We start from the raw sequence: 72089 nt of genomic DNA, 5'->3' as shown, positions 1-72089 counted from the left end.
TTCTATCATTTAGGTGGAAACTGGAAGCAGCCTCTTTACTTAAGTAGAGGTAAGGTCTGCCTACATCTTAACCTCCCCCATATACCGTCGAGGTATTGGGGCTCAAAACCCGCAGAAGGCAACACTGAGAAGTTACTTTTACAAAAAGAATGAGTTTTTTTATTTAAAAAAAAATTATATGAATTAGAAATGTATGTTTAATGCATAGAATCTGAATGTGTTTTAAAAATTTTAGCGAAGACAACGCAATTGAGTGGCACAACTGGAACTCTTTCAATTTTTAGATATGATGTCGACTTTTCCCCTTAGTTGACTTTTCCCCTTAGTTGTAATTTTTCTTGTTTTCTACCATGAATTGTAATTCCTAGCTTTTCGCTAGTTTCTTCTTATTATCAATAAAAATTTCTCCTTTGATTGTTCAAAAAATAAATAAACAAATGTGAAGACACAAACACACGGCTAAAAAGTTAAAAGTAACCTCCGTAATAATTATGTAACATGGAGAGTTATAGTCTTATAGAGTATATTACCTTATAAAGTTAATTTTGATGATTTTATCTATTTTTACTTTATCATTTATTGTTAAGATGACTTTTTTATGCATAATATAAACATCAAATAAATAAGATTAGATGATGAGAGTCACAAGTGTCCCGTAATACATGTGGATGGACGGGAGGCACAAAAGTAGGCACATCAATAGGCACATAAGGCTCAAAGTTATTCTGAGAAAGATATAATAAATTAGGGGTGAAGTATTAATAATATTAACCTCAAACAAATAACATTAGATAGTAACAGTGATAAGTGTCCCATAATATTTTACTTTTTATTTAATTCCATAAGGTTATTTAATGCATCTAAAATTATTGTCATACTTATGAGGGTTTAAAACCCATGCGTTGTACCGCATTAGTGAATTTCAATTGATTTCATGGAAAATTTTGTTGGTTTTCTCAATCGTTTAGAAACCCAATGGATAATAGATATACATAATATATCGTGAAAACCATAATCACCACACGCATATACATAATAAGGATGTAAGAAACGATATAAGTAGGTAATAGTTACCACATGCACTGATGCACACTACAAACCAAAAATGTCATGTTTATTGTAGCGTAAATCAAGAACGAAGTTTCTAGATCGATTACAAATATTGAATTGAATTTTTTTCGGCCGTTTCTAGGTTGCCAAGGAAGCTTCCAACATGGTCTTGGTAGAGAATAACTTCAACACTATTGTAGATGTAGTTGAAGAAGACAAGTTTATTTACAACAACATGAAGGCTTTCAGGTTTATTTTGTTCAAATTTTGTTGAACCTCAACATGGTTTATTTGCATCTTCTCCCCTTGAGATAGATAATATGATTTCTTCAACATTGGTGAGGTTGCTTGCTTATATTTTACTGCTGCCATTAGGATTCAAAAAGGTATATTCCTGTATAGCTTTTGTGTGTGAATTTGGTCACTGATGGCCCTGTAAAGTTTTAACACAACTTATATCAGCAATTAATCAAACACCTAATAGCATAATGTAACATCCCGAACTTTTTAGTTAACGGTTAACTTTTATTCGTTAAGTCAAAATTTCGTGTTTATTAAGTCTTTAGATGATTCAATGCGTTTATATGTTTAATATGCTTTAAATGCAAGGCTTTAATGCCTTAATGATTGATGTGTATAAGTGTTTAAAGGTATATTTTAATGCCTTTAGAGGTGCTTAAAGTGTTTAATGTGTTGTAAGTGTTCCCTATATGTGTTTTGAGCTAAATATGAGTCGTTTGGAAGCTTAGGGACTAGTTTTGACATAGGGTTAAACTCAAAAACGGGTTAAGGGTCTTGTAACCTATCATTAGACTCATAATACAGAGATTATACTCTTCCTTTGAAGCCCTAGTTGTCCCCTTGGTTTCATAGCATTCTATTATTCGTTTTCATCGTCGTTTGGGTGATTCAAGGGTGTTTTGATCAAGTTTTGCATCCCCTTTTCTATCTCCAGGTAATTGATGATTAGCCACATTCATTTTATGCATAATAAGTCCTTTCAACCCATTGATTTCTGGTTTTAAGGTTTGGGTTGGATTCAATTACGTTTATAATCGATTTTAGGTCATTACGGGTTTTAAATCGATTGTATAATGTTGGTATATGATTCAAGGATTAATTGGTGATTTCAATGAGTGATTTTGGTCTTATTTTAAGTGTGTTTGATGTTCATAAGACCTGGAGTTGTGTTAAAGTCGTTTGGGATGTGTTTGGTTAGGTTTTGGAGTTGTTTTTCACGTCTGGTCGTCGTAACTCCCGTTATGGTTGTGTAATTCCCGTTAGTTGGTAACTTGTGATAACACCTACACTGTAATTCCCGTTACAAATTTTCGTAACTCCCGTTAGGCCTGTAACTCCCGTTAGGGACTGATTTTGTTAACATTTTTAAACGATCATAACTTTTGAACCGTAACTCCGTTTTTGACAAATAAGCTATCCACGGAATCATGAAAGAGTCTACTTTCTAATAGTAATGTTTCTAAAAGAATATTATGATGTCAAGTTTCCTGAAATCCAAGGTTAAATTAGTGAGTGAATGTCAAGTTCTATCGAGTTATGTAAGCTCTAAAGTATTAAACAAACCTCTGATGCATCAAGTCTTGTCATGGGTCATGTTTATAGGTTTCTAGGCTTGATTCATGACCATAAGTAGCGGGTAATCGATAGCTCATTATGTCGTTTAATGATTATAGGTAGTCGGAAATACTTGCAAAGCTCGGTAACCTACGTTATCTTTTTGTGCTCTTCTACGAGGTAAGATACACTACTTTGACACGTTGAGGGTTTAACAAAAGATGGTTTTATTATAATAACTTTCATTTGATATCTTGATCGTTTTTGGGTAATTGGGATACACGGGAGGTGATATGGGCTATGCAAATGACCTTTGAGGCCTAATATGTAGTCCCTATGATATGAAATGAAATGATGTGATATGAAATGAAATGATATGATATGTTTTGAGATGTATTGTATTGTGCATGTTTGTATGGCTTGTTCATCTAGTTTACTAGACCCTTTAAGTTGCCATGTCACGTGTACGTTTAAGGGCCCAAACGTAAAAGATGAATATGTGTTATGTTTAGGTAATGTGAATTCCTGAACTATATGTAATGTAAATCGAGCTCGTATATGATATGAAAGTGTTAAGCTTAACTCGTACTTGCCCTTGCCCAGTGAGTGTGTATATGGTTGCTTGGGTGGCTCCTTGCAACATAATTACGTGGTTTGAGTATCTCCGGGTGGAGTGATTACCCACCAATGTCTTTGAACATACAGACTACTCTTGGATTGGCTTGTCATTCCTTAACGACACTGATGGACCGTCGTAAGGCTTATCCATCCAGTCGGGTGTGAGGTTCTCGTTAGGTCTCATGACCGCCTACACACAAACTTACACCTTATATGATATGAGTGACTTATTTCACACCTGAAATGATGTTATATGTAATGATGAAAAGATGATTAGGCACAACTAAGACGAACGATCCTATATGAATGATGTTTATGGCTACATGAGATGTTATGTGATGATATGTGCCTTAATGATAAATACGACTTTTAATAAGTTTTAATTGGACAAATGCTTTATAAATGAGGTGTTATCTTACTTAGCTAATTCGTTAGCTAACACTTGTTTTCTTGAAATGTGTTGTTCCTTCAGGTTTAGCAAGTTTATGATGGATGATGAATAAAGAGCGAGACATGAGTAGATTGTTTGATGATGACCATAGTTTACCCATAGAGGCAGCTCATTTTAGACTTTTGATTTATGTTAAGGATTTTATGATTTGTTAAGACTTGTGATCGGTTGTTTTATGTTGGGCAACCGATGGATTTGCATTTAGACTTATCTCTATGATATGGCAAGTAACACCATTTAATGAATAAACCAAACTGAATTTATTGGTTTGGACTTTTAGATGTTTGTTCCGCTTTCTTTGACACCGTTAGGTGAAATTTTTTGAAAATCCTTGTTTTTAAATGATGAGTGTTACACATAACATCAAAATGAAAGTATGTGTGAAAATGCACCTCCAATTACCTAAGTCTTCTATCGTGTATATAACAAATAACCATAGATTAATAACCGTGGAAGAATATGTAATCAATAAAAAAAAAATTGTTAAGCTACATTTATCTGTTACTATTGATGGAGAAAAAAAAATCAATTGCAGCAGATCGAAAGCCACAATACCAAACACCATGAATTGAAGCTAGTTAAGGAAGTTCAAGAGTTTTCATTTAAAATTGAACACTTAACTGAATGAGTGTATAATTAAGTGGGAGATATTAATCAACTACAAAACTAAAATCATCAACAAAAATCATTAATAAGAGTGATAACTTAAGCTTTAACATTGATGTAAGACTTAACTTTTATAGATAGATATAGATATTTGATTCAATTAACTGTATTTTGTTTTGACAAAATGATTGTGCTTAAAAATTCAAAGTTTATAAGACACACTTAAATGTTTTATGGATAATATGGATATAAATAGATAGATAGATAAATATAACAATTTACTCGCGCAATTTGAGAGTACAAATAATTGACGTTGATTCATACTTTTTTTATGATATCAGATGGTTTTTACCCGTCAGTATTAAGTAAAGCAAACAAAAAAGTTAAAAGGAAACATAACATCTCGTTAAGAACCAAGAGCAAGGAAAAGAAACTTTATTATCTTTTGGATTTATTTTATTTCCTTTGCGGTTGTTAGCTATATTTTTTGTTACCTAAATTTCATTTATTTTATTTAGTTTTGTTGAAATTGAGTAAATGAAAGACCAGTCAAAAAAATTAAAGTGAAAAAAACTAACCAAAAATTAAAGAAAATAAAACATACATGCGATAATTATTGAGCATGTCTTTAACTATAGTGACAAACATGCTTTGTTATATATATAATAAAAAACAAATGATAAATACTTTTAAAAATTTTCCTAATACTATAATAAGTGTCATCCACTAATTTTCTCCTATAATCTCCACATTTGATTTTGACAAATGTCACAATCTTATTATTAGAAGGTTTTTTAGGCCATTTAGTTAAGAGGATTAATTATTTTTCATATAACAATGTTTATTTTATAATATACATATGCCTACAAGTTATGTTTGATTATATGCTTTTTCATTTGTTTGTTGACATATATATTATACATTTCCTTTTTCTAAATCTGTAATGTTGATTTTGTCATGTAATTACTTCATATTAGGTATAACTTTAGGCATACTATTTAGCAATATCATATATATATATATATATGGGAAAAGTGAATATAAGGATGTCCGGCATCTAAGCTTAAGTGTGAAACCCCTCACATACAAATTTTTTTAATATTTTTTGATTAATGAATAAATATTTGAGCCCCATGAATTTTATGAATTAAAAAAACAACATGTGAGTGTTCTACACTTAAGCTTAGATACCTAACAGCCTTAAATTCCCATCCCTTATATATATATATATACTCGGTCTTTTACCCGCACGATGTGCGGTTAATTAAAACATCATTAATGGATAGATAAAATATAAGAAAAATAATCTAGATGCGGACATTGATAATTATTAAAAATGTTTTGTATTAATCTATACAATCATATCATTTGTTGACCCTTGTATTTTTATATTATGGTTAACAACAAAACCGGTCAACAAAAATATTAAATAACATGCGTTGAATTCAGACTCGGCTACATAGGTTATAATAAAAAAGATTATAAGATATTATTGAATAAAATACATAGCAACAATGAAACTGAATGTCAAAATGATGATTACAAATTGTAGATATAGATAGATATTATGAGTAAATAAAAGCAAATCTTTATTGGAAATCTATAAATTAAAATGATATAATATATTGAGAATAATAATTAGAAACTTACGGAACCTATATATTATATTAGTGTTTTATATAACTTAAATTAAGAAATAAATATACTTTAAAGATCATATGATCGAGAATTGTTTTAGTATGATGAAGATTTGTTTTCTATTTTTTTTTTTATCTTTTATTTCAAATTTTTATATCTAAATAAATTAAATATTGTAAAAAAATATGGAGTTGCCACCTAGATTTTATTCTACGTGGCATTGTTTGAAGATAGTTTTGAGTTAAAGAAGGCTTAGAATCGTCTGGTTAACTACTGTTTTAATAATTATATATATATATTTAATATATATTGTAGGCATATATTTTTTAACATATCCAAATGGCTAAGTTTTCATATATCCTATTAAATAAGTTATTAATAAATCAAATTTTCTATAATAGGTTAATTTATAATTAGTTGATAATATATTTTAAGTATCTAAGAATTTAAGAATTGATTAAAAGTGTAATTAACTATCTTATTAGAGTAATATTAAGGTTCTATCTATACTACTTATTAAAGAAAGTATCCTCTTGTTGAAAGTTACATGAGGAAAATGTCTAAAATGCCCTTCCATGTAATATTTAAATCTACTACCCTTAAAATATATAATATTTTCACTTATCTATACTACTAATTAAAGAAAATACCCATATGTTGAAAGTTACATGGGGAAATGTCTAAAATGCCCTTCCATGTAATATTTAAATCTACTATCCTTAAAATATATAATACTTTTACTTAGCACTCAGATATTTTCAGTTGCACTACCCCTTAATATTAATGATTACGTTACATTATCAATCATTTATCTTTTAAAATATCTCCATTAACCCTTTATATCAATAATCTACACCAATCGACGCCTCATCTGTCACCAACCGTCGCACTTGCCAACACATCGTCGTCGCCACAATCACCGCCGCATTGCGTGGGTAACGTGCTAGTTAGAAATAAAATACATAAACACATGTTTAAGTTTTTAAAGATATTTAAAAACCGGGTACATCTTGTAACAAACTAGAAATAAAATGTACTTTTTCTATTATGGAGGGATAAAAGTATGAACACATTTGCATTGCCATATTTTATTTTTGCAAACGCCAATTTATCTACTCTACTCTTAGACTATACAAATGTATAACTGCAACCGAGGTGTACGGGAAAAGTTGAAATATAAACAGTCAAAAGTAAAAAAAAAAAGATCTCCAACATTACCTTTATGGACATGATGATTGAACTTTTGATCTCACAAATGTTAAAATTGAGACTCAAACCTAGTTAGAGCTCCAACCACTTAATCTCTCAAATTTAAGAACTGAGACTGATTCCTACATGGATTTCCACAAAGCACAAGGTTTAGATTAGTGGTGAACACCCTAAGAGATAGAGGTCATAGTCATAGGTTCGATCCCCATCTCATGCAAAGGTTGAAGAGCCATACATCAGGCGAATAACAGTTTTTTTCTTTCTTTCCTTTTAAAAAGCCTTGGCCGCCAACCCCATTGGTAACAAACAATAAACTTCATAACATGGAACAAAAAGGGAAGAATTAGGGGACAAATTCCGAACCAAACTTGTATCTTCTCTAAAAGAACTCTGTTTCACCTTTAAAACCCAAAAAAGCTTTACAATGCCTGTAAGCTATTGCTCAATGTTTTCGAACGTATGTGAGCGTCAATGTTCATAATAATTGAATAAAATAAATATGAATCTAACTAGAAACTACCAGTAAAAATTCCTCATTCTACAATGATCATCGGTTAGCAGAAATCAGAAATGTATTAAAGAATGTGTCAGGATCATTGTCGAATGGGTATTTACAAAAGCAAAACACTGTTGAACTTGCCCCACATAATGAGCAAGGCATCATTTTGCTGCAAAAATCGAACCCTGTGTAAGTTCATCCATCAATCTAGATTCAGTACCAACTCATCTCTGTCTTCTACAATCAACTATGCTGTCACATACTTTAAGTCCTGCAAAAAAAATCAAGGACAACTGATAAATTTGGCAAAAATGAACCCATTCTTAATAGTTTTGAATTTTTCACGAACTTTAAAACATTTAAGTAAAAGGCCCACAAACAAATAAGCTATCAGTTTTCACTAGTCTAGATTATACAAAACACCTGCAAAATTCTTTAACATATTTGTCGATTAATTTTAATCCCTTGTCCCTCACGAATAATAAATTGAATGATAAGTTATTGAATTTATAACCTGGTCACGTATGAAATATTGTTGTACAAACATATTTGGAACTTATGCTCTAAACAAATATCAATGTGGGTCAATTGGATTCAGAATTTAAAAGGAAAAAGTATTTGGACTGCTAAGGATACAGAACATTCTTCTTGGAGCTGGAGAGAGGTATACTGATGCAAAGGGATAGTAAAATTGGAAATGGTAAGCAAACTGCTTTGCTGCATGATAACTGGTGCAATTTGAGTCCTCTAAGTAATCATATATCTGGTGGTATGTTGAAGGATGCTCAGATTGATGATAGTGTAACTGTGAAGGTAATGGTTCAGAATGGGGTTTGGATATGGCCTACAGGATGGGTACAAATTTGATTGAAAATAAAGAAGATTAAAGTTTTGTGGATATATAATGCTGGTAATGAAGAGGAGTTCTTGTAGGAAATGTGTGGAAAGATAATAGGGAGAGTAGTAAGTAGTAACCAGGTCCAATGGGGCAAGACAGTGTGGTTCAGCCAGAATATACCAAGTCATGCATTCATTTTGTGGCTTGCGATGAAGGACAGATTACAGACTGTCAGACTGATGAAAGAATGATGACATGGAACCCTGCAAATACATACGTCTATGCTCTATGTGAAAAACAACATGATTCACTGTATCATTTATTTTTTGTGTGAGTACTCTAGTTTTATTTGGAAGGAAATAAAGGAGATCTTGGAGGACCAAGAAGCTTCTGATAAGTGGCAAAATATCATACACCGGTTTAGTAACAAAAGATGCAACAACTCCATAAAGAATGTTGTCCAAAGATTATGCCTTGCTGCATGTGTGTATGTAATATGGAAAGAAAAGAATGGCAGATTCTTTGGCAAAGGTCAGACCCTTAAAGAGAAATTGAAGGATCAAATAGTGGATGTTATTAGAAACAGGCTTAGCAAACTGGAATTTAAAGCGGGTACAAATTATCAGAAACTAAAGATGAGATGGAACATATAGCAAAAGACACATACTGGAAACGGAGTTATAGGATTGGTTGTACAGATATTGGAAGAGTGAATTGAAACTGGCACAAAGTCCCCGATTACATGGAAAACTGAACTTACTCCTTCTCCATAAGTATATACATGCCTTATTTGTTTCAGTTCATAGACTCAAAGACTCCTAATAGTCTCAAATAAGTTCCACAGAGAAATGATGGGCTTACTAGTGTATCCAGTAAACACAGGCAATCCTAAGTGCACAAGTCTATACATAATCTTATTTAAGATTTTTTTAGAGAAAAAGGTAAAATCTATAAATACCTAGAAATTTAAAATGAAATTGATGGGCTTTCTGTTGAGACTGGAACATACCCCAGACTAAGCACTAAAAGCGACCAAAAAAAGAAAAAGAGCCAGATACTACTTCATATATTCTATTTCAAGAACTTAATCTGCATCTCAACTCAGATGCCCTTATGTACTAGAGAAGAACATTATTACAAGGAACAAATGATGTAAATTTATAACCCGGTGATTTTACATTCTTAGATTGAATACTTGAAAGGAGAAATAAATTTATAGTATTCCGAAAATTTCTCTCTGAATAACTTGGTTAAGTACAAAATCACTAGTCATGAATGCTTTCTTATTTACACAAGTGAATTCCGTTTCACGAATTGATACGGTGATACTGATTCATTTATCACAAAATCTATCCTCATCATCAGCATTTGGATCTACATGAATTTATTTTTGTCATCGTTTCTATCTCCATTTCTTATTCTAGTTCTAGATATAAGGTCACTAGAAAAGATAAAGAGAACTCAACTTGATATGCATTACATCCTAGTGCCCAGCATAGTTTAAGGGCAAAACAAAATAAAGTCCATAACATGATAGTAGAATTATAATTTACTCTCCTTCCAAAGAAATTGCAGCATTTACAAAACATATCTGGTAACTTAACTCATTTGGTACATAGTAAACCCCTACGCATACATTAACATAGTACAGTTTCCTAATAAACCTAGTATTAGATATCCAACAATATTAAATAGATATGACTTTGTTTAGCACAAGCTAAACTAACTTTTTGCCTCTAGTGATCATCACAAATTGTTGATACTAATTACTTTTGGTTCATCAGATTACTTGGTTATATCACTGAAGGGTATATAACCAATGGCTTTATAATTAAGCACTGATATTAAACTTCAAAGATGCAATCTTCAGGAAACAAAGAAATTAATCAAGTACTGATTGAATATATTACATATTATGCTACAACACTAAAACACAAGTAAAAAGAAACATGATATACACAATTCACTCAAAACCTGGGGTCATGAACAGTATACAATATAAATCTCATAAAAGCAATGACTTAAGTGTTTACCTGAAAATGATCATGCTTTATCGGTAGGTCCTGCTATGACATGCATCCAAACATAGAAGTTACTGACTCGTTCATGCTACATCCGTGGAGTTCTGTATCAAATTTGACGACCAGATTAGGCCTTATTCGTCTAAAAGGATTTTCAGAAGTGGAAATGCAAATAGAAGTGGCAAGATGGGGGTGGTGAGTTGGACAATGAGTCAAAATGACTTCAGGTTTAAAAGAGTCATTTTTAGCATGGTTCCTCAGTGCCGATAGGTAACCCATAATTCCATAAACACTTTTTCCTATATTTTTTAATAACCATTTTATTATTTATAAATCAATGAGTTAGATATGGTCACAAGAAAAATCTAGAACTTCAAAAAGAGCCAATACAGAAGGTTGTATGCATAATAAGAATAGACTATGGGCCCATTAGACCCGTTCCCCTATTAGCTAAGAAATTAATCCGAACCTTTTTACCAGTTTGAGATAATACACAATCTCAATCAAACCATGAGTAACCAGGTCAACATTGCACCTCTAAAAACAATAAATAGACAAAATTTATACCTAAATAAACAGGGTATCTTCTGCATACCACATTACCACCCAAAAATTCATGTGGCTGGAATTTATTTACAAAATGGCAACAATGCCAGCGGTCACATTTCACATAGTAACCTTAATCAGCTTTATTCCCTCTGTATACTTTCAACTTATCAACATCACAAATACCACAACTTTCATAGCCTGCCGGCAATTCTTTTGCCAACATTACATATGTTTCAGAGTTAGGAATTATATTCTTCGATTCCATTATATGTATAAAATTTATGCATGTTTCCACCTCATCCTCCTTGAGAAGCCCATCAATCAAGACTGTCCAAACAATCTCATCTGCATCCCATTGCCAATCCAGCATATTCTCAAACAACTCATGAGCTTCACTTGTTTGCCCTTTTTTGCACAAAGAGCAAATAAGAGCTTTATACAGCTGCATATGAGGTTGAAACCCTTTTACCATCATTAAATTAAAAAATTCTAAAGCAATTTCCACTTTCAAGTTTTCACAGTGAGTAGCTACAAGAGAACTATATATCTTTTGGTTGGGACTTATGGCTTTTTCTTCCATGTCGTAAAACAAATGGACAGCCTCTATACTCTTACCTTTTTCACACAGATAGGTAATTATGGCACTGTAAGTGTCAGCTGTTGGTTCATACCCGTATTTAGACAGGCGAGCTAAAAGATCAGCAAAAGTCAACTCTTTCTCACCTGAGCTGCAAAAGCCAACTACTGCTTCACGTTGATCTGCAGTTTTTTCAGAAAGTAACCGACTTTCATTCTGAAGGCCTTTCATCAAGACTTGATAAGTTATATAGTTGGGTTGGCAACCTTTATCGACCATCTTCTTAAAAAGTGAAAATGCATGATCCACTTGATTTAGTGATATAAATCCATCAATTAATGTAGTATATGTCACATAATCAGTAGTAAGTCTTTTTTTCTCCATTTCTTCAAGTAATATCTCTGCTTCATCTGCCCGGCCTTCGAAACATAACCCATATAATAGAGAGTTATAAGTTAAAAAATTTGGCGAGCAATTCTTCTTCTCCATTTCATCAAAAATCTTGAATGCAAGATCAACACCTCCATTTCGACACAACCCATCAACTAAAGATGTGTATGTAATCACATTTGGAGACACGTTCATCTGTACCATTTTCTTAATCAATTTTTGTGCTTCACTTAATTTATTTGTTTTTGACAAACACGATATGATTGCATTATAAGTTTCAGTTCCTGCCCTGCAGCCATTTGTTTCCATTTTCTCCAGTAAAAGAAGGGCAGCTTTTACATCCTCTTGTTTACAATAACTGTCTATTAACGTGGTATAATGGACCTTATTCGGTATCAATCCTTGGTCAGCCATTTCATGGAAAAAAGACAAAGCTCTATCAATATCTCCTAACTTACAGAGTCCTAATATGAGTTCAGCATAAGTCCACTCGTCTGGTTTGCATCCATTTGCCTTCATCAAGCTCAATAATCTCATTGCATTATTTACATTATTTAGTTTGAGATATCCATTAATTAAGATGTTATACGAAACAACAGTAGGAAAGGGCCCTATTTTGGTCATTTTGCTCAAAAGAACCATACCTTTCTGCAAGTTTTCCATCAAGCACAAGATACTAATGATTTCATTGTAAGTTTCAGTATTAGACAACTTACCATGATGTCCCTCCATCCAATCAAAAATCATAAAGGCAGCCTCAAACCTCCGCATCTTGCCTAAATAATATATCAGAGCATTAAAAGTAACCGTGTTTGGAAGCAAACCATCTTTTAACATCTTATGGAAAAACCCGACTGCCACTTCATGTTGTCCTGTACGAAACAGCCCACTAATAAGGGCAGTGTAGTTATGCACATTTGGCAAACATCCAATCTTCCTCATAATAATTACAACATCAATAGCCTTCTTCACAAGCCCATACGAACATAACGTAGAAATTGGAACCGTAAACGTATAAACAGTTGGTTGAATGTCTTTTTCCATCATTTCATTGAGCAAGTCCAACGCCTCATCAAATCTCGACAGATTACACAACCCATTTATAAGATTAGTATATGTACCTGAATCAGGGTCACACCCTTCCTTCTGCATCTCGTCAAACACCCTAATCGCACTTTTCAAATCTCTATTCCTAAAATGTCCAAGAATCATAGAATTATATGTATACACATCCGGACACAACCCATACTGACCCATCTGATCTAAACACGTTTCCGCCTCATCAACCTTCCCCTTTTTACACAACATATTGATCATAGTATTAAACGTCAACAAACTCGGTCTGATCCCACTACTCAACATCTGCAGAAACAAATCCCTCGCAACCTCGACCATTTCAAACTTACTCATTTGAGTCAACAACGTGTTTCCACTATACAAACTTAACCCGACCCCCTTCCTCCTCAACTCATCAAAATAACCCAAAACCGACATTATCTCCCCCTCATTTCTACACTCTTTAACCATCAAAGCCCTAACATGATCGATATCACCTATCCGTTTTTCCTTAACTAACCGACTCAACAACGCCTTATAACAATTCAAATCATGTTTATAAGCATAAGTCTTCGAAACCCAAAAAAAGAACCTAACAACTACATCTAAATCTCGAACAAAACCAACAATCCTAACAACGTGTTTAGGCGTTAACTTATGACTAACATGCTTAAGTTCTAAGTTTTCGAACCAACGAGGCTCGCCTAACATCCTGGAAACATTAGTAACTAAATTTGGGTATCCAAGAGTTTTATTATTTTTAACATTGTCATCAAAAAGTTTGGATCTTGATGAGAATCTGATACATTTATGAAGAGCCCACAATGAAAAGTGGCTTTTTGAATGAAAAAATGATATGGGTTTTAAGGGTTTTATCATTTCTGGGAAAAAGATTTAGAATTCATTCATGAAATAATAAGTTTTATACATTGTATTGATGTAAAATGCAATGGGGGAGTTTTGGTAGCATGATTTGATGTGTAAACGTGGTCAATTGAAGACCATATTTTGTAAATTGGGATATGAATCTGGGTATTTAGGGTTTTGTATGATTTTGTGTATATTTTTTTAATGATTTTGGTAATTGTTCGGATAATTAATTATTTATATTTTACAAAGTCTTTTACCCGCACGATGTGCGGTTATTTAAAAATATAATTAAATTAAATGTTTTTAAAGTTTACATTATAAACGTCAATAATTATTAATAAATCGTAATTGTTTCGATCTTTAAAACCTAGAGTGCCATTAATCTTGATTAAAATTATAATGAGCAACATATATAAACTTAATTAAACATATTTGAAGTTCTAATAATCAAATTTTGTCATAGTTACTCAATACAAACACATGTAAATATAAATAAATCCTTGTAACAAATTAAGTAACCGAAACAAATTTTATAAAAATATAAAAAGATTTGCCAATTTTGTAAAAATTAACAACTTGAACTAATAAAAAATGTAGAAATCATAAGCGGATTGTAACCCAAGATCAAAAGAAACAAATTGCATGTAATTCGATCTTAATTTTGCAAAAACATAATATACAATGAAGTAAGAAAACAAAAATAATAAAAATTATTACCATAAAAATTTGACATTCATTTTGTTAGCATTATATCCATTTGTAATTGATAAAACCCAATATCTAAAGTAACAAAAAGTTAAACAGATATTAATTTTGAAAAACAAAATATATGATGAAGTAACAAAAAAATAACAATTATTACCATTAAGATCTGTCATTCATTTTATTATTTAACATTGTATCCATTTGAAATTGATGAAACCCAAACAGAAAGTTAACCGATCCTAATTTTGAACAAAATGAAGTAATGAAAAAAAAATGTATTATTACTGTGAAGATTCATCATTTAGTTTATTTAACATTGCGTCCATATGTGAGTGATAGAACATAAGATTAAATACGTTAGCTAAAAAGTATGAGAAAAATCAAACTAAAAGTCGAAAAGAATGACGAAATATTGCTAAAGGTTGATCCGATGATTTATCAAGTTTATGCAGTTAAAAAGAAGTGCACATTTAAATAGATTGATGATAAAATTTTGACAAAGTGACATCGACATCATTAATGGTAAAGTTAAGGATAAATTTTGTATGTTGTATTTCTCATCTCGTCAAAGCTAAAAAAAGTATGAATAATAATAAATATTTGCATCAAAAAGCAATTCATAAAAACTTACGGATTTAATTATAATGCATTGTAAATAAAGAGAATTAACATTCATGTGACTTTTTGGGTAAATGAATATATGGGATGTATATATGAATATATCTATATCTATTTTATATGATTCATATTAATATTTATATTGATATAATTAGATAAACATGTAAACAAAATATTTGCCAAAGAAAAAGAATATCCCGTGTTAATTGATATCTTGAGTTTTTAATTTTATTTAAAATGTTTTCTATATATATCTATATCTATAAGAAGAACATAATTAAATTATTGGCAAAAATTTATAAAAATGTCACATATGATTAAAGCTTATGTGGCAATATCATAAGATAGTTTGAATTTTTAGAGGCTCTAAAATCGTTCAGATTCCTACTGTTTTAATAATTATATAGGTTTAATTTAATTCCTAGATCATTATCCTGGAGAAACATACAAATAGCCTATGCTAGAAAAATGATGTGGATACCAATTTTATATATTATGATTTTTAATTTTGAAGGGTTAGAACTTATAAGTCATAAAGTAGATATAATTTAAGGTTATAAGAATCTATTGCTATTTAGAAGTGTTTTTCAGATATGTATAACTGAAACGGATACGGCAAAGGGGCACAGGAACAATAAGGAAACAAAGAACGACAAAACTAAAAAATTTATGATACGGGTACAGCAAAGATACGGCAATAAAAATATTTAAAAAATAAAAATATATTGATTTTATATAGAGACAGACTTAAGACTTGATAGATTATGTACAATTATATATGTATAATTTTATAATATATGCTTGTTAGTGACCTGTGATCACGGTTTAAATTTTTACTAATCAATTTTGGAATAAAAAAAGTTTGATGGTGATCTCAAAGGTATAATGTAGTTGGTTTGTATTTAGGGGTATGCATTTGGAATAGAAGAAGCTCATTGAAACCCTAATATTAATTATATACGGTATAGAAGCTTCACGGAAACGTTTTGGTATATATGGAAGCTTCAAGGAAACGTTTCGTACGAGTTTCCGTTCACATGGAGTTTCTGAAACGAGTACGCCTACCTGTTTAGAGTTTCGGTGCATCATAGTTTTTCAGTGATATAACGAGATTTTAGACCCGTGTCCAACACTTGACACGGGGTTTACGATATTATCAGTATTAAATTTTATACATTTAAGTCATAAAAGCTTTGCAAGTTTTATGTGAAACCAAGTTTAAGAATGTAATTTTCTCTTTTGAAAATATGTGGTTCCAAGTTTTATACTTTGCAAGTTATAGTACCATAATCACAGGTTCGTCACTTTCATTATTAGCTGAGACATATTAATCGATTAAATTGTTTGCCACAGTCATTACACAAAGAACATGCTATAATAATTTTTCTATCATAAAATTTTTTGAAACCAGTTTTACTCATAATGTGATATTATTATGAAAGATAATTAATAATTAAAATATAAACATACTTGGGATCCTATATTTGACATTCAAATATATGTATTTGATCATGATGCGGGTTTATAACACGCATAAATTTGAGTGACAATTGTAACTTAAAACATTAATACACAAACCTAATATATAAAAAAAGGATAAAATTATGTACCTTTTAATGATTATTAGGATTTTTAATTTATAGTTTATCTACATGATAACATAAGCGAGATTCAATTTGATAAAATCGAACAATTTGATTGGTTAATAAATCATTAGTTCAACTGTCTTATAGTATAAATTAAGATTAAGATTTTTATTAAATTTTATATAACACAAAAATTTTTTTATTTAAGATCAAAGTTTAAAGATTATATTTAAAGTAAGACACTTGTAATGAGACGGGGAAAATAGATTAATACTCGTATATATATATATATATAAACTTAGTTAAACTAAATATAAATAAAACATATTCATTACAACATATGCAATAAAAAGTTGTATAAACAAAGTTGTAGATTCGATAATAACATCTTACAAATTTAAATTCAATACTAAATTATCTAAAAAAATTAAATCTTGTCAGAGTATCATTTGACCGAAGTTGTATCTTGTTTTTTTCCCGACATGCTTGATACTAACTCCATCAAAATTCTAACCATTTTCTTAATCATCGTCGTCACTGACAGACAGGAGAGGGGAGAAGAAGGGCGAATGCCCCTCTCGAAGTTGAAATTTGATCATTGATTTTTTAAAATTTTCAACATATATTAAAGAGTAAATTACACTTTTCGTCCCTGAAGTTGACATGTTTTTCACTTTTGATCCCTAAACTTTAAAAATTACAATTTTGACACTAAAGTTGGCCAATTTTTTCAATAATCGTCCTTTGGCCTTATGACGTTAAAAAATGGCCGTTAACGTACGAAAAGTGAAATAATAGCTACTTGAAGAACGAAAAGTGAAAAAATAGCTACTTGAAGGACGAAAAGTGAAAAAATAGCTACTTAAGGGACAAAAAATGAACATCAGCCATCTACAGTCACCTCCAACCACCGCCACTACAATCAACACCAGCCACCACCGCCTACAATCAACACCAGCCACCACCGCTTACAATTACCACCAAAAACCGCCATCTACAGTCACCTCCAACCACCGCTGTCTACATTCACCACCAACCAACCGCCGCCACCTAGAATCACCACCATCCACCGTTTTCCTTTTAATTAAAATCAAAATTTATAAAAGAAAAAAAAAAGATGACTGACATGTTTGAACTATAATTTGTTTGATTGGTTGTGTTTTGAATATCATGAATTTAAGTAAATGATTTTGTTTGTGGTATAGATTTGGATTCAAAGTCGGAAAATTCTATCGGTAAAAATGATCGGAGAAGATGATCGAAAAAAAAAGAATGGAAGAATAAGTTTATTTGTATGATTTTCATTTTTCGTCCCATAAGTAACTATTTTTTCACTTTTCGTCCCTCAGTGTAAAGTGAAATGACATTATTGCCCTCACGTGTCTAGCACGTGCGTACGTTAACGGCTATTTTTTTTAACGCCGTAAGGCCAAAAGACGATTGTTGAAAAAATTGGCCAACTTTAGGGTCAAAATTGTAATTTTTAAAGTTTAGGGATCAAAAGTGAAAAACGTATCAACCTTAGGGACGAAAAGTGTAATTTACTCTATATTAAATTTTGTTTTCTTTCAGATGTGTTCTTCATCAAGTTTTTTATTTTGCTCACTCTTAATTTTTTTCTGATATCGTTGTGTGATTACTGGATATTTTAATCGGGTGAGATTTAGCTCCAACACCATCCGACAAATCTTTAAAAATCATAGCCGTAACTCATAAGCCATATCCATAGCCATGGGGCACCATCACCAAAGCAATTGCCGGCGACATCAATGTACTCATTGGAGTGATCTTCCTTCTTTGTTTTTAGTTATGTTGTTGATTAACTTCTGTTTGTTTATTTATCCATTTATATTAAATGGAAAAATGATATATGATGTTAACATTATATTTGTTAGATGATGTTCCCTCACATACTTACTAACATTAATTTTTACACATGTCAAAAAGTCCATCATGAATTTTATGGTTTGTGAGAGCAACATCATCTAATAAAGATGATGTTAACATCATCTAAGTTATCCCATAATATTAAATGAATTATATGTAATTGTATTTTGGCGTTAAAAGTAGAGAACATATATACCTGTGTTGTTGTTTTTGTTATCTTGGTTTTTTAACAAAAAATTGGATAACAAGATGTTTCGAACAATTTAGTAAGACAAAAAAATAAATGAAAAATATGTTGAACTGAAAATTAACTAGAGGAATGAAAGGTATGACTCTATCCGAAGCCGGTTTTTACACTTTAACCAAATGCAAATGAAACGGATAAAAAGTCAGTTTTTTCAATCTAAACGGTAATTTAAATATTTAGGGCGGCAAATCCAACATTTTTCTTTAAACTGCTATCAAATTCCTATATCTTTATCTCACAAATTAAAAATTAACACCAAAATTACTATATTTATATTCATCAAAAATCAAAATGCTCCAACTCACCACATCTTCTTGCAACTCTATTGAATCATATCCTTTGAAAATCTGCACAAACCCAATTGAACCATCTCAATTACATGCTATATCTATCAAAACATCAACTTTCAATAACCCCATTATCTCATCTCGCCTTATATCTCTTTACACGAACTCGAAAACCCACAATCTTGATCATGCCCGGAAGGTGTTCGACGAAATGTCTGACCCAACTTTGTTTTCCTGGAACACCCTTATTAAGTGTTACGTCGAAAACCAACGTTCCCAAGAATGTTTGAGTATGTTTGCTGAGTTTTTTTCGCGGTCTGGGTTGATCCCTGATGCGTTTACTTTGCCTTGTGTGATTAAAGCGTGTGGGAGATTAGTGGGTGTGAAAGAAGGTGTGCAGATTCATGGGTTGGGATTGAAGTTCGGGTTTGGGAATGAGTTGTTTGTGCAGAGTAGTTTGGTTAGTATGTATTCAAAGTTTAAGGATATCGTGTCTGCAAGGAAGGTTTTTGATGGGATGAGTGAGAAAGATTTGGTTTCGTGCAATGCATTGATGGATGGGTATGTGAAGGTTGGTGAGATTGGTTTGGCAAAAGAGTTGTTTGATGAGATGTCGGAAAGAGATGCTGTTTCATGGACTGTGATGGTTGATGGTCTGTCGAAATGTGGGAATGTTGATGATGCGAGAATGGTTTTTAATGAGATGCCGAGTAGGAATTTACCATCTTGGAATGCTATGATTAATGGGTATATGAAGGCAGGTGATTTTGTTTCTGCACTGAGATTGTTTGATCAGATGGAGGAGAAAGATATAATTACATGGAATTCGATGATAGCAGGGTATGAATTGAATGGAAGGTTTTCAGAAGCTTTGAGGATGTTTACCGAGCTGCTAAATTTAGGATATGTGCCTACTCCAAGTACTTTTGTTAGTACATTATCCGCTATTTCATGGTTAGCTCTGCTTAGCAAGGGAAGGTGGGTTCATTCTTATATGGTTAAAAATGGACATGAACTAGATGGTGTGCTTGGTACTTCACTCATTGACATGTATTGCAAGTGTGGGAGCATTGAGAGTGCACTAACTGTTTTCAAAGTTATACGCAAGAAAAAGTTGGGTCATTGGACAGCTATAATAGTAGGATTGGGAGTGCATGGACAAGCTAAGCGTGCTCTTGAATTATTTCTTGAAATGCTTAGAGTTAACATCCGCCCTAACGCTATAACTTTCATAGGTGTGTTGAATGCTTGCAATCATGCGGGTCTGGTTGAAGATGGCAGAAGATATTTTGATATGATGGTAAATGATTATGGAATACAACCCACAGTCGAGCATTATGGTTGTCTTGTAGATATTCTTTGTCGAGCGGGCCGTCTTGAAGAAGCAAAGAACGTGATAGAAAAGATGCCTATGAAACCAAACAAGGTTATCTGGATGAGCTTGCTCAGTGGCTCAAGAATCTATAAAAATATGGAAATTGGGGAATATGCTGCTCACCATATAATAGAAATCGATCCAACATATATTGAAAGTTATGTGCTATTGTCTAATATGTATGCTGCCGCTGGTGATTGGGATCAAGTTTCACATGTTAGAGAAAAAATGAGAAAAACAGGTGTGAGAAAAGATCCGGGATGCAGTTTGATAGAGTATAAAGATGAGGTTCATGAGTTCATTGTGGGTGATCAATCACATCCCCAGACTAATGAGATATACCTTAAGTTGAGAGAGATGAAGGAACGACTGAAATCTGCAGGGCATGTACCCGATAAATCCCAGGTTTTGCTGCATATCGAAGGTGATGATCAAAAGGAAACTGAATTGGAAAGCCATAGCGAGAGGCTAGCTATTGCTTTTGGGTTAATTAATCTGAAACCTGGAATCCCAATCCGGGTAGTGAAGAATCTTCGTGTCTGCAATGACTGTCACTCAGTTACGAAACTTTTATCAAAGCTTTACAATCGTGAAATTGTTGTTAGAGACAACAGCCGCTATCACCATTTTAAAGATGGATCATGTTCTTGCCTGGATTATTGGTGATGCTGTGAACCATTATTAATGGTGGCAAGATGGCCAGGTTAGGAGCTTGGGCAATGGGTCAAACATGGTCATTTTTTGGTAAGGTCAAATGGGTAGGGTTTGTGAGTTTGTCCAATATTTTTAAAAAAATATTTAGTGTGGTAATAATGATTTATGGATAAATTGTTACAATAATTATCTGATACTTGGAATAAAAATGGTTTATCAGGTTGTATGTCTTAAATGCTAGATTAAGGGTGACTTTAAAACCATATGACTCATTTCCCTCCTACTTTTTTCAATATATTTTACCTGTTTCCTATATAAAACAACCCAGCTCCACTTATTTATAAGTAAATGGACTATGGACCAAAATTGCCACCTCCTTCTGATATCACCTTTCGAAATGACTCTATGGAGCACAAGAGTTAGTTTTCGATTCAGCCACAAGTTTGAGCGCAACCATTTTGAGATCAAGTTACAGTCTCATGTCTATACTAAATGAATATGCCATCCTTGGATATGCAGGGTAATGTCCAAAACCTTCCTTTCATTTCTGAAAGCTGTATCATGTAATGTTCCGAGAACAAAGTAGTAAACTTCAATATGGATATGCTGTCACCGGTATGGTAAAGGTAATGCCCGAAACCTAAACCTAAATCAGTAGCCTATTAGACTATTACCAGGTACGTCATTTATGAGGCACCACTTTATATGTTGCTTTTATCATGTTAATCATGTAAATTCTTAGTTTCATTGGTCCCCTAGTGTTTTCTTTTGCAGTTTTGCTTATAGTGTAGCCTAGTTATCAATATTTGCAGTGTAGAGTTGCGTCATTTAAACGTTCAACCACACAAGAATAATAAATGAAGCTAGAAAAATGAAATATTTTGCTTGTGATATTGCATAACGATCACCAAAATTACAACTAGTCAACTCATTTTCCGGGCACAAAGTTGGTAGCATAAGCCCATGCGTTGTTAGCTACTGGATCACTAAGATGATCAAATAGGTTTTCAATCGGGCCCTTTCCTGTTACAATGGCTTGAACAAAGAACCCAAACATCGAAAACATAGCCAATCTACCGTTCTTTAGCTCTTTAACCTTCAACTCAGCAAATGCTTCTGGGTCATCAGCCAATCCAAGTGGGTCAAAGGACCCTCCTGGGTAAACCTTGTCTAGCCCTTCACCAAGTGGGCCTCCACCAACCCTGTAGCCTTCAATGAGTCCCATAAGGACAACTTGTGATGCCCAGATGGCTAAAATGCTCTGGGCATGGACCAAGTTCGGGTTTCCAAGGTAGTCAAGCCCACCTTCTGAGAAAATCTGGGAACCTGCCTTGAACCAGACTGCTTCTCCGAATTTGACACCGTTCTTTGAAAGAACCTCAGGGAACACACAACCGAGGGCACCAAGCATGGCCCATCGAGAGTGGATGACCTCAAGCTCACGGTTCTTGGCGAATGTCTCGGGGTCAGCCGATAATCCTGCAGTGTCCCACCCATAGTCACCTGGGAATTCACCAGTTAGGTATGATGGGGTTTGCTCAGAGAATGGGCCCAAGTACTTTGGGCGGTCAGGACCGTACCTGTAAACACAATTATAGTTCTAGTTAGTTTTCATCCATATAGATTTATAAGATATGAAAATAGGAATGCAACTTCTTATTACCAAATGCTTTGTGGTGCACTTTTGACAGTGCGCCGCATGGTGAAGCGGCCTCCATTGAAGCTGCCGGCCTTCTTGACAAGCTCGTTTTGTGGCTTCAATGCCGCCTGGCCGGCGAATGCCGAGTGCTGGATTGTAGAAGTTGCCATTTGGTTCAAAGGGAATGTTGGAGAGATAGTAGTTTGTTAGAAAAGAGTTTGTTGTAGATGTTAGTAAATGGGAACTGTTATATAAGGAAGTTTGATGGATTAGGATGTGACGAATAAGCTATATCTGATTGGCTTACTGGATTTGGTTTCTGATTTTGAAGGTGAGATGGAGGTCCTTCTTCTGCCAAGTCAGCTCTTGGTGCTTTGATTCTTAGCCACGAAAAAAGATATGACCACAAAAACATGTGGCCAACTTTCACTATCATTTTTGCTAAATTACAAAAAAAAATATAGATTTTAGTTGTAATTGATCACTAGTAAACAAATCGGCTAAGATTATACTAGCTTTTTAGTTTAGTGAAACAATCCAATATTTAAAATTAAAAATATCAATGCATGAATAAAGGTGACAATTAGGGGGTGTTTATGTTAGCTTTTCTACATAGTTTTCAGCTCATCAGTTTATCATCTAAATATCGACCAATTTGACTCTCAGAGCTTATGGAGCTCATAAGCTATAACGAAAAAGTCACAAGCTGAGCACGTGATAAGTTTTACCGGTAGTAGTCCTAAGCGGGAAAAAGTTGTTACAAGTGATTACTAGTTAGTCCTTAAATAGGGATCAGACCATAGTTAGTTCCCATTCATTCAATTCCTTGCAACAGAAATTTTCTTTCACTCTATATAACTATATTGTAAACTCTAATTTAGTTGTTGAATATATTTCAGTTTTATCCCCAATTCAATACAACTTTAGGTATTTTAGTAAATTCCTTCAATTCATGTAGGATACAATGAACTCATAAAAGATTATAGATTAAATGGAACCCAGTATATAGCGGGTTTTTGCTATGTGTAATTAGAGTGTGTCAATGTCAACGATACCCAATCTCGCCATCAACAGAGTATAAGAAAGGTGGAATGCAATTAGAATGTTTGTTAAGATATCATTTCTCATCATAGCTAGTTATCAACTCTAACTGGATGGCTTGTCACAATGTTTGTTAAATCATGATAGTTTCTACCAAGTTTAGACTCTTCTCCAGCGACCATTGTGTCCAACAACAGGTTTGATGTGTTAGTAGATGAACAGGGGCGAAGCCGCGAAGGGAGTTTTGCGGATATTTAAGACCTGGCCTTAGAATTTTGCGGCCTCTAACTTGTACCACTGAACTAGTACATATCTATAAGAAAACATTTGTCTAGCTTTCTATATGTGTTACTTGTTGAGTCAAATTGTTAGTATCTATGTACCAAATAAAATAAAAAAGTTACGCTAATCATAACCTTTAAAGCAAATCTCTCCGGTTGTTGTCTTGATGCCTTCGATAAAACTGAATTGGTCGAAGTACTGGACCTGGTGGACTTCTCCATTTCCATCCTCCTTTTGTACATTGATTCGCTCATTGGTACCATTTTATCTGACCGTAATAGAATCATGAAAAAAAATCTGTTTCTCCTTAAAAATACATAATCACAGCCGGTAGACCTATGGTTGACAAGACGATTTTACTAAGGCTATACCACATGTTGATGATATAGTTGACTCCATTTAGAAAATTTTATCCGAAGCCTCCAAAACTTCAAAAACGGACCTGTAAGTAGGGTTATTGGACGTCAAAGAGTCTTCTACATATGGCTTTATGCCTGTAAGATTATATGTATAATGAACTTTGACTCGAATATCTTGTATCCTCTATTGATCACCGTGGAGAATGCACTAAATACTAATACCGGGCTCTTTCTCTTCACCATTGAACTACAACTTTCTTTTCATATTCCTTGTAGCTTGCATATTTTTTGAAAATTAAACCATTGGTAAATTTTGTGAAAAGCATACGTATACATACATTCAAACATAATGGAGAATGCACTAAGTACTAATACCAGGCTCTTTCTCTTCACCATTGAACTACAACTTTCTTTTCATATTCCTTGTAGCTTGCATATTTTTTTGAAAAATTAACCATTGGTAAATTTTGTGAAAAGCATACGTATATACATACATCCAAACATAAAATTACACAGTTTCAGCTTGTAATATTGCATGATAATCACTGAATTTACATATATATAACTCATTTTCCAGGTACAAAGTTGGTAGCATAAGCCCAAGCGTTGTTAGCCACTGGATCACTAAGATGATCAAACAGGTTCTCGATCGGGCCTTTTCCTGTTACAATGGCCTGAACAAAGAATCCGAACATGGAAAACATTGCCAATCGGCCATTCTTAAGCTCCTTAACCTTTAACTCAGCAAATGCTTCTGGGTCATCAGCCAACCCAAGTGGGTCAAAGGACCCTCCTGGGTAAACCTTGTCTAGCCCTTCACCAAGTGGGCCACCACCAACACGGTACCCTTCAATAAGTCCCATAAGGACAACCTGAGAAGCCCAGATGGCTAAAATGCTCTGGGCATGGACCAAGTTTGGGTTGCCAAGGTAGTCTAGCCCACCTTCTGAGAAAATTTGGGAACCAGCCTTGAACCAAACTGCCTCACCAAATTTGACTCCATTTTTTGAAAGAACCTCGGGGAACACACACCCGAGTGCACCAAGCATGGCCCATCGAGAGTGGATCACCTCGAGCTCACGGTTCTTGGCAAATGTCTCGGGGTCAGCTGATAACCCTGCAGTGTCCCAACCATAGTCACCTGGGAATTCACCAGTTAGGTATGATGGGGTTTGCTCAGAAAACGGACCCAAGTACTTTGGGCGGTCTGGGCCATACCTGTCAAGCCAATTATAGTTAGGATTAGTTTCCATTTCTATAAGTTTGAAAATAGTTAAATATAAACATGAATTTGAGGTTTTATTACCAAATGCTTTGTGGTGCACTTTTGACAGTGCGTCGCATGGTGAAACGGCCTCCATTGAAGCTGCCAGTCGTCCTAACGAGCTCATTTTGTGGTTTCAATGTCACCTGACCGGCGAATGCTGAGTGTTGGATTGTAGAAGTTGCCATTTGTTGATAAGATGAAAGTGTGTAAGAGGAGGGTGTGTTGTAGATGTTGGTATATGGAGCAAAACTGTTATATATATAAGGAACGTAATCAGTTTGATGGATTAGGATGTGTACAACTCAGCATCATCTTATTGGTTTACTTTAGTTGGATTCTGATTCTAAGGATGAGATGTAGGTCTTTTTTGTGATGTGGCTCTTAGATTTCTTGTCATGTTGATTTTTAAACTACCCAAAGTTAAATGTCAAATAAGTGTTTTAAGTATTCCCTTTTCGGGGCGATATGAGAAACTTAACAAAATTACCTAGCCTTTCTTTGAAAGTATGACAATGAATTTACGACTAGAGATGTTGGCTAACGACTTGTAGTGAGAAAAGAAACCTGTTTTAACACCAATGAAACTAATTATAAAAAAATAAAAAATAAAAAGACAAAAGGGGTATGGATGTTTTGAAGGCTACGAATTAAAAACAAAGGGAACAAAAAGAAACTCAAATATAATATTTGTTTATTTGAAACTAACTTCTACGACTATGAAAAACGAAACAGAATTGGGGTTTTAGCTAGTGATGATTATAGGATGGAACGGTGATGAGTTTTTTTTTTTTTAAAAAAACAATTTTCAATTGTGATGTGAATTGTTCTTTCATATATACAAGGGTTATATATATAGCTAAAGAGTTCACCAAGTAAATGAATACTAATTATAAGGAAACCAGAATTATTAATCTACTATATATAAACTAATTACTTAAACTAGGTAATATCTATATCTATTACAGTATAAAACAAATTTGGCTTCCTATTTTAGAAATTCAGTATTTTTTTTTAATATTCTCACACTACCCCTAAATAACCCTAATAAATATAATTTATGATAGGTTAATTTTTGCACCTTATTATTTTTTTACACCTAATATTCGAATTATATTTAGAATGATAACCACGATTAGATGCCTCATCGGAACATCTCAGCAAAGTAACATAAACCGTTTGTATTACTGTTACGGCATCTCACGCATTATAAACCGTTACCACTGCAGCACTCTTCTATCCTTAATAGATACATATACAAACCCCAATATTCTAAGATAAGTACCAGTAGAACTTCAAGACTTGAGAAGATAAAAACTTAGAAATATCCAGGACTTACATTGTTACGTCTGTTATAATCTAGTACAGAAGTTAATAAGTCATATTGTTACCTCACAACTAAGATTTCAACCCGTTTGACATGAATCCAACCTGAATAAGTTTGTGTCGAACTCATTTTTAAGCCAATCTAACGTCGTCTCAAGTTTGTGTAACTTAATATGTTTTGTACGTTTTTGTGTAAAAGGTTGTTATGGGTCGACACATTTAGCTTGTTATTGGTCATAACATGATACGTTTTCGTACTTCTTCATGTATCAGATTGTCTTTGCTCATAATTAGTTTTCTTTGATTTTCATTGATTACACATAATCTTTCTCCCAGATTAGAAGTGGTGATTACTGAATACAGATCCATGACTATCATAGTATGTAGATTAATATTAACCAGCCATATACAGAATACAATGTCATGCAAAAAACATGATGGGCTACGTCGATCTAACATTAACAGAATCGACGATGTTATAACTTAATCCACACTCTATCTTAAATAGTCTGAACCGAATACCAATTTGGGAGTTTTTATGCGCTATCTTAAAGGAGTTGGATGCCATTTCATGTTCTAACTCGCTCTATCCGTTTGAAAACTAGCCAAAGGGGGTATACGTATAGCAGAATCATTTTCCAAATTGTAATTGGTAATTTAGTGTAATTCTATGTTAGTCGGAATCATTGGCGTTTTGTTAGGAATGCATATATATATACGTACATAAATACATACAAACATTTACAACAACGCTTCTACTTGTAATATTGCATAACGATATCATCGAATTTACATATACTCAACTCACTTTCCGGGTACAAAGTTAGTGGCATAAGCCCAAGCATTGTTAGCTACTGGATCACTAAGATGATCAAACAAGTTTTCAATCGGTCCCTTTCCTGTTACAATGGCTTGAACAAAGAACCCAAACATCGAAAACATAGCTAATCGACCGTTCTTAAGCTCCTTGACTTTCAACTCAGCAAACGCTTCTGGGTCATCAGCCAATCCAAGTGGGTCAAAAGACCCACCTGGATAAACCTTGTCTAGCCCTTCGCCTAGTGGTCCACCGCCAACTCGGTACCCTTCAATGAGACCCATGAGAACCACTTGTGATGCCCAGATGGCTAAAATGCTCTGAGCATGGACCAAGTTCGGGTTTCCAAGGTAGTCGAGCCCACCTTCTGAGAAAATCTGGGAACCGGCCTTGAACCAGACGGCTTCACCGAATTTGACTCCGTTTTTCGAAAGAACCTCGGGGAATACGCACCCGAGTGCACCAAGCATGGCCCATCGAGAGTGGATCACCTCGAGCTCACGGTTCTTGGCAAATGTTTCGGGGTCAGCTGATAATCCTGCAGTGTCCCACCCGTAGTCACCTGGGAATTCACCGGTTAGGTATGATGGAGTTTGCTCCGAGAACGGGCCTAAGTACTTTGGGCGGTCCGGGCCATACCTGTCAAACCAGTTATAGAATTAGTTAAGACTTCATTTCTAAGACTGATTGTGTTATAAACTAAAAGGGATTATTTGGACAGGTTATTAGCTTATTGAGTATTGTAAATGCTAAAAACATAACAAGTTAATCCAAACAAACTTATGCTTACCGCTTTTTAAAAGCTTAAAAAACCTGATTTTCAAGATTGTGGAAGGTAACTTATTAGCTTTTTAAACATTGAATTTGTTAAAAAGCAATAAGCTATCACAAACACTACGTTTTGATAAAGCAATAATCTGGTATAAATAAGTTAACTAAAAGCCCAATTGGATGCCGCGGTGTCTCGAATGCTAACTAGTAAATACTAATTCGCTCTTTAAAAAAAATATGAAGCTAACTGAAACAAGCACTAAATATAAACCTCTGAATACAAGTAATTGTCCATACTATCTTCTTTTTTTTTGTAAAGTTAGTTTGGATTCAGACGTACTGGAACAATTTTAACTAGATTTGGTGGACCTCCAACCCTCTACTTATGAAAAATACCTTGAGATGAGAAACTCAAGACTCGAACCCATAATTGTATCTTATCTAAATTTTTCTATATAGCTGTATCTTAAAAAAAGAAGATATATTGAAATGTTGAATGTAAAACTTGACTAAGCTTTTTTACCAAATGCTTTGTGGGGCACTCTTGACGGTGCGGCGCATGGTGAAGCGGCCTCCATTGAAGCTGCCGGTCTTCTTGACAAGCTCGTTTTGCGGCTTCAATGTCGCTTGGCCCCCGAATGCCGACTGTTGGATTGCAGAGGTTGCCATTTCTTTGAACAAAATGGAAGAGAAGGTCAGAAGGATAGTAGTTTGTGAGAGGGTGTGAAGATGTTGGAGAAGTAGAAGGTTATATATAGAAAATTTAAATAGATTGATAGATTAGAATGTGTACAAGTAAGCATTCTCTGATTGGTGTTTTGGATTTGGGTTGTGATTTTGAAGGGTTAGATAGAGGCTCTCTTTCTGCCACTTGGCTCTTAGATTTTGTGTTGTATTGATTCTCAGCCATCATCACTTGGAAGAAATAATATAATAATAATAATAAGTTAAGATTAGATAAATATATATTGGATGGTAAAGAAATGGTTTGGAATGGCAATAAAAATACTCATGGTTTGAAACGTTCATTAGAAAAACCTAATTATACCAACAAGAATTTTTTTCTATTTATATGATTTTTAGCTTATTTTATTTTATTTTCGTTTGACATATACAAACATCAGGTCCACACTCTGGCTAATTATATATCGACATTACTAAGGTTATACTTTCAGATTTTTTATTTTTTAATCTATAAAGGTATGTAACATTTACTAAATGCTCATGGTTTTGTGCACTTATGTTTCTATATTGAGATTGAAATCGAACAATGTTTACATCCAAATCACCTTTACTATATGCACTGATGCCTGTTGCGAAAACATTTAAGAAGCCTCATTTCATACAACTAAGGTTGTGCATACGTCTGCTCGTCACAGATCATTAACATCTATTGCAATGCCAAAACAGTTTATAACGATTGCATTTAACAAGGGTAAACAAAAATCACAAAAGACAATTGATTTTAACCCTCTAAAATGTGTTAGACCAATGGCCACTCGATCATGTGTTGCTAGTAATCATCTCAACTCGTAAACAAAACCAACAAGCTGAAAATGCAGACAGTTCATTTACTCCATAGGTGAGGGACCATCCTTCACTCCTGTATCGGCTGCAACACTTCCCAACATAATTGCAGTCACCATCAACTTATCAGCATCAGGAAAACTTCTATGCTGCATCAAGATTGCTTCCACTGAAGAGCCTACAGAAGACTCCAAGCTTTCTTGCCTTAACGGAAGCACTTCTTCAAACTTGCCTTGGTAAGTTTCGCTTTCGGGACCATAACATATTCGTGAAGCTTGAAAAAGAGTGGTCTCTCTAAGAACCTCCAAATTTTCTTCATCACTCAAGCCCTTAGCCACGGATGTCCGGTTTATGGTCTCCCAGTCATCTTGATTGGCTGCATTTTTCCAACATTCTTCTAAAAGACTTGTGTTAGATCTCAGGAAGGAGAGACTGGTCCATGCAAATACATCGAAAGCATATAGAGCGAGCTGTTTGTTTTGAATCTTGAAGCATAACTGGATAAGGTCAGCAGGTGGGAGAAGCTTATGTGTGATCTCTTGTGTTTCTTCATCATCGGGAAGGAGTTTCAGTATTTCTTGCTGCAAAATGAATAGGTTTATAAACTTAAGAGATAGTCGAAACTTTAGAGATGACAAATGGGAGGGTGGCCGCAGGTCGAGTATAGGGTTAAAATCAGATTGAGTTCGAACAGGTCATTTGCAGTATTGTCCCTTTGTGTTACTCAGCAAACATTTTATTCTTCATATATTGTTCATTTTCATAAACTACTATAGATGGACATGCATTATAAATTGACCTTGAAAAATTATACGTTTGATCAATTCTCTTTTAGCTGAACCCTTTTAGGTGAAGGGTCAGCATTGAAACCTCAAGACAATATAGTCGGTAAATTCCAGAAACTTATACAAGTAATAAGGTAGAACTTTTAAGCTTGGGCGCAGATGCTACGAACGGCTAAAAGACGACCAACCTGCAATTTCAGAATTCTTAAATCAGCTTCAATCCGCTTAAATTTAGTATCATGATCAGCATCTCTTCCTGCCAATACAAAAGAAAATCAGATCAAATCAGACACCATGAATTGAGATAATCTACACTATCTTAATCAATAATGTTCAAGTGCGGAAGTCAGACCTGCCACAGCAGCTATCTTCGAGAGGTTTAAGAGCCGTCTTCTGTCAGCCAACGTTAGTTCAACCTTAGGTTCATAAGATGTGGGTTCCTCAGTTTCAGCGATTAAGCCATCATCATCAGAAAGTGCCAGGACATGAAGAGTTTCAGAAGCGGAGGAAAACTGATGCATGAATATTTCATGAAGCCAAAGGAGATCTGGATGCTCTTTCAAATATATTGCCAGCTCTTCTGGAAACTCTTCCCCAAGTCTCATAAGTTTGGAGAACTGTTTGTTGTTGTACATTTGTTTAAACACAAAGTTACTAAATCCTCCCTTGGGACCCATACTGTCATGCTGCATTAACATATGTTCAGTAATAAGGACACAAGAACAAAGACTACACCATTAGACAACAAAATGTAATGATAATTTTTTGGTCCGGTGAATGAAATCTGTTCATATATAAGTAACGAAATGAACGGGTCAAGTAATGATAAAAACAGAGTTGACTGAAGACACTTCATGTACAGGTTCTGGAATACCATTTGTCCAAATTTTAAATTTTTATAGAGACAAGTTTCTCAATATGATCCCAATAACTGGAATACCATTTGTCTTTCAATGATATATTTTATTTTTCAATTAAGTCGATTTAGGAGGTTTTATGCTTAAGAATACATTCTAGGCAATTGTCAACTTGTTTCCTTTAAACCTAATTTTTTTATGCTAGTTTGACCCGTTAAGTGAACTGTTTCAATGATGACTTTATTTTTCAAACAATACAATTTAGAAGATTTGATGCTTTATGAATACATTATGGGCAACTTTCAACCCGTTCCCTCTAAACCTAAATGTTATGTTCATAAATACAAAAAAAAAACTGAAACAGCCTATCCATAAGAATGGGTCAACAGTGCCAGGCCTACTAGTTATGATGGGACTTTTTATAACATACCATAGAGGATGTGTTTATAGGTCTGCTTGGGGTTGGGGGATAGAGCGTGCAGAAAAATACAAGCAATTCTGAACTCATGAAACCACACACAGAGAGAAGAAGTAATTGAATCAAGTAAATAACTTGTCTACATCCGTACCATTAGACTTCTGAGTAATTCTAGATCATTGTGATCAAAGCACAAATTCCAAAGAGTTTGATATCCTTCGTGTCGTTTAGCAATAGCCAGCAAATTAGATAATCGTTGAGTGATATTTCCATTTTGCTCTTCCACCGCTTCACTTGAACCCTGAGAATACCAATGGCAATCAGTATACGTGTCAATCAAATCTCAAATATTCAAGCATCCCATTGTAAAGATCATCACCCAGAAGCTATTCTAATGTTATTGAATACCTTTACCTCGTTAAAACCTTTGACTTGCTGATAAAGTGAATCAAGAAGTGTATCTCTCCTGCTCCAGTACTCTTCTAATAGACCACCATGTTCTTCTTCACGCTCAACTTTTGCAGTGATGGCACCAGAGTATGCCTCGAGTAATACTTTAACCAGTACCTCTAGATGAGAAAGAAACTCCAACTTTGCAGATATATCGAGGTGGCCCATTTCTTTCAACAGCTGAAGCATGACAGATGCAAGAGTCCACATCCCATTCCTTACCACAGTTTGACAATACCATGGTGTCAAGCCTTCTGGTGGGGGGTACCACATATGATTCTCATCCTTATAGTTCATTGATGCATTTAGTAACGTGACACACATGCTTGACAATTCACATGCTCTTTGGAGCTGAAACATTAATGGCATCTCTTCACTGATTATGAGACTTAACTTTCTCTCCAAGCAATGAAATACTTCTTCAAGTTCAGACACCTTACTGTAGAACACTTCTGCATTATCTCTATCCATTAGAAGGACGGTATTTTGACGTGCTCTCTCACCAACTAGCTGAATCAGGTCCCAAATGGAACCAGAAAGCTCGTTCTGAGAGTTGGAGTTGGCAAAGGCAACACCAGTTGCACTCTGCTGCCTTATCCGATTCTGGAGCTCCCTGAGTTGAATCATAGCTGCTAGTTTTTCACCATGTTCCATTATGATCTGCAAAGATTTCCCTATTTACAGGAGAAAAACCAAGAGTTGATGATGGCAGAAATGGAAATTGATAGTCAGAGTCCACAAATAGCATGCACTATTTACCTAAAGTAACTATCATAAACAAACAATGAGATATATTTTGTTATCGACCACTTCCTCATCTATATAAACAAGGAAGCCGTTCAAAAAAAAAAAAACATTAGGAACAGGGTGTAGAAGCAATCTTATGACGCTTCAGAAAAAAAATAAAATAATAAGCAATCCTATGGCACATATCTGTTAATCACATTAAATAAATTATAAAAAGAAAGAAAAATAAGAAGCTCCCCCGTTCATTACAAGATTAAAATTTCTTTACAGGTGTAAAATGGTCGAGTTGGGTAATAGGGAGCAAGTCCTTTCAAGTGTTGGAGCGTTTCAGTTTGACCCGAAATGCTATTGATACACGAACTTTAAGTTTCTTAAAAAAAGACGATTTGTCTATTAAGATGAAAGAAAAATATATTATATTGATAACAATTAAACTTATTACAATTATTGAAGAGGTTTTATGCATTTAAAAACACTTAAGAAAACTTCGACCTTTTTAACCCATTCAAATATTTGACTCGTTCCCTTTTAAGCTTAATCTTTTTACATTCACCAGTATCATCCGTCAGAGATTAAACACAACCTAATCACCCATTCACAAGTAAACAGTCAAAACTGGTGGCTCTAGTATTCTTAATGCTATGTTTATCTTTGGCTCAAATTCTTTCTTAAACTGCTTCTGAGGATGCATCAATAGTTGTTAAAGTGAGATTACAAGGAGATATTTAAATAATCATCCAAAATGCAATTAAACAGATCAGTAATCATACTCTGTCGAGAAGACAGTTCTTCATGGCATTTAGAAAAAGCAAGAAACTGGAGAAACTTTTGATGCTTCTGCTGCTTATCAACGAGCTGTGTGGATACAACAGCCAGAGCCACAATCTCTGCGCCCCTAGTAGTCGTCCAATGTTTAGCTAGCGTGTCAACAATCGATTTACTTACCCTGGCAAAGACATTTGTCTCTCCATCTCTTTCAAATGCCCCTGAATTCTGAAGCTTATTGAATGTCCCAGTAGCCTCTCCAGATTGGAGAAAATCATGAAAAAACTGAGCAAGTAAAGCTTCAGATTCTTCATCTTGAGCAGTCCGGTGTGCAATTCCGGTAAAAATAGGCCTTTGTCTATCTCCAGCATCCCATGCTTCTGAACTAGCCCTTCTAGGAGCAATGTTTCCTGCAAAGGAAACATTTCTTCTCTCCTCCTGTGTGGATCCTTCTTTAGAGCTTCCTTTACGAGATAAGCTTCGTTCAGGAGGTTCAACTCCACCAAGCAAAACTGCCTTTTCAGGAATAGCCCACACCCCGGCTTTCTCTGTGAGGACAGCCCAAGCACCATCTTCTCCATCCTCAGAAGGGAAAACTGAAGCATCCAGAACAATCCCAGCATCATAAGGTAAATCAAATTTATAAAGCCGGCTTGTGTTTCTCCAGTAACGTGTGACTGTTGCAGTTCCATCACCAGAAACTATAATTGAAGATCCAGAAGGTTTGCCACCAACTTTTAACCTCATAGAAAATAAGAAATTATCATCTTCTACTCTAGCCTTCGGGATTATCACTTCAATTGGTGATCTTTTCTCCAATATTTTCTCGTTTAAATGGTAAGTGGAGTCTGAGGAGATATCCAGCCCAGATTTGTATTGCATGCTTAGAAGAGAGTATTCTGTATAGCTTGAACTAGTGGCCCTGTCCTTACAAAGGGTGGCAACAAGAACAGTTACTACTTTCCCATGACTGTCTACTTGCATGTCAAGGGGCCAAATCCCCTTTTGTCCAGCTAGGCCCTTCTGTATACCAGCATCGCCATCATTTCCAACTATTTCATGAGACCACAGTTTTGACATACTAAAATCCCGAAAAAGGTCAACGCGGAAACATTGTATTTCATGATCTGTCAATAGAAGAAACCTCCTTTTTGGTTCTTTCAAATAATCATATGGCGCATGCCAAATCAGTGACCGTGGATATCTCTTGGTACCAGGGGGTTGACTTTCTTGAGAGTATACATTTACAATTCCTTGACATAGAATCCCAGAAGACGAACAAATGAATTTACAAAGTTGACCATTAGAACTGCATGCAAGGGCAATGCATACCTTTTGCTCTTGAGGAATAGCAGAAGCAATCAAAGAGTTATAAGAACTTCGTTGTTGCTGCTTGGTGAAGGTTGTTACAGACTCAGATTGATTGATGTAACTGACTGAATGGGAGGAAGAATAAATGTCGGGCCAATATATAAGGGTGCTTGTTTTCTTATTACATAAAAGAACACCAGCGGAAGTGCTTTGTTGAAGTAGCTTGTTTGTACTCGATGTGATACGATCCCAGTCAAGAACACAAAGTAACCAAGCACTACCAGATTTCTCGTTAGTATCTCCATCTTCTAATTTGGTTGACGGAAGTTCAAGATCAATACATTTTCTTGAAGCTGCGGGTGATAGGTAGCTCCAGATAAAAAGCCTGCTTCCACATATCATCCATGCCAGAGAGGCTCCCTTGTCCATCCCACCAGAGATGCCTGTATCACCTGTTAAAATGAGGTTGACAAGAAAAATAATGAAACAACATGATAAACCCAGGAGATTAAAATCCATAGACACTAACCAGGAACACGCTTCTGCAAGATATTAGCCTGTTCATCACGAACTACTTGTGGCACTTCTCCAACATATACAGGTTGAATGGGGTCTACATCATCCACTTTGTCGCTTTTCTTTGTGGTTGGAATTCTAAGCAATATTTATATCAAAGGCAATTATAAATGAATACTATCCAGAATATATTCATAACAGATTAGTCAAAAACATCTGTTCATATTCACTACGAAAGCTCCAGTAATGTCAAAACTGGTCCATGTTAAACATGACAACCTAAGGTCATTCTGTACACTTCCAGCCACAGTTAATATATAATCCTAATTTTTAGTTATGACGAGCAACAATATAAGAAATATCAAACCCATACTTCACTTCATATGACCGTAGTATAGCAAACTCCAATGTAATTTCTACAGATACTATGATTAACTCTGGCTTAAATGAAGGCTATCTGGCTCTAGTACAAGCCTTTCCACACAAGACTCGTGATGATAAAATCCAACTCAGCAATTCATCAAATAGACTTATAGCCAAACATCTATAAAACAACAAATAAGATATACAACTACGCATTTCCAGACAGTATTTAACCACTCTTAAAATTATAAAAAGTTTCGAAGACCCAAAAAAATGCACAATGAAATAACACGGCTACATCGAAACATTCTATAAACTTATTACATACCTACAAGGCTACAATGTCGATAACACTATATATTCATGCCCTAAGTTTTATGGAAACTTCACAAACTACTTATTGAAGCAAATTCGGTTCGCACAGTGTATTCATTCAGGCGTTAATGCAGCAACTTATCCGCGAAACAAATGCCAATTCAACCAGTTTTAAAATTAACCACACTAATTACACATATATACATACAAATGATCTATATCTATAGAATCAAATATATCGAATTCGGTTTGCACAATTTATTCATTCATGCGTTAACGCAGCAACTTATCACCGAAATAAATGTCGATTCAATCAGTTTTAATATTAACTACGCTAATTACACACACACGTATATATATATATACATATAAATGATCTATATCTATAGAATCAAATGAGTTCAGTAATATACCTAGCAAGGACAGACAAGCGAGACGCCCAAGGCGCCGGTGTACCGGTACTAGGTCGGTCCGGAACAACATTTTCCGTTGCCATTTTTCGGTTAGGGATTACAGGAGTAACCGGAGAACCGCCGTTACCTAACGGCGGTGGTTGCGGACGAGCCGTTCGATCCTTTCTATTTGATTTCTTTGTTCCTGGAGAAAACATTTTTTTTTGAAGAAAATGCAAGCAAGTCAATGAAAAAGTGTATATTTATATATTATGTGTATGTATATATGTATAATATATTTGAATTGTAGAGGTTTAGGGTTTTTATAGTGGAAATGGAGCCAAAAGTTTGTTTTGGAGATATTTCGAGAAGAGAGTGTTTGTGAAATGGAGAAGTCTATGAAACGATTTTAATAAAGTAGATTGAAATTTAAGAGTTTGAAGAACTTTGAACATTTTTATTGAAAGTTTTCCACAAAGTTCATATAAAATGTACGAGTTATAAATAAGTTTTTTAATCTTATTCTTGCTATTCATAACATTTAGACTAAGGTCGATAATTTTGACATGAAACTTGTGAACACGATATAACACGATCTGTTCTTAACAGATTTCGTGTCTTAACAGATCCGCATCTGTTAAGACATAACAGGTCTCAACCTGTTAGACCCGTCAAAGACATGTTAAGTTATACTCAAGTTATACTTATATATATATATATATATCATAGAAAAAATGTGAAACCCTAAACATTTCTTTTTCTTTATCCGCCTCCTTCTCGGTCGTTACTTTCTCTCTCTATTTCTACAACAACAAATAACAACATCTTATCTAAATAGTAATTTCACTTTTCATCTTACAAATTTAACCACCAGTTTAACCACTACACATTGGTTTAATATTAAAAATGAAATCAAATATACATCCATGCACCACAAATAGAACCGCCAGATTTATCTCGACAGAGAGATTTACTACATATAAGAACGATGACTACGAAGATTTTCCGGCTATATTTCTGATGAGATACAACACGAGATCTTCAGATGAAATACAACACGACTTTTCCGATATGATCTAAGACTTTTCAGTTTAGATTTCTGATTATCGGTTGTAAATATTGTTTTGACTTTTCAGTTTATGATTGTGTTATCACTTAGTAATTATAACACCCCAAGATTTTAAGGTAAAAGAAATTAACCTTTTTTTATAGTTTTGACATTAAATTAATTTCTTAGTATTTTATTTTTAGATATGGGGTTAATTTAGTTGGAACTTAAACGGATAGCGGGTAAAAACACCCACAAAAAAAAGAGAAGGGGCGTGGCACTCATAGGAAGTGCCAGCCATTTTCCCATCCTATTATTCACACTTTCATTTTTGTTCTTCATCATTTCTCCATACAATCTTCTTTCCATTTCTTTCAAAATCAAAGTTAAATTCCTTCAATTCAAGGATAAGGACATCCATAATAATCATCACCATCAATTAATCTTCATTTAAGAATTGAAAAGCTAGGGTTTTGTGGGTTTTGTGGTGGTGGCCGAATTCCAAAGAGAAAAGAAAGGAAGAAGAATTTCCAACTTAAGTCTTGCATTAACTTATTGTTTGTTGAGGTATTGAATTCCCCTAATTTAATTTTCACCTCTCTTTTGAAATTAGGGTTCATGGAGTAAACCAATTTGGGGGTTTTTGCTAGAATATGAATTATGGTTAATTTTCCCCAATTCCTTAGTTAAACTAGTTGTCATTGAGATATGTGATGTGCTTGATTATGAAATTGACAAATTCATGTGAAAATTTTAGTTAATGAGAAAAGATGAATTTTTCTAGTAATTGAAATGTGGATGAAAATGGTAGGTTGAACTACCTAATGTTATTGTTAAAGATAAAAGTAACTCAATAACAAATAGGTTGGGTTTTGGGTTTAGAAAGGCTAGTATTTGAGTATGACTAGGTTGAGCTAGTCAAGTTGTGAATTGTAAGCTCATACCTTTTATATGATGATCATAGGTTGAGCTTGTTGAGCATTGTCATTATAGCATAATTGTCCTTGTTGCGGAGGAGGTGAGTATATTTGTATACCCTTATGTTTACGTTGGGTCAATTACCATGAGATGTGAATGTTCCAAGCATGGTAATTGATTTGGCGTCAAGCTCATGCGGGGCATTGTTTATGAGGCCTAAGAACCTTCGGGGCCTAAGATTCCCGATATTTATGATTGTTATGATTGTTTAGCTTATATGGATCCATATATGTAATTGTTAGTGTGCAAAGTGAGCATGTAAATGTGACACGACGGTGTTATAGGTTACATGTGAAAGTCTTTGCACGTGCCCTCCTTCGTAACCATAAAAGTATGCAAGTATATTCACTAAGCCTTTGCTTATATTTTAGTTGTTTACACTTTTATAGGTAGTTCCGAAAGAAGGAACTAAGTGTGTTGATAAGCTTGAAGTTGTAGATATCTTTTGAAGAACTTGAAGGTAATTAGCTCATTCTCAGACGAATGACGATCTTTTGGTATAGAAGCTTAGATGTCCCACACCTCATAGCTCATGGTACATTTTGGTTTGAGGTCATGTTTCGGTAATATTTCTGTAAATGTCCAAGTTGTAAAGTCTTTGGAAAATGGTATTGACGTATTTGGGAGAAAATGTTTCCAAAACGGGTAAATGACCCGTTACGGTTGTTCTTGGATTTGTGAAACATGTTATGTTGTAATGGTGTTTGAAATGTGTCTACTTTGTTGTTGGAAACCTCTGAAATGTGTTTTGAGAAGTTTGTTTTGAAATTTGAAGGTTGCAAGTTGGATCAAGGGTTAAAATGATGTCAGGGTTGCAGGTCAGGTCTCCCACTGCGGCGCAGTGGGGGTGGTTTTGCCCACTACGGCGCAGTGGGAATCCTCGGATAGTATGTAGTTTCCTCCCACTGCGGCGCAGTGGGGAGTGCTCGACCCACTGCAGCGCATTGGGGTAAATATATATATATATATATATCTTGTATTTTCTGTTTATCGAGTTGGGTCCTTTCAGTAATACCAGGTTAATTTTTTTAGTTAAAACAGATAACATATTTGTGATTATGTTATCTAATCGGATACATTATAGTTTTGTTATTTCCTTCACAATATTTCTCAGATCTACTTTATATAATGTTGAATTTGATGATTGGTTAGTAATCAAGCTGGATTTGTTGATTTTGGGGTTGGATTCGATAGAATTTATTTAATTGTGTCTCTTTTCGTGTAACCTGGTAATTTTCGTGTCGTGTTCGTGTTTGAAAAAAATGACACAATAACGTATCGTGTCTAGCCCTAATAGGTGTCGTGTCTTATCGTGTCGTGTCTTAAGAGGTTGTGTCGGACCTGTTATGCTAGCCCTAATTTAGACCAGTAGCCGTTCACTTTTTTACTTATAATTTTTTCTGTTAAACCACCATCACCTATTCATTTTTTTTACTTTTTCTTTTTATCTTTAACTATTCATTTACACATTTGAATACACCTTTATTTTATTAAAAATATAGTACATCTAAACTTAAATTAACATATAAAATACAAATACACATTAAAATATTTATTTTTATTAAGTTTTCTTACAGACATTAAAGTTTTAATTTAGTTTTTTCAGAAAGCATTTTAAATTCCTTTTATTAAAAACTATGGATAAATATATTTATTTTTATCAAATTTTCTCTAAAATTAAAATATTGTAATGAAACAATGAATTTATAAAAAATATATATATATAATCTATTTTTTTTATAAGAATCGTGAGAACTTCTAAATTTCATATTGAAACACATTTTTTTTTATTCACATGTGAAACGTTATAAAAACATATATTGCAGAAGAAATTTTTTTTCAAAGCCTTATATATAACTGTTTGTCACATGTGAACAAAAAACATTAACAAATTTATTCACAAGTTCACAAAAGGCTACATCATTTATCACAAGGTCAAATCATTTGTTAAAATCTTTATGTAACGATCTTTTCTTCAAAATAACAACTAAATAAAACTCACTTTACAAATCAAAACTCCACCAAATGCCCCTCTCTACAATTATACATCTCCAATAGTCCCAGATTTACAATATACTCATAATTTGTAAGTATATTTTTTCTTTTCATTTCTTTCAATTATTAGAGTACCATATCAAATCATATAAACTCTAAACATGTGTAACATGAATGTACTACATACTAACACCATTTATCACAAGGTCAAACAATTTGCTAGAATCTTTATGTAACTTTGACTTCTCCAAGATAACAACTAGGAAACAACTAGATAAAACTCACTTCACAAATCAAAACGCCCACCAAATGCCCCTCTTTACATTTATACATCAAGAGTCCAAAACATATAGATTCACAATTTGTAAGTATATTTTTCTTTCCATTTCTTTCAATTAGCAGAGTACCATATCAAATCATATACTCTGTGTATACTTTAAAAACCTCATGCTCGTATTGAAGAAAACAATATGCAGCTTGTTATAAATACCCAAACAAAAACCAATAACAGAATTTGAAAAAAGTCACTGGGCCCACAGACTATAAGAAAGTAAAATAAAAAAGAAACAAAGTTCGGTGAATGAAATCACCAGCCCAATTTCACCTTTTCATTTCACTGACATATGGTAATCGATCACCTTCTACGTGGCATCTTTCACCGAGTTTAATGACTGACCATTACAAATGGTCTTAGATCTACGTAGGTTATGCACTAGCACTGTGTATATGCAAAAATATTTCCTAAAAATAATTTTAAACTATTTATATTATCATATTTACTTTTTTTCATATGCGGATCGAATATCACAACGAAGGGTGTAAACTGCGTTGTTTTAACCTGGTCCACGCTAGAGATCCCCTCACCCAATACGTGGATCAAATATCACACCAATCGTTTAAAAACCTAGATTTTTCAAAACTTTACCTAACGACATTTAACTTTGCAAAGAAATAAACATTTAAAAACTGTCACATTCGTAAAGGATGGTATCTTATATTAAATGATGTTACTAGATCGGGTCGTCAAAATAATAAAAGACAATTCAAGTTTGCACCGACATAAGTGTCATTATTATTAAATGTAACATAATCATAAATGAAGTAGCCAAAACAAACGCCATGACAATTAGCCAAAACAAATGAATAACCTTGGAACTGATGGAAACGTGAAGAGAGGCACTAGGGTTTTGAGAGGGGGTCTTATGAAGATGAAAACTAATTATGGGAGATCATAGGTCACGCATGACCGATGTACTAAGTTTCCCAAGCATGACGATTAGGCCCATCAAGTTTTTAATATTCTTTTTTTAAGGCTTAAACTATTAAAATCTTTTTTAATAGATTTTAATATCCATGTATGTTAATTTGTAAATACGTATTAAAAAAAATTCCTTTAAACTGTGTTATACTTATCAACTAGCTAATCAACCCGGGATAACTTATAAACGTTTTGAAAATAAACCGAATGATACCCGGATACCTTTAAAATATGTTGTCATATTAAGATGTATAATAACCGCTTTAAATAAGTAGAAAAGTTGTGATAAGTTATTATGTAAAAAATGAAAGTAAACGGAAACAAAAGTTGTGTAGTTGTGGACACATGTTGAAACACATAATAAGTTGCAAAAGGTTTTAATAAGTTATTATGTAAAAAAAGAAAGTAAAGGGAAACAAAAGTTGTGTAGTTGTGGACACACGTTGAAACACATACAGTTGATAAAAACTAAAAAAGTAAAACCGTTATACGGAAAGATACCATTGTTTTCGGCTTATTATAATTATAACGAAAAATTAAAATGATTAAAATCTTACATAATAACGTGGACATTTAATAAAAATCTATATTAATGAGATATATTTAAAAAAAGAATGATATTTTGATTTTTAAATTAACAAAATATGATGATGTCATAATTAAATTATAAGGATTTGTAGCGGTATTATATAAGATAATTTTAAAAAATCTTATGTCAATCAAATTTTTCCTACTCTAATAGAACTTGGTGTGATGAACAAAGTTAATTTGTTGGTTTGGTTGTTTTCCTACTCCATAATTAAAAATCATTTTGTTTTTCTTTTTACACTAAAACACAATATCATCATCACACTCTTCATTTTTTTTTTTTTTATAAATTTCTATTTTTTATTCACTTTTTAAATGTCATTAATTAGTCAAATATTAATACTATTTTATAAAAATTACACCTTGAAAAATTACATTTGTAAATAAATAAATTTACTAATTTACCCTTAATAATGAAATTACACCATCAGTCATTTATTTTTTAAAAATATTTTCATTAACCCTTTTACATTAGTTATTTTTACATCAATTATCTAACACCACTCGACACCACCACTACCACCAACATTCACCATCACTATTACCGGTTGCCGCCACCGTGCTACCTCATTGAGTGGGTACCAGTATTTGTTAACTTAAAGCTAGTAGTATAGAATTTTGGTTTTGAGTCTACATCTATCTAGACTAGAGTGGTGCCCGCGCGTTTTAGAGACGATCTATAGCGCGTTAGATGCTGTAACGGTTTATAGCGTTCAGGTTACTTTCATTTTAAAATTAAGTCACGGATTAGGTGCAAGAAATAATGAAGTGCAAAAACTAACCATGAAAAATAACTACTTACAATACAATTGTAGGGGAGGAGGCCAAAGCGATTAAAAAAAAATAAATAGTCATATATTAAAATTTAGTATGAATATAAAAATGGACATAATTTGTTAGTAATTTCGTGAGTTATAAAAAGGTAATTATTGTTTAAACATTTCGTGATATAATTTATGACAATTAAGATGTTTTTTCTTATATGTAACAATACCTTCAACAATAATTTTAGAGTTGAATGGAGTTTTTATCACAATGGGGTTTTTAGGTAATTGCGGGTATTTTTAAGAGTAATTTCGGAATTTCAGGGATAAGGTAGTGTAAATTGGAAGGGTAAATTAGACACTTCAAAGGTGGAAAGTTGAATGGGGGAGGAAGTAGTTTGCGTTAATATGGAGTATAGATATAGATATATCAATTAAAATAATTGTTAATATTTAACATTAATTGTTAATGGGGAATGATTAATCCTCCTAATTAATTAGCTTAAAATTCCCCCTAATTAATTGGATGGTAACATGTGGAAATTTAAAAGGGAGATTAGGAAAGAGATTAAATAGAATTCACTTGTCACATTTATAAGGTTTTTGGAGGATTTTTAGGCTAAATATTAAGAGGATCCATCATTTTCCTTGTTAAATTACCATTTAATCATAAAAAAATGTTTTTATAACTTACTATTATTATTATATAGGGATGACTTAGATGATGTTAACAGGTTAGATGATATTTATCTCACAAACCATAAAATTCATTGAAAGCCTTTTAACATATATAAAAATTGATGTAAATAAGTTTATGAGAACAACATTATCCAACCTAAATAAGTTAACATCATCTAACATCTAACGTTATCTCTTATTATATACCCATGGTTATTATTAAAGGGATAACTTAGATGATGTTAACATCATCTAGATGTTGCTTTCACAAACCATGAAAATCATGGAAGGCTTTTTGACATGTGTAAAAATTGATGTGAGTAAGTTTATGAGAGAACATCATTTAAATTAGATGATGTTAACATCATTTAAATTATGAAAGTGTGATTCCATTCAAAATCACTATAAAGATGGGGCAAATATAGTACAGTCAGTCAACAACACAACATAAACATATTCTTTTTCTGTTCTCTCTCACCACACACATCCATACATACAAACTCTCCTTCTCTGTTCTTCCCACAATCCACACACAAAGACACAAACACACACACACAAAAGATATTTTCTTAAAATATCCTTTCAAACATATTATTTGTCACACTAAAATTCAGGTATGTTAGGGTTTCATAGATTGTTTATTTATCTATTTATTTATTCATGAATTATGTAATTTTTATATATATATATATTCTTTATCTATATCTATGCATATATATATAGATACACACACACACACTATGTTTGTTTGTCTGTGTTATAGTTAAGTCACCCTTTGTGTCCTGATGCTCTGTTGACTGTTCCAGTTTACACAGTTTGACTTTTTTTTTGGTTATTTTCAGTCTATATCATTACTACTACTAGTGCCTTAGCTTAGCTAAAAATGTTTAAACTAGTTGGTTGGTTTCGGATAGATGGTTTCGTAGATTGGGACAAATGAAAGGAATTCGGGGTTAATCTAATCCCGAAGCAGCAAAAGAGGAACTTGTTTTGTTAGAAAATTTTCTTGATGAAACTTGATTAGTTGGGTGCGGCACGGGTTTGGGGTTGCAGGAAAATCAATGTTTCGGAAGAAAGAGGGATTCCGTACGAAAAATGATATGTGTGATGGTTTAGGCTATACCTTAGCGATATAGGCCGTATGATTGATATCTATTTTGTCTCAACGGTTTACCTTTTGCGTTTAAAGGTTTAGGTTGAAGATATGACCAAATAGTCGTGTGTATACTTTCGTCTTGGTAATAAGAAGATTATGTTTTGTTTGTATTCATGAAGAGATACCGCTTTCAATCTGTTTGTTAGGAACTGTGCACACTCACATAAAGATGGGCGATAGATATTTCTTTGTTTAATACTAGACTCAAGTTGTGTCATTAACAACTGTTGTTAGGTATTTGATGCATTGACAACTTTTTGTTAGTTATATATTTGACTGCTAAGTTTTAACGGAGCTTGTCAGCATTAGGTACTAGTGGAGACTAAGAATCAATCCACTTCTTATAAACGTTTTACCATATATTACTAGTGGAGACTAAGAATCAATCCACTTCTAATAAACAATCCACACATTTTTATTTTTCCTTTTGTGAGTTATGGGTATATTTAAGTTTCTCAAATGCTTATTACTTAATTGCTGAAAAACTTTTTTCTTTCCCCTTCCTGATATGTCAGAACACGCATTTCATCATGCGAAATAATTTGTACTTTACTTTGATAGTGTGGAGTTCAAGTCAGAAATTGGTTATCTCATCATAGTATTGGCAGAATCTGTGAAAATTGGGGCTTTGGGCTTAATTTGAACCCGCTCAAGCGTATCATCCTTTTGGGATGGATTATGTCAAGGTTACTTATGATTTATGGGGAGAGTCAATAATTTTGTGATGATTATATGGTAGTCCATTGCTATGTTATATGTTCAATTCTTTACTTAGTTCAGTGGTCAGTGGTATAATTTCTTCTTGGTGAACTGTAAAATTGGTTGTAAGTAACCTTTTCATTTAGCACAAACAATTTCACCCGTGCTTCTGTGTGTTAGTGATATTTTAGGGGTGGTTGGGTTTACTCTTTGTGGGACTTTGCTTTCCAAAAAATAAAGAATTATTCGAAGAACTTTTCAGAGTCATATTCTGAAAGCCTATGTTGAGAACCATGAACAACTGTGTTTGGAAATAACACTTCTATATGTAATTCCAGCAAGTCAACATCTTTGACTTTTGACCCATCTGGTACTGACTGAGTCTATTGACTTGCCGGTCGTGGATTTCGGACTTGTTATTAGTGGGTTGTGTATATGTATTTGAGCAGCACACACACATTTACATTTTTCCGCATAATACATGTAATGATAAATTATGTTTTATCTGTGGTGTCCTCTTTTAAAATGTCTAACAATATAAATATATAATCATGATAATATAAATCTAACACATATGTGTTTTCTAATAATGGAATCCATTAATTAGGTCATAGTGAACGGGCCCGTGTCCACTATAATCTAAGATAGAGTATTGCGAAGTTCAACAGAGCCTTGATCATATCAAATTTAATCAAGATGAAAATGTATCTGCCATGGTGAAGTCATCAGGATATTTAAAGTTAACGGGTGTTCCTTATGGTAAAAATCAGGCACCACTATCTGATCAAGAAAGGAACTCTCAATCTGTAATGACCACAGAGTCACATGATGGCAACGACACATCACTGTCCAACCAAGAAGGAAGTTCCATATCAGAATATAATCAAGAAAGAAGTGCACTAGTTATATCACCTGAAAGAGTGCCAGATGGCAGTGTTCCTGAATCACTCTCGGATCAAGAAAATTATGTGATGGCGTTAAGACCTGAAAAAGGGCTAGATAAGTTGCCATTGAGACGACCCCCTGACAATCGGGTCCATGTGTCAGGTTCTGATCAGGGGGTTACTTTCTTAAGGACACCTGAGAAACCTATGGTGGATGGATTTAATTGGCGAAAATATGGTCAGAAGCTGGTCAGGGGAAATGCATCTGTCAGAAGCTATTACAAATGCACATATGGTGATTGTCCAGCTAGAAAGCAAGTGGAACATTCACATGATGGACATATCACTGAGATAAACTACTTATTGAAGCATGAACATCCTAAGCCTTGTGATCTACCAAATCAAACTGGAAGACCTAATGAACCGTCTTTGGAATCTGAAAGTAATCAATCATTGCAATCCTATTTAGTGACATTAATATGGGTGGGTACTGGTTGGGTACGAGGTCAAAATGGATACTTTAGGTTGATACGGATGCGTCGGCCAACACTTTTTGTCTATTTTTTTAGAATTGGTAATAGATAGAGAGCGTGCTATCCGTTATTATAAATGTTGTACATAGGGTTTTATTACCTAGAACTCCTACGTACTTCCCCATTTGTCCCTTCCAGGCCATTGAACTAATTTTCGTTCAATTAGTTTAGCAAAAGATGTTTTGTTACTTTTGTATATCCCCTTTATGTCATTATTAGATGTTATTTGTAGAAAATGAAGGTTTCAAAAATGATATTGTTTGTAATTAGATGTTAAGCATATAAACGCAAAAAAATGGCTTTACTTATGATAATAAATACTGTAAAAATATAACCGAAGTTTATAGTTTAGTCGATTCAAAAAGGACATGAAAGCATCTTTCAGTTACCTAATCGGATGAAAAATACTTCAATGGTCTGGACTCTGGAAAGGACAATTGAAAAACTATGTAGGAGTTGTAGGTAATAAACCAACACTATTCCAATCTTTAACCGTTTTTCATTTTCCTGTTAAGTTAGTTTGCTAATTTTACTTGTAGATAAAACCTACAGGTCAAAAGCCTAAAACAGGTTCGGTTTGGTTTGGCTGACCCGAAACAGTTATCCACATTTTTCTAAAAGAAAGTTCTATGTAAATTAGTGGACTTTCATCTTTTGGAGAAGATTGCATTAAAAGTACATTTTGGGCGACTTTCAACCCATATAGTTTTAAGATTTTCTTTCTGTATATTATGTAATCTGTTTGACCAATTAGTGATGAAGCAAATCGCTAACTGACACATACATAATTACATTGGTCGAAAGCCACTAGTCTTTATTTGGTTTCACTAAACAATCTGTGACGTCTTTTTGCATACTGCAGCTTCTCAAGATCCTGAGGCATTAGAGACCCCTGTGTTATCTACCGTCGTACACAGTGAAAATTTAGTGGAGGGGGTAGTCTCACATGCAAGTGAAATAGAAAGTGTCAACAATAATCCACCCGACTCAAAGAGGCAGTAAGTTAAAACACTACTAAATATACTCTCAAAATTGTTTCAAAGTGTTTATTCTGCCATGATCTTATCCCCAAGTTCTTGATACTGGACAGGAAGAAAGAGAATTCTAGAATCAATGATAGTGTTGTGACAAAGACAAATTATGAGCCACGTGTAGTTGTTGAGACTACGAGCGCAGTTGATATTGTAAATGATGGGTATCGTTGGCGCAAATACGGGCAAAAGCAAATAAAAGGCAGTCCATATCCAAGGTACATTTTTAACTGGTATTTAAAGATGCAGCAAACTGCATGAATTTTAATGCAAGTATATTCAAGTATATTGTGCAACTTTTCGAGGTACTCCTGTTCTTCATGATGCCAAGTAGGTGCAATTTCAACTATTTATTTGATAGTGAGTGGAGTTAGTTATGTTTTATATCTAACACATCAAACGGGTGAAATGAATATAGGAAGTTAGCTAAATGGTTGAATGGGTCAAACATCCCCAAGTGTGTTTCTGATGCAACATCATAATCCTCCTGATCATTTTATTCAGAAAACTGGATTCCTTTCAAATGACTCTTGTAATCAAATTTGACACACCAAAGATCTGTTATAAAATCATCTACTGTGGGAAAAAAATAACCAATTTCGTACAATGACTACTCGTTTGAATTGAATTTGTTCTGAACTATTATCCGTCCATTTTGCCATCTATATTTGGAACATAATGAACTCTAGGTACTAAAACATAGTGATGCTTGTGTAGGAGTTATTATCGGTGTGTAAATGGTGGCTGTCCAGTGAAGAAGCATGTAGAGAGGGCACCCCATGATGAAAAAGTGGTGTTGACAACTTACGAGGGACGGCATGACCATGATATGCCAGCTGGGATCAGAACCGTTATACAAATTACACCAGGAAACAACAATGGCAAAACATCCTCTAATGATGATGAATCAAAACCTCAACCAGAAGCAGATGAATCTAGAGGTATGGAAATGGTCGTTCATGATGATGCTGATTGACCAATAACTCTCTTTGTTGTAACTAATTATCAAAGCACCTGACCCTTACTTTTGTAGCGTAGTGCCGTAGTTAAGTAGTTTCGTTATATGCCCATTAGTCTCCATTTGCTGAGTATTCATGAGTGGACATATAGAAGTTGTCGTGCGGTTCACCATTTTGTTTTTATATTTCACGCTGACTTGTTTGTGGCAATCACTATTCACTACTGTAGGCCTGTAGCAGGTAAAGCGAGTTGTTAGACTTTGTTTCTTGGGTAACGACTATGCTATGGGTTTTGAGTCTTGACATACGATATTATGTACCCGATCATTCGATCATTGACCAAAAGAGGTGCCCCCTTCGTGTATATTGCAACTTTTTGTTACGGACATTTTGCATTTGGTTGCACATGAAAAAAAGTGCAGGGCTGCTTCTTTAATGAACCCGTGACTATACCTATGAGAAAGTTTAATTGCAAGATTGGTCCACGTGGTTTGTACACTTTAGCAAGGGTTCCCTTTTTGAGAATCGTTGCAATGGGGTCTTTATTTTGAGAATTTTTTGCAAAATTGGTTCAAATTTGACGGATTTGTCAAAGGGGGCCGTCAAGTGTGCACGTGTGGGGGTATTTATTACTTTCCACCCCACAGGGACCAATCTTGCAACTTTTTTTAAAATCCATCACTAAATAATATCTCTTAACTTAAAAAAAAGAAAAAAAATCTCATTAAATAATTAACTTAAATATAATTTTTAACACTTTTAAACTTTTCATGATTATTTGTTGTTAAAAAAATAAAAACATATTACTACTAAAAATTAAAGGGTATTATTTAGTGATGGATTTTTAAAAATTGAAAGTTTATAAAACTTTTTAAAAAGTTAAAAGGTATTATTTAGTGATGGATTTTTAAAAAATTAAAAGTTTATAAAACTTTTTTAAAAATTTTAAAGGTATTATTTAGTGTTAGATTTTTAAAAATTGTAAGCTTATAAAACTTTTTAAAAAGTTAAAACGTATTATCTAGTGATGTATTTTTAAAAATTGTAAGTTTATAAAACTTTTTAAAAAGTTAAAACGTATTATTTAGTGATGTATTTTTAAAAATTGTAAGTTTATAAAACTTTTTCTACAACTATTAATATAATTAATAATTAACTTAATTCAAAAGATTGTAACATACAATTAGTAACTCTGTTCAAATAATATAAATGTCATATTTTTGGTATTTTAATTATCTATTCTTGTGTCAAACACAAAGGAAGTTAACAACATTTTTTGGAATAAAAAATATACTACTAAATAAATGCAAATAAAAAATTATAAATTCTAATTTACAAATATAAGAAAAAGCAAACTAGTAATTGTAACACTCCAAAATTTTAAGGTAATATAAAATTAACCCTTATCATAGTTTTGACATTAAATTAAATTCCTAGTATTTTGTTTTGATATAAGAGGTTAATTTAGTTGGAAATTTTGTGGCTAGCGGGTATAATACCCTCTAAAATCTAAATGAAACGTGGCAATGGGGGAGATAGGCCAGCCAACTTGTTTTCTTTGAATCATATTTCCACTAACTAAATTTCCTTCTAAAAAAAAACAAACTCTTCCATTCATTCTTCCACAAACTTATTGATTCACAAGTTGATATATGAAATTCATCCTCCTAAATTAAATTAACTAATTCAAATAACAAAGAAGCAAATTTCTGGTATAGGGGCTTGGTGGTGGTTGAATTTTACAAGAAGAAAGGGGGAAAAATTGAAGATTATATATTTGTTTTATTATTCTTTGAGGTAATGAATTCTCCCTAATTATTGAATTGTAAATTAGGGTTTTGATTAATGAAATTAGGGTTCTTGACAAATGAATTTGAGAATTTTGTAATTTGGGGATTTTTAAAGAACCCTAATGGAATTAAAAGGGAGAAATTAGGGGTTAATGCAATGAGTTTGTATAATGATGAACCCCATAGTGATGAAACATATATTTTGGGTGTTTGGCTAGAATTGTGTTATAAAAATTATTATGAAATTTGTGTTGAATTGTTTTTAATAGCCAAACACCATATTGATATCATGGGGAATTCAATTAGATGATTGTGAAAGAGTTGAGTTTGTAGAATTCATAGATATATATTACATAATGTGTAGGTGATGAAGATCATTTTGTTGAGCCTAGTAGCCATATAGTGCCAAAGAGCCAAGTTAAGGTGAGTGTATATGCATATGATCATGTTCTAGTTGATAGAGGTCATAGGTGGGTAAATTCCTATGACCCATATGTTTGTTGATTATGAAGATTAGTTGGTGGGTAAATTCTTACTAGTTAAAATGTTGATTTAATGAATGAAAGCTAATAGGTGGGTAAAGTCCTACTAGCATAATGTGATTTTGATTATGAGAGCTAGTAGGTGGGTAAATTCCTATTAGCCAATTTGTATGATAAAGACTAGTAGGTGGGTAAAGTCCTACTAACATAATCCATGGCCATGTAGAAAGTGATTTGTATTGTTTTATGTTTATGATTGTGATGAATGAAATGACTATCAAAAGATAGGCTATAAATAATGTTTGATGTATTTGGCAACTTGATTATGATCATATGTATATGCATTCATTAAGCATTGCTTACGTTTTAGTTATTTAACCTTTTTATAGGAGTTGGTAGTAGCCAAGAGAGGAATTTGATCAAGTGAAAGTGTTTGAAGTGAAGTAGTGATTGAAGGTAATTAGGCCATCCATGGAAGAATGGGACTTTAGGTAGAAGCTTAGTTTAACCCTCTCAAACTTTTGGCTCTTGATACATGTGTATTTTGATGAAAATGTTGTTTATGATGTATTTTGAGTCTTGACTATTATAGTGGGTTGAAGTATAAGTCATTTTGGAGTCAAATTACCCATTTTGTCACTTTGGGTAAATGCGGGCGAGTGACCCGTTTGGTCGTTTTAATGTACATTTCAATGGTTAAAGTTTCAGATCTGCTATTATGTTGTAATATATGATTTTACTCATTTTTGTGTTTTGGTTTAAAGAATTTGAAGCATGGAATGTAAAATATGGTTTTTTGGTTAAATTGGAAAAGTGCAGGTCGGACCATAAAATTATGGTCTTGACCATAATTTTACGGCCCATTGATTTAGATGGGACTGTAAATTTACGGCCCTGGGCCATAAATTTACGGCCCTTGTAATTTCGAGTTGATTTCAAACAAAGAAGAAAAAAATCCATGAGCGAATTACGCCCCTTTTTTTACGGCTAGTTATAATTTAAGCCATAATTTTACGGTTAGGTTTTTACGGTCAGTTGTAATTAAGCAGTAAATTTACGGCCCTTGACCATAAATTTACGGCCAGTACAAAAAAAAAATCGTATTTTTTTCTTAAATTGAGTCGAGTCGTTTCAGTAATTTGATATTTGCCTTAAAAAACAAAATCTTTGATATATTTTTAGAAAAGTAAATATACGTTTTTATGTGAATTGGAGTTTAATCATAAATTTGAAGTATTTATGAGTTTTAGAATTTTTAGTGGTAATATGTTTTTAGTTTTTTAAACAATAAATAATCATGAAAAGTTAAAAAGTGTTAAAAATTATATTTAATTATTTAATAAGATTTTTGCTTTTATGAAAAAATTAAAAGGTATTATTTAATAATAGATTTTAAAAAAAGTTGCAAGATTGGTCCATGTGGTGTTTCCATTTTAGCAATGGGGGTCCCTGTGGGTGGAAAGTACATAATACCCCCCACACGTGCACACTTGACGACCCCCTTTAACGGATCCGTCAAAATTGGACCAATTTTGCAAAATATTCTCAAAATAGGGACCCCATTGGAACGATTCTCGAAAATGGACCCCCTTGCTAAAGTATACAAACCACAGGGATCAGTCTTGTAATTAACTCTTAAATAAAAAAGCTTCAATCTCTATCAATTCCAACTTTTAACCTCAGTTACAACTCCAACTACAAATTCATTTATTCTTAACGTACATACTTAAGTTATATAATATTGTCATCCACTTATTAAAGTCTGTGAAAACTTAATCTTTATTCTTGAGTTTTTTTTAATGAAGAATTTTTTTTTAATAAGGAAAATGGAATGATAGGAAAACTTGAGGATTTTTGGTCTTAAGTTTTTTTTCCAAATTAACATGATTTGGATAGAAAAGAAAAGATAATTATGTATTTCTAATAGTTTAAATAACAAGGGTATATTTGTAAAAGTATATATTTTTTTTCTTTTTTTTTTCTTTCATTTATACTTTTTCTTTTTTTTTTTCTTTCGTTCATACTAAAGAATGTAATTAATCCTTTTGATTCTTTTTTTTTCTTTCATTTTTTTTAAACTCAAGAATGTATTATATACATACAATTTCTTTTCTTCTCCTTCCTTACCTAATTTCATCATTTTCTTTTCATCTCCTTCGTTACCTAATCTTATCATTTTTTTCTTTTTTTTAATTTATAACTCGAGAAATGCAGTGTTAGACTATTTTTTAATTAAAAAAAAGGATCAATTTTACTTTATAATTAAATATAAGAAGTTAACATGAGAACAAAAATCCCGAAGTTGGACCCAAAATAACCTACTTGATAGTGAAAGTTATCAATGGGACCATATCATAATTTCCTGGGTTTGCAAAGAACTTAACAAGTGGTCATCTAAGTTATGGGATCCACAAATCTTAAAAACAGATTTGCAAAACCCACCATCCACCTCATATAATATAATAATTGTCATCACAATGGATATAGAAAATATAATAATAACTTACATCAAGCCATATGGTAATATGATAAAAGAAGATGGGTTTCTAAGCCCAATTATCCGAAGTTCAGTTATCTGATTGGCTCTCGGTATTTCCTCCTTTGCTAGGCGAGAACTGATTTATGTATTCATGTTATTTGAAAATGACAAGTCCTTAAAGCTATTGGGAGTGTGGGGTCTTTTAGCTATATGGTTGACACGTGAGGTTCCTTTAGTAATGGGAGTTCCCCTTGGAGTGAGGATTCCTATAACTCCTGACTATATAAATGAAAAAAAAAAAAGAAAGAAAAGAAATACAAGGACCAATAAGGAAGCTTTCATGTGGGTTGGATCAAAGAAAAGAGAGAGTAAAAGGAGCGTCCAAATTCGAACGAGGGGGGTTTATTTTTCATAAGGAACGCCCCTTGGGGCAATGTTCACGGCGTTCTCTAGGTGTTCTTGACGCTTTTTGGGCGTTCCTCGAGAAAAAAACGCCTTACTCCGTAAAGTCTTAGAGCCTAAAACGTATATTGGCTAATGAATAGTCCGGTATATTGTGGTAATTTCCATATCTACCCCCACGATGTTTAGTGGGCGAGGTTTCGAACCTGGCTTATCTTGTCCACGACACTCTTTCAATAGCAAATTTTGTATTGATTTTTTTTTTTTAACGAGTTATTACTGGTTAACATTCGAAACATCACATCTAAACTGTTTTTATGTGAAACTCATCAAAACTGTTGTTTCTTGTATTATTTAAGAAAAAGCCAAGAGACCGTAGAGTCTATTATTCATGTCAAATCTAGTCTTAACTTTTAACCATATATTTAAGGTTAACGAGATGCCCATTATATCATTGGATCCAAATGTTATTCTAGCTTCTAAGATTAGTGAGACTCTTTAATTGATAGTTACTCCGTAATACATTTTACCATATATCTATATAATAAAAGAGAAAAAGGTCGCCGAATGATTGTAACTTTTTATACATGTCTTGTATCATTAGAAGATTAACCTACTTGCTAAACTTTCATTTGATAATTAAATTCTGAAAGAAAAAAAAATGATGATCAAGAAGTGTAGGCAACACAATGATGACAAGTATAGAAAAGAAAATAATCCCACAACCAAAAATTTGTAAATTGGATTTTTTTCAATTAAAGGAAAAGACTTTGCCTATGGTTTTTAAAGGAAAAAAGTCCCATTCAAGGACCCTACAGTCCCAACTCCAAAGAAGCCATAATTGTGTTTAAACAAATCATTAGTCCTTCATGCTTCACAGCTAATGACTTGTACCTAATTAACATTTTAACATTAATTAATGTTAACACTAATTAAAGATGTATAACTTTAATTGCATATCCTGTAAGTCATTTAAGGAAGGTGTTTCCTTTATTGAAGTATCAAACTGTACCAAGACTTGTATAAGTTGCATACCATATTACACAAAATTGATAAGCAGTAGCTATCAGATCATACCACACCTATTCATTGTCTTTGTCAGGTCGCGACAGGATAAACGACTAACGCAAGGTGCAACCTTTATTTCAGTAACTGTGACGCGACTTGACCAAAAACAAGTAAAACTCAATCAGAAGCAACGTATCTTATACAGTACAAATTTATAAGGGCATCAACACATCAGGTCATCTCACTCATGCTTTTGTCGTTTCAATGCAACTACAGCTATTTATGCACATCATAATACCCTGGCATTTAAAGTTTAAGCACTGATAGAGTAAACAAGAACGTGACGACGGTAACTTTGTAGAAAGTAAGAGTATATTACTATATTAGAAGCACTAATATAAAGTTTAGTTTATAACTTAATTCAGTCAAACTCACTACACTTTCATTCCTAAAACTTGTACTTATACAAACCAACAGACTATATCTTTCTCGCTTATATGCATTCAAGACCTTTTTATATAAGTATTGTCACACGATAACTTGGTAAAATACTGCAAATTTTTCTATACCTTATACCCATTGCAAGTTTGCAACATGGCTTTTTGTCCTAAAATGCTATAAACTGACACTTTTTTGCTATAAACTTTGTTGTTGTTGTAGTATCAAACCGTTTGCATACTGAAATGGAATTTGATGTGAATATGTCTTCGCTAAGTCCGCTTGTGTAATGTTTAAAAGTCATGTAGCTGTCGATATGCCACTGCCTAATGCAGATGCAAATGGACTATCAGGAAGAGCACGTCCCTGAATGCTGCAATTTCGACCAAATTGATTGTTGAAATAAATATGCGACAAAAGAAATTGATTGGAAAATACACTTTTAATCAAGAAAATGATATGGAAATCAAGAAAGTTTATGAGATAACTTACTTCTCCTTCTCGTTGTATTTGGTATTTATCTGCCAAATTCTTTCCTCACCAGCTGAACCGTAGTTAAAAACATCAAACAAATGACCAAATCGCTCTGCAGCAGAGAAATTCATCTCCCCTCTATTACCTATAAACATACATAATGAAAACATATATAAAATTTTTCAAAATTTAAGTTTTAAAAATTTCTAGAATCCAACCTTCTGACAGCTGCAACTCTTCGAGTGAGTAGCCAAAGGACGTCAATTCACTAGCGTGTTTTGCTGTTAGCACAGGTGATGGCAAACTATCGCTAATTTTGGACACTGCATCAATATTGAAAAACTCGGATCATTTGTAAGTTCAAGCATGGCTGCCATGGAAAAAGGGTCAATATCTTATATATGTCTCACTTGATTGAAGCTCAGATTCTGCGTCAAGACTGTGAGCACCATAGTACATAGTATGCTGAAATTTATCTCCAACTTTCCTGCAAAAAACATATCTAATAAGGTCAATGTTCGCTAAAAAGGCTAGAATATAAGAATATAGTAACTGTTATTATTTTAATAGATATCAAAAGCTTCATCATCTTTACCTATCGTCCCTTGACTTTTCACGGTATGGTTTGACCAATACTCGTGCACCACACACAAAATGTGGGTTGCCTTTACTCAGAATCTCCTTAACAGTCTCCCCAAAAGCAAAGGTTACAAATCCGAACATTCTCTTTTGCTGACATGGAATCCTCACATCATGAACAGGCCCAAATTTTCTACATTAAATCAATGAAATATAGATCAGCCATATGTTGTCGACTTGTCGATATGAATATATAAACATTTTATTTCTGCGTGACCACTTACTTGAAATAGTTTGAAACATCTTGCTCTGTGAAAGTACTCTCAGCCGGAAAAGTCAGATATATCTGCTTAGAACCTGCGACTATACCACCTTGTTCATTTCTATCTCCATTGTAGTCGACATACTTGGCAATTTCATCAGCTAAAATGACTGAATGTTGCCCATGAGGCCTATTAAAACAATCAAACTTACAATAAGTAGGTGTTCAACCTGTTTGCCTAAATGGTAGAACTGTGATCCAACGGATCATATGAGTAAAATCTTCTAAATATGGCCCAAAGTGTTATCAAATGCTTCAAACCTCCTAAATCATTTTATTTGAAAAAAAGAGATTAACGAACAGTCTTTAATTTTTATAACCTTATTTAATACACTAAATAATTATAAAACTAACCAAATGGACAGAAATAACTTGTTGATGGTTTGAGACCATATCCGTGTTTACCCGTATTGACCGGTTACACCATCCATTTCTGACTCATAAGAGTAAGAATATAAGAAATACTGTGAACAAATGGAAAGCAATTATAAACTTTATACCTATCGATGAGAGTTATTCCTTTGAGCCGTGCAAGAAGCTTAGTCAAACTATAACCAGCTTTCCCATGCCTCTGGCTCTCAGTTAGATAGCCCTCAGCTTGAAGCGTTCTTCCAAATTTCTCATAATACAACATTGGCAAAGAAGCAATAGAAACAGGAAACCCTCTTCTTGCCTTCAAGAGTTCAGTTAGTTCCATCTCTAGTTTGTTGAGACACCCATGCGAAAAGACATTATCGTCTTCATTTGAACCAGGGCTAAAGATCTGATAGAGCGTTTCGGGCATAGGATTAACATGAGAATACCTACAGCTGTTTCCATGCCTACAGGAGCCTTTCACGAAGTAATGGCAAATCTTGATAGGCAATTCAGGTAAACTAGGAGACCTTCTATTGATTCTAGGACTCAATGTAGGTTCAGAATAGTAATAGTTGTTGCTAACAAAATTTAGCCCATTTGCAGGCTCGATATGATCGTCTAATGACATGAAACGAAGTTGGTTTTGAATGTGGTAATCTTCAGGAAACGAAGCAGGATAAACCGTTAAAGATTGGCAGCCAGGAGAAAAAGGTGTGAACTTTATGGGCAAACTCGATACAGAATTTAGCCCGGGAGGCAAAATAGGTAAAGCAGCTGAGCTTGGTGCTAAATTGAGATGTGTTTTTGCATTTTTGATCAAAGAGTGGATTAAATTATCAGGGCCAAAAGCTAGTCTTATCATCTCTCTTTCACCATGATCTTGCAACAGAAGATAACCAATAATCTTGGAGACTTTTTCGGGTTCCAGCTTCTGGATCCTATCATATACAACTTTTGTAGATTCTGAGAAGTCCATTTTATGTTCTAACCTACATATGAATACAATGTTCATTACATAGCATACAAGTAAAACTGAAAAATGTACCTAAGCACAAATAATTCCGAGCAAAACACAAAAAAACACATGTAAAAAAGAGATGATATGCTCACAACAATTACAAAACACTTTAGACTAACTATAAGGTTGTTACGAATATTTTGTTGTATAAATATCACTTCCTTAACTAACTTTATGAGTTTATGGTTAAATACCAGAACTAAACTTTAGTACTAATACCTGAACTTGGGCTATTCCCTTTCGATTTTGCATACTAAAAAAAATCTTAAATCCAGAAAAAATGTACCACTTTAATAGCATGATTTACAAGTATTTATTACACACTTTTTCTAGATTTGAAAGTTTTACTTGAGAGGAAAGAAGTTGCCTGAACTGGAAACAAGGAAGAAAACATATTCTGTATCCTTAACTGTCACTAAAATAAAGCAAAAAAATTCAAGGAAATGGAAGTATACTTGTGTGCTCTTTTGTGCTTTTCAACAAACAATTCATGTGCAAATTTATGTTCAATTTCTAGCATGTAAAACTGACAACTACTCAGACATGAAAAAATAACAACACAAGTTGGCTATGACTAAAAAAATTAACACAAAGTTCCTATTTTCTTTTCAGCCTCATGCATACTTAAAGTATAGAACTTCAAAGAAAGTTATACACCAATATTTATGTAAATCAAAAACCCATATCAAAGTTTATATCTTTTTGTTACATAAATGAGTGCAACAACAAAAACTTGATAAAAGATATATATATATATATATATATAATATATATATATATATATATATATATATATAATTCAAGAAAATTAATATGAAAAAAGAAAGTTTAAAGAAATGATTTTTAAGATACCCACCAAATCAATTAAGCTTGTGAAGAAAGACCAAGGTCAGAACAATCTATATTCATGGCCTTAAAAACACCTCCATGATTGATTGTATATAATTCTCTCTCTACATGTATATATATGTAGCCATATCTATATGTATATCATTTTCTTTCTTGCTCTTCTTGTTGTTGCTTTTAGTAATCAATGTGTGTGTGTGTATATATAAAAACTATGCACTCAATTCTCCGCACAAACGACACTGTTCTTAAAAGAATAGTGAAAATGACAGCCTTTTGTTTTTATTTCAGTTTTTTTTATAAATAAAATTCAAGATTATTGATATTTTATTAAAACTATGAAATTTTTGGAAAAAGACAGGTGCATTAAAATGAGTTTTTATGTTTAGCACAATGGTTTTGGCCACATTGTTTACATACAAAAAAATTGGAGGGATTTTTGGAGAAAGTTACATATGGTTTGTTTTTCACTATAGTCGTTACTGGGCTCCAAAATAATTCAAAGACTCAAAGGTATGTACAACAACATTAAGCCCCAATCCATATGAGATTATGAGGGCTATGGGTGAGGTTTTCTTGAGGACAGTTAAGGGCAATTCTTACGTTCCTCATCGGTACGTGAGGTAACATATAGATAATTTTAACTTTATTTAGAGGTAGAGAGTTTGTTACCATAAAGACTTTTGGTTAAAAGCGACAAAAGTAGAAGAGTGAAAAAGTTTAACAACCATACCTGTCAGCCGGGTATCACCTGGCCACGTTAAGAGTAAAGAAGAGTAACAAACATACCACATAACACATCTTAGCGCAAATTGGATAATACATAGTAAATAGGACATTTGAAACATACCGGATATCAACATAAAGACATAATAAACATAACCTATAACATCCTAAATTTTTAGGCCAATGAAAATTTACCTTTATTATAGTTTTGACATTAAAAGAGTTTCCTAGTATTTTATTTTTAGACATGGGGTTAATTTAGTTGGAACTTTAGCGGACAACGTGTATAATACCCATTTCTTTGGTGAATAACGTGGCAAGGGAGGGAAGTGTCAGGCAACCTTCTTCTTAGTGAATCACAATTCCATTCACTTCTTCCATTTTATTCTTCAATCTTCTTTTCTTTCATCCCAATTAATTTCAGTCCTTCAATTAATCAAAGTTCAATTAAGTGCATAACAATCATAACAATAATAACCTTCTTGGAAAGAATTGAATTTGGGAGAATTGATTGTGTGGAGTGTTTGTGGGGCGACATCATCAAGGGAAAAAGGAAGAAGAATTTGTGATTTCTAATTATTTCCTTCAAGGTATTGATTTCTTAACCTAATTTCATTCATTCTTGAGAATTAGGGTTCTTTCTATTAATTGAATTGGGGAACTTTGGGACTTTCTTTAAAATAAGTTAATTGCTTCAATACAAGTTAGGGTTCTTGTAATTTAATCAAATTTAAGGTTTTTAGTTGGGCTGCATGAAGGTTTTGATTAATGTTAGTTATTAAATTGAGATGAGTTTGGTATAACAATACTATACTAATTGATGTTAAAATCATGTTGAAAACAGCCCCTAATATGTATATTAAGTTAAGATTATTAAATGGAAGTGTCATAAACTTGTTTGAGTTGATTTAAGAATGTTTTTGTGCAAACTCGAAATTAATTTAGCATCCAACTATCTACACTTTAGCAGCCCAGCCCACCTTAGCTATTCAAACCAGCCCATTATCTGACTGTATATATATAATACAACCAGATTAAGTTATAAATTACTAATAAAAATAATACAACCAGTTTAAGCCTAAAGAGCATATTAGCAATTTCAATTTCTAAGTCTTAAAAAGTAAATAATCAATTTTGATTCTAGAATATGCAGTAAACTGGAAATTAGATCAACAACTTTAATGGAAAATGTGTCATTTTAAAATGCTTATAACTTTCAATCCGTAAATCCGTAGGAGTCCTGTAACCTGTCCTTTGAAAGGTATGCGAGTCAAGTTTCATATGAAATTAGTTTCAGGTCTTAGTTTAACTTTTAAGTAAGTTAAATATGTTAAAACTTACAGCTGGTCAAATCTGGTACAATGAAAATCAGAATCTGTTTTTGACTTTGTAACATGTAAAATTCCTCTTTAAAAGATAAATCACTTGTTGATATCTAAAAAGAAAATGTAGGTATATGTGTTAAGTTGAAGTGGCCACTGGAATCAGTCTAAAAGGTGGAGTAGAACTCGAGATATGAAGTTTTGAAGTCAGTGTGGTCATTCTGAATTTTCCGCAAAAACGATTAAATGTCAGTTTTTAAAACGAGTATATCACACTTATACGGGTCAAATATTGTGTTGGTCACTGATGATAAAATGTACCTAAATGTGTTAAGTAGAAGTGGCCACTGGAATGAGGTCAAAATATGGTGTAGAACTCAAGTTACGGTCATTTGAAGTCAGTAAGGTCAAAACTGTTTTGTTAATGAAAACAACAACAGTGTTGGTTAAAGTAATTTTTATGTAAAGTGTTGGAGTCAAGAAGTTTTTAGTTATTTATAATGGGTCATTATGTAATAGTAATATAATGCTTATGATTAAATGTCTTTTGAAAACTCATTATCAGTAACAGGTTTATGATATCGATTTTACGAAAAAGGTCTTTATACTTTTTCTTTTACAAAGAGTTTTGGTAAATGTATTTGTCAAGACTTATAGTTAAGTACAATCCTTTTATAAAAAATTGTTATAAAATGGTCGATTTGAGTTTGGTCCTTTCATAACCGTCTGCATAATACAAAGTAAAAGGGATGAGAACAATACTTACGCATGACATGTGTGATGACTCCCCTTAACCCCCCCTCTCATCAAGTCATATAAGCAAATAAGATAAGTATCAACCAACATACATACATATAAGTAGATATCAACTAGAAAATCATGAGGCTCGATAGACCAAATATAATAGCGGGTGCTAATTAACTTATGAAACATTGCAATTACAACATAACATAATATAACATTTTGGTATTTTATAATTTTTTTGGTATTCTTTTATTTTGTGTTTAAACATTTTTGTTTTCATTACATTTTGTAACACTTTTTTGCTTTTTATAATATTTTTCTTTTTTATATTATTTTATTTTGTTTTCTTTTGACTTTTGAGTTTCTTTTTTATAGCAAATATTTTTGACATGTTTTTTTAAAAATAAATATGGTGGTGTAATTGTGGTATATATCAGACGTGATAACTATATTTTTTACTCCCTCCGTCCCATTTTAATTGTCATATTTTGACTGGTCAAGTCTTTTTCTTTCGACTTTGACCATAAATATCTTTGTTTGTGTTATATATTAGTTGATGAAAGTTATATCAATGAAAAATAAATTTAAAACTCAATCAATTTATATATGTTATATCAAGTGTTATATAACACAAACAAAAATATTTACGGTCAAAATTAAAAGAAAATTACTCAAAAAGTCAAATTAGGACATTTTTGAAAAAGTTTTAGGTTCTTTCATTTCCTATCTATGAACGCAGACACTTTTAGAAAACCTCCGTCCATCGGGCGGGTGGAACCACCTAGTATATAACTAAAAGTCCAAATTTAAGTATTTAAATTAAATATAGTCTAGTAGTCTACCAACAAGGAGTTAGCCCCGTGTTAAGGAAAACACTTTGTAACCTTAAGGTTTTAGGTTCGATCCCCGCTTGACACAAAAAATAATTCTTTTCCAGCTACTTGGTTGATTAATTTAACAAGAAAAATGGTTCATCAAATATACACCCGACTCAAGTGATATAGAACACAACAAATATACATAGTTAATTACATTTCAAAACTTTATCTCTTATTAAAAAAGAAAAATAATATTAGTACCATTTTTGTCAATAAATGTACTACAAATGTAAATTACTGGTTAGATATACAATTTATAAATTATGATATATTATTACTCTTTTATAAAATAAACTACTTTTCTTCTTTTTCAATTTCTAGTTTTTAAAATACTTAAAACTATAAATAATATTCGTACCACCACATTTAATTAATGTACCACACTATAAAGGTTACAAATATATTTATACAAACCATTAATGCACAATTGTGGTAGAATCATCAAAAGTGATGGATAAATATTACCACTTCTTTTTTTTATTAATCTATATCTATATTATATTATAAAAAGAATAAGATTTTATTTTTGAAAGTGTTGAAAAATATGTAATATTTTTTACTTATCACCCATTAAAATATTTTTGTGAGTTCCCTACATAAGATGTTAGACAAGTAACAAGATATCACATAATATATATATCAAGAATACCAAGTATATCAAGTAACCCGACTGACAAGTAATTCTGATCTAGATAAAGACTATTTCAGAATTATGATCCAGATATGGATATGAACAAATAAGTAAGAACGAATAACACGTGCTTGAAACTATATAAATACTATGTATAATCAAGTATTATGCCAATGAGTCGAGATATATTTTTCAATGTATTTTATTTATACATATAAACAAAATACAAAGGTTGTTGCGGAACAAAGATAATCACACTTGTGAAAATATCTAAACAACCTTGAAATACAAATGATCTAAACAACAAGGAAATACTCATAAGTTTACTTAGAGTATATCTCACAAGTTACAATGCCAAAGTACCAAGCATTTTTGCAAGTGTGAGAAGTTTTATATTTATAGGCCAATATGTCTTGGTGACATGGCAGAGGCCGTACAAATATGGTTGGGTGCATTTTATGGATTTGTAGGACAAATCCATAACATGTTTGTTTTAAGTGAAGTATATAAGTTTCTTTTGATGTGACATTACATACTTTATTCCCAAACTTTTACTTAAACTAGCACAATACCAGGTATAATGTTATTAACCGGGTAAAGGCAGTTAAAGTACTGCAAAAAGACTTCCTTGCAATTAGTGAAAAAGTGTTGTAAATATTTTTTCACTGAGCGGCTTCAGATCTTCAATCAGGTAGAATTTTTTCAGAGCTCTGCTTCTCAGAAGTTTCTCTTCTTCAGTCTTCAGTCTTCGACTTCAGAATGAATGTCTTCAGGTGTGCTGATCTTGATTTGAGGTGAAGCTTCAGAGAACTTATTCTGAGACACTCCTCAGAATTTCTGTACAAGCATCTTTTCTGAGCTTCAGATATTTCTGAACAAATTATACTTGGTCGATTTTCGACCTAACAAATTTCCCCTATTTGTTCTGAAATATTACATGCATTTTATCTATACAAGTTTGTAAGTCTAAAATACAAGTTTTGTTTAAGTTATAAAAAGTTTTCTGAGGACATCTTTATAGATCATTGATGCCTTAGAATTTTACCTTGTGAGTTTTCTAACTTAAACCTATCATCTACTTGTAGTGAATGCCTTGCAACATACATACAGTACAGAAATTCAGAATTTGTTACAAGTACATAAAATTGAAAAATATATACAAGTACATGATACATTCAGAGTAAACTACTTCTTTGCAGCCCTTGAGCCAAAAGGTGCATCAGTAGCTTTCTTCTTCCATGGAGAGTCTTTCTTCCCAAATAACCTTGCCTCCATATCATTCTTGGCTTGCATCTTTTGTTGGATCCTTCACATCCATGCGCCAATCAGATGAGACTTGGGCTTCGCCTTCAGAATGGGAATCATCTCTCTGTGCTCAGAAATGCTAAACTCGTGAACTGAGACCTTGTTATATTCTGATGGGGCTCTTCCTTCCCTTGTCACTACCAGATCAAATAACTTTAGACCATTTTCCTTCAGGATTTCAATATCTGTGATCCTGGCAGGATGGGATCTATGTTTCTGATAATACTCATAGCGAGCCAATTCAGCTTTCTTTTGGGTTGCAGCAGCATCTTCAGAAATTGGCTTGAAAGTAGAAAGATCCGCATCACGAATATTTTTCCTTGAACTTCTTGGTCCAGTCACTTTGGCTTTGGGTGGTGGCCTTGTCAATTGTTTTTCCACCTTCAGAACTTTTGCCAGAATTTCTTTCTTTTTAATCACCATCTCCTTTTCTCTATTTTTTACCAAGTCTTCTTTTGACATTTTGAAGGTGAGATGGTCCAGCTTCTGTTCCAAAATGTATAATTCATTCCATACTCGTACTCACCCATTTCTTCCAACGCCTTCTGCACTCTTGGATCATTTTTGATTTTCTGATATCTTTCAAATGATAATCCAAGAGCTGCAGCATCCACATGATCCAAGGTACCCATTGCCAGGTGTTGTGCCCTTTCCTTTTCTTTATTTTCTCTCCATAAAATAAACTAGTTGGAAAGTTGTTTCTAAAGGGCCACAAGCTTGTTTCCATCTGCAGTTAAATCTGGCAATGGATAACCATATTCATCCACATTTTCACCAACCACAAGTCCATAATCTTTTGAACCTTTGGACTTGGGTTCTTCAACCATATGAGCCTTGCCTTTATCAACCTTGGCAAACTCAGATTCCTTCTTCTTCTGAAGTTCCCCCTCAGCTTCAGATTGCTTTCTTGTGGCTTCAATCAATTCTTGTGAACTTGTAATCAAGCCAATGGGCACTCCACTTCCCCCTTTGGGGACCTCTGCAGGCATCTTCGAATATAATTCTATGGCAGATTGCATGCCCTTCAGAGGTTCCCAACTTTGATTCAGGATACTGTCAGAAATCCCTTTAGACATAGTTGAAAACTAAGCCCTTAATATGAAGGAAGAGTTCAGGTTCAGCTTCTCATGTTCAAGCATTTCTTGAAGTATTTTCCTGTCATTTTCAGTAAAAGATGGAGAGGGAGGAGGAACAATTGCAGGTTCTTTCTTCAGCAAACCCAAAATTTCATCCAACTTCTGAGACTGGTCCTTCACAGATTTGTCAAGGATGGACACATAATTCTTTATGTCTTCAACAGCTTGGTCCACCCTTGCAGTTGCTTTGGTTGTCAAGTCATCAACCATCTCCTTAACTCTATCTTCAAACTTTGATGCAATGGCAGTTGTCAATTGTGCCACCAGATTCTGAGACAACTCCAAATGCACCTTTTCTATTACATCATCAACACCAGGCTTCTTAACCAGCTCATTCACCCCCTTTCCAACTGCCAAGACTTCTCTTTTCATCAATTCAACACTGGTTGTCAGATTTGCAACAACTGAGTTCTGCACATCCCTCTTGGTCAGTTTAAAAGCTTCTCTGATGGCTGAGCTGATGTTATTGCAAGCCATCACCAATTCATTCAGCTTCTCACTAACTAGTCCCTCATTTCCAGCAACCTTGGTCATCTCAGTTCCAAGAAAAATATGAGCACCTTTCAAATCAGTGAGGGACCTAGTATTGTGTGACATCCGTCAACAAAACTGGTAATTTATTATAGTCTCTAACTTACATTCCAAATTTCTTGACTAGTCAATATGCCTATATAGTATAACAAGCATAGAAATGTGGTGATCATTTCCAATATGGGATTTCTATTACTTGAATTTCAATAGTTTAGGATTGAGATATTTGATCTTCCTAAACGTAGATGACTATAACTATCCCCGTAATTTCTAGACTTGTAGTTGTTAGTCATATTTATTTCTAGACATTGATAAATTAGTATACACTGTTTAGTGGTGAACAAAATCAATAATTATAAAAATAATATATAATCAGTATAAGTAGTAAGATGGTAATAGTAATAGTAAAATATTATATGTTTAGTAAAAAAATTTCGGTCATATATATATTTTAAGAATTTACGGTGAGCAAGGAATTTTAATTCCATTAGAATTCTTATGATGCATTAAGTCTAATCATAAACTAACTAAAACAGTTATCTCGATATATATATATATATAATAACTATACCCTAAATAAATAAAAAAAAACCAAAACCCTTTTTGATTTTTTTTTCTCTTTTGTCGATCAACAAACAAAACATCACAACATCAAAAAAATTTTTTTTATTATTAATCATCTCATTGTCAAAGCAAACTTTGGTAAGTTTAATTATAATTCTATTGAATCTTGATTTAAATTAAAATTAATAATAAAATTCTTAAAGATTATATTCTATTCTTTTTTTTTCAAGGTATCTAAGAAGAAGATCATCAATCTTGGGGTAAAATCACTTGTCTTCTCTTTTCATATATATTAGTCTTTTTATTTATTAATATATATATATATATATAAGCATATCTTTTTATTTATTAATCTTTATTTATAAGTAACCTATTTGATGAATATATATTATGGCAAATTTATAATAATGAATGAAAGGGTTTTTTTTAGGGTTAAATCAAAAGCTTGAAGTATAAATCATATTAATGTTAAAAGTTTACATATTTATTGTAGCATAATAATTAATGTAATTAAAGAAATCCAATTATGAATGCATGGAAATCATAATAACAGATTTAAATAGGTGTTGGAAAGATTTGAAAGTTTTTATATGAATATTAGTTGTAGTAGTCTTTAAAACAGTAAGTTTGGGTTATTTCAGAATCTGGATAGATTCGGTTTGTTAACTTTGAAAGGTCGTATCTTGGTCATGGAAGATGGTTAAATCACGTTTTTGGTGTCTAAAATTAATTTCAGGAAGTCTACTTTCTGGTGGAAGTGGTTTTCGTGTCAAAATATGAAGTTTAAGGTTGTCAAACGAATTTTATAATAAAACTGCGCAAAGCTGAGTTTTCCGAACAGATTTAGGTCGACTTCAAATAGTCATATCTTGGTCGATTTTATGAATTGGAAGATTATTTTTTTCCAGAAACATTTTTAAGATGTTAAGAGTGTACAGTAAAAATTTAGAATTTTTTTGAAGCTTCGAAGGCCCTGAACTTTTATAAAACTTTTCTGCGTGCAAACAGTGAATTTTCTGACTAGTCTGTGATTATGGAATTTTTAAAAATAGTTAACGTGCGAAATAAATTGAGTAAAAAATCATGTAAGTTTATAACACTCTAAGGTTACAGTAGTTAATATTTGAAAACTTGAATTGTTCGTCTCATCCTAATAAAAAATAGATAAAGTTACGAAAAATTTCAGTGATAAGAGCTTGTAGAATTAAATCATAAATCATTAAAACAAATACTCTATATTAAGTTATGTGACTTGTAACTTAATAATATATGACAAATCAGTTGAGAATATTTTCAAAGTATCCATATATATATATATATCATCAAATACGGGTTACAATGGACGGTTCTCGACCATGTCCATAATTGTAACTTGTTCATATATATGTCGTGTAGATTCTAGTGACCTTGTTGGACTTTGCATAACTGCTTGCTTGTTGAGGTGAGTTTCGTGACCCCTTTTTATATTATTTCTTTGGGGAAAAATGATGCTCAAAACATTTTTATTTCTTTACTAGCTGTGCCAAAACTAGTTTGTTTTATTGGACATATACGTGTACTTATGAAATGTGTATGTTAGCTTGCTTGCGTTGATTTCATGATGCAATAGATGTCTGTCGATATCTATTGAAGACAATTTATGACAATGGATAACAATGATAACAATTAACCAACTTTATACTCCAGCTGGTAGTTTGTTGGCATAACAATGTGTGATTGAGTTGTTGGCAAGTGATGTGATTGAGTTGTTGGCAGGAGTAATGGGGATTGTGTTGTTGGATAACTATGATGGCATTGATCAGTATTCAGTATGCATACATGCTAATACATGTTTATATTTACACTATTGTCCAAACTTTGTATATCATGCACAGCAAACTCATTTGAATTACTTTAAACCTACGAACTCACCAACATTATGTTGACATTTTCGAGCATTCATTTTCAGGTAATAACAATGCTTAAGGAGAGTGAGCTTATGGACTTTAGGAAGACCAATAAAGAGATCCTTCATGGACTCCTAGATTGCATTTAAAACATTGAACTCTATTTGCAATTTGCTACTTCTTTTGATATTTGAGGCGTGTTGCCTAGACTTTCCGCTTGTGGAATTTACATTTATTTGAAATTCATTTAGTTTGACTCTATTATAAAGTCCATGTGCTATTACTATATCTTTTCGTCATATTCTACGATTCCGCCTAAGGTGGGGTGTGACATATTGGCAGTTAGAGATTTAGATAAGTCTTCAACCTTGAGAAGTAGGTTTTGGACTTCGGTGTTTTGTTTCTCTAATTGTGCTTCCACACTTAAAAGAGGTGGTGGTTGTGCAGAAACAAAAGCAATAAAGGGTAAAGTATGAAGGCCAGCAAGAGTTTTCTCCAATAACACATCTGATGGACCCTCAGATTCAGTTTTTGAGTCCAATTCTTTTTCTTGCTCTTCTGGCACATCATAGGTTCTTTGTGATGGAATTTGGTGAATTTGGGGGTGAAGATGTTGAAGTTGTGGTTGGAAGGTTGGTGCAGTAACATAGGCAGGTGTTGAGCCTTCAGGAAAGAGTGGGTGTTCATGTGATATTGGTGGTTGGCGATATGGTTCTTCAACAATCAAATTTGGATTTTCTGGGGGAGGTTGGACGTTTGCAAGGTTGAAGGTTGGCTCAGAATCAGACGACTGATTCTCCTTCAAGAGTTCCTCATCAAACTCAAAGTCAGCAAGGGAATCAAGATTCCCCTGAGGTAACTCATCGTCATCCCATAATGAAGCTGACGCAACATTCTGATCAGATATGCCCAGGTTCAGATCACTAGTATCTGAACCTTCTACTGGTTCAACAACTGCTCTAGAAGCAGATGCATCGTTACCAGTTATAGAGATAGGCTCCGCCTTGGCATCTTTGCCTGCAATAGTCGATACCGGGGTTGCCTCAGTAACTCTTGTGCTATCTCCAAGAATCCCTTCATTGGCCGCAGATGTTGAAACCTCAGCTTCTCTGGGTATCACCTGAGAAACATCAATAGTTTGTGCAATGGAAGAGTGTAAGATTTGTGAAGTTTCAGGGGGTGCATGTGCATACTCAACTTCTATTGTGTGTTGGGCTGACACACTTATATTATCTTCACCATCTCCTCCTACAGAAATTTTGGAGATGGTTGCTTGTGGGTTTTCCCTTTGACTCGATTCTTCTAGTTCCTTTTGGGAGGTACCAGAAGGGTGTGCTTTGGTGCTAATGTCCTTGTGTTGTGAGGACTTCTTAAATTTACGACGTTTTAATAAGCCCTTTGGAGATTCTGAGGGATCTTTTGAAAGATCCTCAGGTTGGTCATCGGATGGGGGAAGTTGTGACTGGGAAGTTGAAGTTGTTTTGGATTTGAACAACTTCAATAGTTTGTCACTAGGTGCACTGGTGGGTCTTGCATTCTTTTGCGACCCGCCTAGTGACCTTTCGGAGCCAGCTGGTCTTGCTGCGTCAGTTTTAGAAGTTACCTGAGTCATGGCAGCAGATAGTTCAGGTTCTGGATCAGAAGTTGAAAGTCTGGATAGATCCTTGCAGAACTCTGTGGCTGACTGCTTAGGTCCCCCTTCAGAATATGCGTCGCCCAGAATGTGCATAAAGCAGACGCTCAGAAATCTGGAAAGGAGATATGTGGACTCCTTTTTCCTTTCAATTTAGCCACCAGCTGAGAGAAAAGCATCTTAGCATAGTCCACAGTGATCCCATTCCATAGATAATATCCCATCTCCACTTGGACCAATGAGATCTGGTCCAAGTCACCATAATTACCACCTAGGCACTCAATTATGTGAGTCCAGAAAAACCTTCAACAATTTCTAAACCCCGAAATGAAAATATGCCTTGAGGTTTTTAAATTTCCATCACTATCAACCATATTGTCATGCCCCATCTCCACTAAAACTTCTCTGAAGTTCACACCTTTTAACCTTTTTGCAAAGGTTGATGATTCTTGTAAATAATTTAGATGGAGGGTCTCTTTGACTCCATACAAAGTGATGACACACTTTTTCGTGCCATCCTTGAGAGTGAAAGCAATGGATTTATCATCCTTGCTTACTTCGGCAGTATACCAGAATTCCAAAAGATATCTATGATATAGAATTTTTGGATCTACCGTCAAGGCAAAAGAAAGAGGACATTCCTCACCAAATTTGTTTATTCAACCCATGAGCGTTTTGTTTTTGGCATTTAGGGCGGCTTTAAAATTATTCATATT

General features: G+C 33.4%; 7 protein-coding genes and 1 long non-coding RNA gene across 9 annotated transcripts; 3 read left to right on the top strand and 5 right to left on the bottom strand.

The window, feature by feature from the left end:
- Positions 1-7522: 7522 nt before the first annotated feature.
- On the bottom strand, positions 7523-13978 carry LOC122598997 (pentatricopeptide repeat-containing protein At5g65560-like). Its single transcript, XM_043771446.1, has 3 exons — positions 11073-13978; positions 10518-10609; positions 7523-7917 (listed from the first exon to the last, which is right to left on the bottom strand). Exon 1 carries the CDS (start codon positions 13954-13956, stop codon positions 11185-11187), a length of 2772 nt encoding a protein of 923 aa, XP_043627381.1. The 5' UTR covers positions 13957-13978; the 3' UTR covers positions 7523-7917; positions 10518-10609; positions 11073-11184.
- A 5234-nt stretch (positions 13979-19212) lies between these two features.
- LOC122599955 (pentatricopeptide repeat-containing protein At5g48910-like) lies at positions 19213-22053 on the top strand. Its single transcript, XM_043772577.1, has 2 exons — positions 19213-21355; positions 21826-22053. Exon 1 carries the CDS (start codon positions 19282-19284, stop codon positions 21316-21318), a length of 2037 nt encoding a protein of 678 aa, XP_043628512.1. The 5' UTR covers positions 19213-19281; the 3' UTR covers positions 21319-21355; positions 21826-22053.
- A 111-nt stretch (positions 22054-22164) lies between these two features.
- On the bottom strand, positions 22165-23176 carry LOC122599956 (chlorophyll a-b binding protein 36, chloroplastic). Its single transcript, XM_043772578.1, has 2 exons — positions 22970-23176; positions 22165-22886 (listed from the first exon to the last, which is right to left on the bottom strand). The coding sequence occupies exons 1-2, from the start codon at positions 23113-23115 to the stop codon at positions 22235-22237; spliced, it is 798 nt and encodes a 265-aa protein (XP_043628513.1). The 5' UTR covers positions 23116-23176; the 3' UTR covers positions 22165-22234.
- A 1954-nt stretch (positions 23177-25130) lies between these two features.
- On the bottom strand, positions 25131-29543 carry LOC122601527. The gene is made up of 4 exons (XM_043774280.1): positions 29329-29543; positions 28026-28673; positions 25934-26143; positions 25131-25845 (listed from the first exon to the last, which is right to left on the bottom strand). Exons 1-4 carry the CDS (start codon positions 29472-29474, stop codon positions 25194-25196), a joined length of 1656 nt encoding a protein of 551 aa, XP_043630215.1. The 5' UTR covers positions 29475-29543; the 3' UTR covers positions 25131-25193.
- A 575-nt stretch (positions 29544-30118) lies between these two features.
- Positions 30119-37597, bottom strand: LOC122599819 (nuclear pore complex protein NUP133). Of its 2 annotated transcripts, none has more exons than XM_043772403.1 (8): positions 37273-37597; positions 36195-36319; positions 34360-36117; positions 32801-33516; positions 32544-32693; positions 31470-31803; positions 31306-31373; positions 30119-30913 (listed from the first exon to the last, which is right to left on the bottom strand). In XM_043772403.1, exons 1-8 carry the CDS (start codon positions 37467-37469, stop codon positions 30377-30379), a joined length of 3885 nt encoding a protein of 1294 aa, XP_043628338.1. In that variant the 5' UTR covers positions 37470-37597; the 3' UTR covers positions 30119-30376. The 2 variants fall into 2 exon arrangements, with proteins under 2 accessions (XP_043628338.1, XP_043628339.1); XM_043772404.1 differs by having other exon boundaries at positions 32807-33516; positions 37273-37596.
- A 7409-nt stretch (positions 37598-45006) lies between these two features.
- On the top strand, positions 45007-50186 carry LOC122600718 (WRKY transcription factor 1-like). The gene is made up of 5 exons (XM_043773470.1): positions 45007-45174; positions 47023-47741; positions 48695-48830; positions 48923-49081; positions 49581-50186. Exons 2-5 carry the CDS (start codon positions 47129-47131, stop codon positions 49837-49839), a joined length of 1167 nt encoding a protein of 388 aa, XP_043629405.1. The 5' UTR covers positions 45007-45174; positions 47023-47128; the 3' UTR covers positions 49840-50186.
- Positions 50187-51979: 1793 nt separating this feature from the next.
- On the top strand, positions 51980-52821 carry LOC122598923. The gene is made up of 2 exons (XR_006323786.1): positions 51980-52035; positions 52484-52821. It is a non-coding gene; the product is annotated as an uncharacterized LOC122598923 (long non-coding RNA).
- A 3516-nt stretch (positions 52822-56337) lies between these two features.
- Positions 56338-60194, bottom strand: LOC122599835 (zinc finger CCCH domain-containing protein 18). Its single transcript, XM_043772422.1, has 8 exons — positions 60028-60194; positions 58297-59142; positions 57759-57926; positions 57491-57667; positions 57306-57382; positions 57114-57218; positions 56914-57040; positions 56338-56794 (listed from the first exon to the last, which is right to left on the bottom strand). Exons 2-8 carry the CDS (start codon positions 59127-59129, stop codon positions 56722-56724), a joined length of 1560 nt encoding a protein of 519 aa, XP_043628357.1. The 5' UTR covers positions 59130-59142; positions 60028-60194; the 3' UTR covers positions 56338-56721.
- Between the last annotated feature and the right edge of the window lie 11895 nt (positions 60195-72089).

The sequence above is a fragment of the Erigeron canadensis genome, chromosome 5, assembly GCF_010389155.1.
Source record: "Erigeron canadensis isolate Cc75 chromosome 5, C_canadensis_v1, whole genome shotgun sequence".
Taxonomy (NCBI): domain Eukaryota; kingdom Viridiplantae; phylum Streptophyta; class Magnoliopsida; order Asterales; family Asteraceae; genus Erigeron; species Erigeron canadensis.
Note: the sequence above shows the minus strand (reverse complement) of the source record. Positions and strands in the feature narration are given on the sequence as shown.

Bases quoted from the DNA above. Each gene is read 5' to 3' on its own strand.
- LOC122598997 (XM_043771446.1), bottom strand. From the start codon at position 13,956: ATGATAAAACCCTTAAAACCCATATCATTTTTTCATTCAAAAAGCCAC.
- LOC122599955 (XM_043772577.1), top strand. From the start codon at position 19,282: ATGCTCCAACTCACCACATCTTCTTGCAACTCTATTGAATCATATCCT.
- LOC122599956 (XM_043772578.1), bottom strand. From the start codon at position 23,115: ATGGCAACTTCTACAATCCAGCACTCGGCATTCGCCGGCCAGGCGGCA. The intron at 22,887-22,969 runs GTAATAAGAAGT...TTGTGTTTACAG, and splicing joins AGTGCACCACAAAGCATTTG to GTACGGTCCTGACCGCCCAA.
- LOC122601527 (XM_043774280.1), bottom strand. From the start codon at position 29,474: ATGGCAACCTCTGCAATCCAACAGTCGGCATTCGGGGGCCAAGCGACA. The intron at 28,674-29,328 runs GTAAAAAAGCTT...CTGGTTTGACAG, and splicing joins AGTGCCCCACAAAGCATTTG to GTATGGCCCGGACCGCCCAA. The intron at 26,144-28,025 runs GTGAGTTGAGTA...TATATATAACAG, and splicing joins ACTAACTTTGTACCCGGAAA to TTTTGCTCCATATACCAACA.
- LOC122599819 (XM_043772403.1), bottom strand. From the start codon at position 37,469: ATGTTTTCTCCAGGAACAAAGAAATCAAATAGAAAGGATCGAACGGCT. The intron at 33,517-34,359 runs GTATGATTACTG...TCCTGTAAATAG, and splicing joins AGAACTGTCTTCTCGACAGA to GGAAATCTTTGCAGATCATA. The intron at 31,374-31,469 runs GTCTGACTTCCG...TTGTATTGGCAG, and splicing joins GAAGATAGCTGCTGTGGCAG to GAAGAGATGCTGATCATGAT.
- LOC122600718 (XM_043773470.1), top strand. From the start codon at position 47,129: ATGGTGAAGTCATCAGGATATTTAAAGTTAACGGGTGTTCCTTATGGT. The intron at 47,742-48,694 runs GTAATCAATCAT...TGCATACTGCAG, and splicing joins ACCGTCTTTGGAATCTGAAA to CTTCTCAAGATCCTGAGGCA. The intron at 48,831-48,922 runs GTAAGTTAAAAC...GATACTGGACAG, and splicing joins CCACCCGACTCAAAGAGGCA to GAAGAAAGAGAATTCTAGAA.
- LOC122599835 (XM_043772422.1), bottom strand. From the start codon at position 59,129: ATGGACTTCTCAGAATCTACAAAAGTTGTATATGATAGGATCCAGAAG. The intron at 57,927-58,296 runs GTATAAAGTTTA...TTGTTTTAATAG, and splicing joins GGAATAACTCTCATCGATAG to GCCTCATGGGCAACATTCAG. The intron at 57,219-57,305 runs GTGAGACATATA...ATATTGATGCAG, and splicing joins AGAATCTGAGCTTCAATCAA to TGTCCAAAATTAGCGATAGT.